Below are 58,968 nucleotides of genomic sequence, written 5' to 3' on the forward strand. Positions count from 1 at the left end.
AGGTTGTAGGCACTCCTCAGGTCCATCTTGGTAAAGTACCGGGCTGCTCGATGGCACCAGAGGTAGGGGGTACCGGTACTTGGTGGTGACTGCGTTCAGCCCCCTGTAGTCAATGCATGGTCTCAGTCCTCCGTCTTTTTTGGCCACGAAGAAGAAGCTGGCGAAGGCAGGAGAGGTAGAGTGTCTGATGAACCTGTTTCAGGGTCTCCGCCACATACTTCTCCATGGCCTCAGTCTCCGCCATGGAAAGGGGGTAAATGCGACTCTTCGGGGGGTGTTGTCCCTCCAGCAGGTCAATGGCGCAGTCCCAGGGCCTGTGAGGAGGGAGACACGTAGCCTTTAATGAAGAGAAGACATAGGAGAGATCTGCGTACTCACGTGGAATGTTGGGCTGGAGGGCGGACACCAGACTCTCCACTGACGTGGAACAACAAACCACCGGCAGGCAGGTCTTCCGGCATGAGGTGGACCAGGCTGTGATCCTCTTGGTGCTCCAATTGATGGTGGGGTTGTGTAGTCTGAGCCAGGGCAATCCCAAGACGATCCGGTGAAGGGGTGACATGACGATGTGGAATGACAGCTCCTCGTGGTGCTCCGGTAGTGTGGGAATGGTGATGTTGATGGGGAGAGTGACGTGCGTAATGGTGCCTGATCCAAGGGGTTTATTGTCCAGTGAGGTGACGTGTAGCGGAGATGGCAGTGGCACGGTGGGCAACCCCCATTCAGAGACCAGCTCCCTATCTATAAGGTTCCCCACTGATCCAGAATCTATCATTGCGGTAGAAATGGAAGAGAAGGAATAACCAGTCATCGTTATGGAAACTAAAAACAATGGTTTTGTGATAGGAGCTGACGTAACACTCACGGAGCGGCGACGGGAGTCATACCGCCTAGATAGGGAGCCACCAGGAGATATGTGGTCCGTGGTGGTGTAGGGGGTGCTGCCCACCTCCATGGGTGAGGACTCGGAAGCAGGGCGGCTTCCATAGCTCAGATGGGGTGAACGTCGAGGCTCTGGGAGGTGTTGGTGAACGCCGTCTCTCTCTCAACATGTCGTCAAGACGGATGGACGTGGTGATGAGGGTATCAAGGTCCATCTCGTCATCCCGACATGCAAGTTCCGTCTTGATGTCCTCCCGTAAGCCTCTCCTGTAGGCCGTGCGCAGAGCACGCTCATTCCAGCCAGAAGATGCCGCCATCGTGCGAAAGCTCAGAGCATACTCGGACGCGGGCCCCTCTCTCTGTTGTAGATGGAGGAGACGCTCACCCCTATCCTTTCCCTCCGTGGGATGATCAAACGTCGCCCTGAACCTAACGAGGAAGGTGGGGTAGGGAAGCGCCACTGCCTCCTCTCCTTCCCAGACTGCCGTGGCCCAATCCAGTGCCTTTCATTTAAGAAGCGAAATCACCAGCGCTATCCTGGCTTGGTCAGATGGATATGCCCCAGGCTGACGTGCCAGATAAAGGGAAACCTGTAGCAGGAAGCCGCTACATTTAGTAGTTTTACCATCATAGCGCTCCGGTAGGGCGAGGGTTCCCGCAGGAGTGGGTGATAGCACGGAAACAGGTGGATTGGGGGCACTCGCCGCTCCCTGAGGTGGAACTGGAGCGCTGGGCAAATTATGCAGAGTTTGGAGCACTTCCTGCATGGCGGCGTTCAACTGGGCAAGCTGCTGCTGGTGCTGGTCGAGGCATTGGGAAACTCCTGTTGCATCCATTTTTGTTTGGTGTGTGATTCTGTGACGCGTACTGAGTATACGAAGAGGCAGGACGCAGACACAGGAATTAACAAGGTCAAGGTTTACTTAACAATGAGCAAGAGAAATAACAAAGATAGAGTAAACGACACAAAGCTTAACAATCACACACAACATCATACAGAACAGTCCAGGGCTAAATAGGGGTGGTGATGAGATGATGAGGTGCAGGTGTGCTGGAGGTGATTAGGGTGCATTGGGTTTCCATTCCGGTGTTGCCGAGGTGGTGCGCTCAGACCGGTGGCTCAGTAGACCGGCGAATCAGAGCACCGGAGGGGAGCAACGGGAGGAGATGTGACACAGTGACACACAATCTATATTTAATCAATTTTAAATTCAGGCTGTAACACAACAAAATGTGGAAAAAGTCAAGGGGTGTGAATACTTTCTAAAGGCGCTGTAACTTCTGGAATGGGGTCAGGTCTATGTACAGGTGTAGTGTCATTTTGTTTATTTTACGGTCATGAGTCATGACTCATGATACATGTAAGGAGTTATTACCGGTAACAAGGCTCATCCTCGACCAGTGGCTAAATAGTCTACAGACGAACAATAAATGCAACCCACACTGGGGGAAAAGCTTGAAGTATCACTGCTGCTCTGTTGCAACTTGGAGAAAATGTTAAATACTGTGTGAGAAATAAATTATAATTATATGGAAAATATTACACTGAGTGTACAGAACATTAGGAACACCTGCTCTTTCCATGACATAGACTGACCAGGTGAAAGCTATGATCCCTTATTGATGTCACCACCACTTCAACCAGTGTAGATGAAGGGGGGATGACCGGTTAAAGAAGGATTTTTAAGCCTTGAGACAATTAAGACATGGATTGTGTATGTCATTCAGAGGGTGAATGGGCAAAACAAAATATTTAAGTGCCTTTGAATGGGGTATGGTAGTAGGTGCCAGGCGCACCGGTTTGAGTGTGTCAAGAATTGCAACGCTGCTGGGTTTTTCACGCTCAACAGTTTCCCGTGTGTATCAAGAATGGTCCACCACCCAAAGGACATACAGCCAACAGCAGGCCAGTGGTTGAAAACAGGTAATTGATGAAAAAGGACAAAGAAGGCTGACACGAATTGTGCAGAGCAACAGATGGGCTACAGTTAGTAAACTGACAGTCCAGTACACCATCGTGCCCAAAGACTCATAAAATAATCAACAACTTGTCGTACCTTGACACGAATCGGGAATGGCAGCCAACGACCTTAGTGTTCCACTTCTTTCAGCAAAAAACAAAAAACTGTGGTTGCAGTGGGCTAAGGAACGAAAACACTGGACACTGGAGAATTGGAAAAACATTGCCTGATGAATCCCAGTTCCTGCTGTTTCACACTGATGGGAGGATTAGGGCATGGAGAAAACCACAAGTACATGCATCCATCATTCCGCATGTCAACATTGCAGGCTGGTGGTGGTGTGGGGTGTTTTCATGGCACACATTGGGCCCCTTGATAAAAGTGGAGCAATGTTTGAATGCCACAGGATATCTGAACATCATTGCCAATCATGGCAGCAGTGTATCCATCTGCAAATTAATTTTTTCAGCAGGATATTGCCCCATGCCACAGGGCTAGGAATGTCCAGGAATGGTTCCACGAACATTACAGTGAATTCAGCTTACTGCAGTAGCCTGCCCAGTCACCAGATCTCAATCCACTTGAACATCTGTGGGATGAGATGGAGCGAGCTATTCGGAGTAGAGATCCACTACCAGCCAACTTGACACAACTGTGGGAAGCATTGGGCCAGCATCCCTGTGTAATGCTTTCGTAGCTCAACTGGTAGAGCACGGCGCTTGTAACGCCAAGGTAGTGGGTTCGATCCCCGGGACCACCCATACACAAAAATGTATGCACGCATGACTGTAAGTCGCTTTGGATAAAAGCGTCTGCTAAATGGCATATTATTATATTATTATTATTATTATTATTATTATTATATTAGAGTCCATGCCCCGACAAATTGAGGCTGTTCTGAGGGCAAAAGCGGGTGCAACTCAATATAAAGGAAGGTGTGCCTAATGTTTTGTACACTCAGTGTACTGTGTGTGTCTTCATATAAATCTGATTCTTTCCAACATCAACTCAATAAAGACAGCAAAGTAATATCAACAGTGTATTCACATTTAGGACATTCCCACAAGTATTGGTTTCTGAAAACGAGAGCAATACAAGAATACAATGAGAGGATTCCACGAATGGGACAAAATAACCATTACATTTTCCTTTGTGAAACTAGTATGATTCTAACTTCAGTATCGGGAATAGGGAGCTGTTACAATTGCAATGCGTATACAAGCAAATGGGTGATGGTATCCATTCAAAGAGCATTAATCACTGCACAGCATTTATCACAGTATTCCTTGTCACATTAAGCTTTCTTTGGGAGTATATGTACTGCTGTCTATATGATGACTATACATTAACCTTGATTAACCCAGAACTAAAGTCCTGCATAATTGGTCAGATGCTCGATTAAGTTCTGGCTCCATACATGTTAAGAGAAAATATAGAACGAGGACCAGAACCGGAACGATGTGCTCCACCCTCTCTCTTTGCAAGTTACGGGCAAGTCTATGGGCCAAATGTCCCCTCCCTGTCACGAACAGAAGAGGACCCAAGAGCGCAAGTTCAAATTCAGAGTTCTTTATTCAAGGTTACAGGCGGGAAGAGGAGTCCCAGGGGTGTCAGGGGTCTTTCAGGGTCCTCCTGTGGGTACCTGTGCTCCGGGGGTCACCAAATGTCCGGGGGTGTCCAGTCCAAGTGCTTAGTGTGTGTGTTCCCCAGTGATGGAGCGGCGTATCGGGCTGAGGGTGGTGAAACGTCTGGGCACGCTCATCTGGTGGTCGGAGACCTGGGGGGAACACACACACAACAGCAATATGAATGGCAGGCAGAAGTACAGATCAGGGCTGGGCAAATATCGTGGTGAGAGACAGAAGGCAGAAACGAGTTACCGGAGGGGCTGAAGATCGGAGAGTAGTCGAGGTCCAGAAGGCAGGTTGGGATAGACGGGGCAGTAGAACAAGGAGGCAGTCAAGAAAGGATCGGTATCACAAACAGGAGTCAGAGCGCAGACAGGCAGGTTACTGGTCCGGGTTTGAAGACGATCTGACAGGGCTTGGCTGAAAACCAGGGCTTGATATACTGGGAGAGGTAGTGGGGAAATGCAGTTCAGCTGGCAGAGTAATTAGAACAGAGTGAGGCAAGGTGAGGATGGTGAGTGGGAAATGCAGTGCAGCTGGCCAGGTAACAAGAGCAGAGCAGGGCAGGTGGAGCTAGTTAGGCTGAGTAGAGAGAGGGAGGTGAGCAGAGTGGAAGATAATTGAATGCAATTAATGTTGCTACCAGGGAGAGAGAGTGCTCATGACAGGACCCCCCTCCAAGGGACGGCCCCAGAAGTCCCAAGAACAACATCATGCCGGGAGGGTGGAGGGGAGCAGGCGGCGGGTCAGAACTCCTCCGAGCGGTCCGAGTGAATCTCCTCATCCTCAGAAGGAGCTGGAGGGTCACGGTCGGGAGACAGGACAGGCACTGAGACAGGAGCAGGGCGGGCCGGACGGCTAGGAACCCCTCTTGGACGGCCCCTACGGATTGCAGGCTGATCAGGATGTAGTCGGTGGAAGTCAGTGATAAGGGTCCGGTCCACTATCCTCCTGGCCGGGATCCAGGTCCTCTCCTCTGGACCATATCCCTCCCAATCAACGAGGTACTGGAGACCCCTACCCCTTCGCCTAGAGCGGAGCAGCCGCCGGACGGTGAAGACAGGACCGCCATCTACGAGGCGCGGAGGAGGTGGCGCCGGAGCTGCAGGGACCAGGGGACTTTCATGGACCGGCTTGACCTTGGAGACGTGGAAGGTGGGGGTGGACCCGCATGGAAGCGGGCAACTGAAGTCGGACCGCCGTTGGACTGATGACTTTCTGCACAGGAAAAGGACCAATGAAGCGAGGGGCCAGCTTTCGTGATACAACCCGCAGCGGCAGATCCCGGGCAGACAGCCAGACCTTCTGACCAACCCGGTAAGTAGGTGCTGGGGTCCTCCGTCGGTTGGCACCGACGGCGTAGCTGGTTCCAGACTTCAGGAGCACAGTGCGAGCCTGGGCCCAAGTGCGGCGGCAGCGGCGGGCATACGCAAGAGCAGACGGACAGGTGGCATCCGCCTCCTGGCTGGCAAACAGTGGAGGTTGATACCCGTAGACACACTGAAAGGGGGAGAGCCCGGTGGAGGAACTGGTGAGTGAATTATGGGCATATTCCACCCAGAGCAGGTGTTGAGCCCAGGCCCGGGGATTTTGGGAAGCCACACACCTCAGTGCCTTCTCCAGCTCCTGGTTCATGCGTTCAGTCTGGCCGTTTGACTGCGGGTGGAATCCAGACGATAGGCTGGCGGTGGCCCCAAGGAGATGACAAAACTCCTTCCAAAAGGTTGCTGAGAATTGCGGGCCCCGGTCTGACACTATATCCTGGGGTAGGCCATGGATACGAAACACATGTTCCAGGACCACCTGGGAGGTCTCTTTAGCAGAGGGTAGTTTGGGAAGGGGCACGAAGTGGGTCATCTTACTAAAGCGGTCAACAATGGTAAGGATGACTGTGTGTCCGTCAGAGGGCGGAAGGCCCGTAACAAAGTCCAGTGAAACGTGGGACCAGGGCCTCTTGGGTATGAGTAGGGGTTGCAGCAACCCAGCAGGAGGCTGGTTGGGAGTCTTGTTTCGGTTACAAGTGGGACAAGCTCGGATGAATTCTCGGACATCCCGTCTCATCCCCCGCCACCAGAACCGCTGGCGGACCAGATGAAGGGTGCGAGTGATGCCGGGATGACAGGCCAGACGGGATTCGTGCCCCCACTGAATCACAGGTGACCTGAGATTTGCTGGAACAAACAGACGGTTGGGGGCGCTGGTGCTTGGACCTGGCTGGTCCCGAAGAGCCTCCATGACCTGCTTCTCGATCTCCCAGGTGAGGGCCGCTACGACCAAGTGGCTGGGAAGAATGGGAGCTGTCATGGCGGTGGTCTCGTCCTTCTGAAACATCCGGGAAAGAGCATCAGGTTTGATGTTGCGAGATCCCGGGCGGTAGGAGAGCGTGAAATTGAAGCGCGTAAAGAACAGAGACCACCGCTGTTGACGGGAGTTCAGCCTCCTGGCTGTTTGGATATACTCCAGGTTCTTGTGGTCTGTCCACACTACGAATGGTTCCTTTGACCCCTCTAACCAGTGCCGCCATTCTTCAAGGGGCGAGCTTGACAGCCAACAGCTCGCGGTTCCCAATGTCGTAGTTGCATTCGGCAGGGGTTAGCCGACGGGAGTAGAAGGCACAGGGGTGCATCTTGCCATCCTCAGCTGCTCTTTGAGAAAGCACTGCACCCACTCCCACGTCCGAAGCATCTACCTCCACCACAAACTGCCTTGCTGCATCTGGCATCTGGAGGATGGGAGCAGAAGTGAAACATGTCTTGAGGATATTGAAGGCCTTATCAGCAGCTGATGTCCATTGGTACGGTTGTTTAGTGCTGGTTAGCGCCGTGAGGGGTGCAGCCACTGTGCTATAGTTTCTGATGAATCTCCTATAAAAGTTGGCAAAGCCCAGGAACTGTTGCAACTTCTTCCGAGACTCAGGAACTGGCCAGGAAGTGACAGCCGACACCTTCGTGAGATCCATCTGAATGCTGCCCTCGGTCACCACATACCCCAGGAATGAAACGGTCTTGGCATGGAACTCGCACCTCTCTGCCTTCACGAAAAGAGAGTTCTCCAGCAGGCGGCGCAGGACCAACCGGACGTGGTGCGTGTGTTCTGACAGAGTCTTTGAGAATATTAAAATATCGTCAAGGTACACAAATACGAACGTATTTAGCATGTCCCTGAGGATATCATTCACTAGGGCTTGAAAAACTGCTGGGGCATTGGTGAGGCCGAAGGGCATGACGAGATATTCATAGTGGCCGGTTGGTGTGTTGAACGCTGTCTTCCATTCGTCTCCCTCCCTCATCCGCACCAGATGGTAGGCATTGCGAAGGTCCAGCTTAGTGAATACAGTGGCTCCCTGCAGCAGTTCGAAGGCAGACGAAAGTAAGGGCAGTGGGTAGCGATTCTTAACCGTGATGTCGTTCAGACCCCGGTAATCTATGCATGGACGAAGAGAACCGTCCTTCTTGCCGACAAAGAAGAATCCCGCTCCTGCGGGGAAGACGACGGTCTAATTATCCCCGGAGGCAAGAGAGTCATTAATGTAGTCCTCCATGGCCTTTCTTTCCGGGGCTGACAGTGAATACAGACGACCCTTGGGAGGTGCTGTGCCAGGCAGGAGATCAATCGCGCAGTCATAGGGTCTGTGTGGGGGGTAGAGATGTCGCCTTGGATTTGTTGAACACCTCTTTCAGGCTGTGGTAACAGGCCGGAACATTGGATATGTCGGAGGTAGCGCTAGATCCTTCCCGGTGAACGGGCAGGGTGGCCCCCCCTTAAACAGGTCTGGTGACAACTCCTTCCCCACTCACGGACTGTTCCTGTCTCCCAGTCGATGTGGGGGGTTGTGCTGACGGAGCCACGGGTATCCAAGAATGAGTGGTTGGCCAGGTGAGTGTAGGAGGTGAAACTGGATGGACTCCTGGTGGTTTCCTGACAGCAGGATTGTCACAGGGGCGGAGATATGAGTGACAGTGCCAAGATGATGCCCATCCAGGGCTCGTGCAGGAATGGGTTGTGTCAGTTGATGATGGTTCACGCCCAGTTGCTGTGCAAGCTCAGGGTCCATGATGTTTGCTTCGGCTCCGGAATCCACAAGGGCGGCCAATGTATGAGTCTTGTCAGAAAGCTGAAGGCGGAGATGAAGCAGGGTCTTTCGGATGGAGGGAGACTGAAGGCTTGTTGAGCTCACCCGGATCTCCCCTACACCTGGTGAGCTGCGGCTTTTGCCGGACAAGTAGCGACACGGTGATTCTCGCCACCACAGTAGAGGCAAAGGTTGGAGCTTAGACGGCGCCGACGCTCCTCGGGAGTCAGAGAGGCACGGCCAATCTCCATGGGCTCAGGCTGATTGAGTTGGCTATGGGACTTGACAGGCAGGGGCTGGACAGAAGCGGTATCGACCCGAGTACGGATGGCAGGTTGACTGAGACGGCCCTTCTCCCTCCTCCGGGTCTGTATACGGCGGTCAATGCGAACGGCAAGGTCAATGGCGGCATCAAGCGTTGAGGGCGGGTCATGGGAAACAAGCTCGTCCTTGATATAGTCCGCCAGGCTATGGAGGAAGGCTTGCACCAGTGCCTCTGGGTTAAACGAGCTTTGACTGGCCAGGGTACGAAAGTCAATGGAGAAGTCTGCCACTGTCCGATTGCCCTGACGGATGGTGAGCAGAGCTTGTGACGCTTCGGCTGTTGGCGAGCCTAGGTCAAAGACCTTTAACATCTCCTCCTCAAAGGCACTGAAGGAGGCACAGGCTGGGGTTTGCCGGTCGAATTCGCCGTTCCCCACAACCGAGCTCGACCGGTGAGATGTGTGATGACATACCCCACCTTGGCTCCCTCTGTTGAGAAAGTCCTGGGCTGTAGTGCAAACTGGATTCGGCAGCTGCTCAAGAATGGTCTTACTTGCTTCTGGTTGCCATCAAAACGTTCCGGGTTCCCAATCCTTGGTTCAGGAGCGTGGGGATCTGGTGGCAGCACTGCCGGGCCTGCAGCATTGGGACCTCCAGCGGAGGGATGAAGGAGTATCGGTGGTACAGGAACAAAAGGACCAGGGGGGTGCAGGTGGAGTAGCCGGGCTTGAGAGTAGTTGCAGGGCTTGGGCTAGCTGTTGTTGCTGCAGTTGGAACTGTTGTTGCTGCTGGTTGAATAGCTGGAGAAGGGAAGCGATGTCGCCAGCCATCCGATTTATGTCTCCCTCAGAGCGTTCCAGTCGCTGTAGGGCAGTCCTCTCTGGCTCTTCCTCCATCGTGGTCAGGGGAGTGCGCTGGGTCCATGATGGTCAGATCGTTCTGTCACGAACAGAAGAGGACCCAAGAGCGCAAGTTCAAATTCAGAGTTCTTTATTCAAGGTTACAGGCGGGAAGAGGAGTCCCAGGGGTGTCAGGGGTCTTTCAGGGTCCTCCTGTGGGTACCTGTGCTCGGGGGTCACCAAATGTCCGGGGGTGTCCAGTCCAAGTGCTTAGTGTGTGTGTTCCCCAGTGATGGAGCGGCGTATCGGGCTGAGGGTGGTGAAACGTCTGGGCACGCTCATCTGGTGGTCGGAGACCTGGGGGAACACACACACACAACAGCAATATGAATGGCAGGCAGAAGTACAGATCAGGGCTGGGCAAATATCGTGGTGAGAGACAGAAGGCAGAAACGAGTTACCGGAGGGGCTGAAGATCGGAGAGTAGTCGAGGTCCAGAAGGCAGGTTGGGATAGACGGGGCAGTAGAACAAGGAGGCAGTCAAGAAAGGATCGGTATCACAAACAGGAGTCAGAGCGCAGACAGGCAGGTTACTGGTCCGGGTTTGAAGACGATCTGACAGGGCTTGGCTGAAAACCAGGGCTTGATATACTGGGAGAGGTAGTGGGGAAATGCAGTTCAGCTGGCAGAGTAATTAGAACAGAGTGAGGCAAGGTGAGGATGGTGAGTGGGAAATGCAGTGCAGCTGGCCAGGTAACAAGAGCAGAGCAGGGCAGGTGGAGCTAGTTAGGCTGAGTAGAGAGAGGGAGGTGAGCAGAGTGGAAGATAATTGAATGCAATTAATGTTGCTACCAGGGAGAGAGAGTGCTCATGACACTCCCCTTCCAAAATTTGAACGATGCTAACACCTGCAAAATCGGGATTTGTCTAAATAACCAGTGATGAAAAACCTGAGCACCGTAACTAATGCTGCTCGTTATCCCATTGTATCATGACAGAGCTACGGTACCATTTGTTTACGTAGTCTGTCCACGAGAGATTAAATATAAATGTGCCCATGCCAAAAATGTGATTACTGTGTGTAGATTTCTAAACAATGTATTCACAAAGAAACAAATACAGCAAAATAATTTAGTAGTTGTAATTGGGTAATATCTTGTAATCATACATTTTCATATAAACAATTGGTCATGCTTGGCCTAGGGATAGATATAAACCATATCCCTTAAAACTCAAACCATCACAGAAGGTCCTTTTCATCAGAAAATACTATTTTCAAAAACATGTAAAGTAAATCACTGTAAATCAACCTGCAGAGAAATATCAAAACTATAACAACATGAAAGCCATCTTCAGAGTTTTCAGCCTTTCCAATGGAAGTGACAGACAGTATCCACTACCGGTCAAAAGTTTTACATTGTAATATACACTACCGGTCAAAAGTTTAAGAACACCTACTCATTCAAGGGTTTTTACTATTTTCTACATTGTAGAATAATAGTGAAGACATCAAAACTATGAAATAACACATATGGAATCATGTAGTAACCAAAAAAGTGTTAAACAAATTAAAATATATTTTATATTTGAGATTCTTCAAATAGCCACTTTGCCTTGATGACAGCTTTGCAAACTCTTGGCATTCTCTCAACCAGCTTCATGAGGTAGTCACCTGGAATGCATTTCAATTAACAGGTTTTCCTTCTTAAAAGTTAATTTGTGGAATTACAAATTTGACATTTTTGGTTCAAACCGCAGTGTCTTTGTGAGACGCGGTGTGGGTGAACGGATGATCTCCGCATGTGTATTTCCCACCATAAAGCATGGAGTAGGAGGTGTTATTGTGTGGGGGTGTTTGCTGGTGACACTCTCTGTGATTTATTTAGAATTTAAGGCACACTTAACCAGCATGGCTACCACAGCATTCTGCAGCGATACCCCATCCCATCTGGTTTGGGCTTAATGGGACTATTATTTGTTTTTCAACAGGACAATGACCCAACACACCTCCAGGCTGTGTAAGGGCTATTTTACCAAGAAGGAGCGTGATGGAGTGCTGCATCAGATGACCTGGCATCCACAATCCCCCGACCTCAACCAAATTGAGATGGTTTGGGATGAGTCGGACCGCAGAGTGAAGGAAAAGCAGCCAACAAGTGCTCAGCATATGTGGGAACTCCTTCAAGACTGTTGGAAAAGCATTCCAGGTTAAGCTGGTTGAGAGAATGCCAAGAGTGTGCAAAGCTGTCATCAAGGCAAAGGGTGGCTATTTGAAAAATCTCAAATCTCAAATATATTTTGATTTGTTTAACACTTTTTTGGTTACTACATGATTCCATATGTGTTATTTCATTGTTTTGATGTCATCACTATTATTCTACAATGTAGAAAATAGTAAAAATAAAAATAAAAACCCTTGAATGAGTAGGTGTTCTAAAACTTTTGACCGGTAGTGTAAGCGCCAGTATGTGGTCTTGCTTCATTGTAACAGGTGCATATACAGTATTTGAGTAAATGAAAGACAACAGCGACAGTAGTTTTATATGTCTCCTAACTTGCGTTCCAACTCTGTGAAAACGTTTGCGTTGACATGATCCACTTCATCTTCCACCTACAGAAACAAAACAAAAAGAACAGCTATAACTGTCACGAGAATTTCTATCTCAAATGTTCTAACTGAACTTTTCAATATCTCTGTCTGAGTCCTGAAGGTTGTAAAGCTCCAGTTCAATGAATCAGACAGTCTCAGTATACAATTATCAGGTTTATTCAGAGAGCTCTCCCGCTAAAAAGAACAGTATTTTTATATGCGTACACAAAAAGGACCTTGCTCCGCCCACCTTTAGGCGGCCTGTTTAACAGTTTCTAGGCCCCCTTCCCTGTTAGTGGTTTTATTGTCTTATAACTCTAACACAGTTTACACAGTTATACAGTATCGGGGTGGAATATTTTAGTCATTACATTAAACATACAAATCCATCTATCAATAACTGACAGACATAACTAAGCTTAATGCTGTTCCCCTCTTCCCCGTCTGTCCCTCCCTCCTCACGTTCTCCATTTATCCTCATTCTGCCTCTCTATGGGTTTCTCCCTCCTCCTTCTCACTCTCTTCTTCCCCTCCTCCCTGTCCCTCCCTCCCTCCTTCTCGCTCTCTCTCCATTCTCCCTCTCCTTTCTGCCTCTCACCTGTTCCACGTCATCCACCTCCGGGATGTAGAACTGCAGCATGTTCTGGATGCCATTCTTCAGGGTGTCAGTGGAGCTGGGGCAGCCGGTGCACGAGCCAACCAGCTTCAGCTTTACCGTGCCGTTCTCAAAGCCCTTAAATATTATATCACCGCCATCCTCCATCACTGTGGGCCTGTGGGAGATGGGAGGGTTTATTAGGTTAGTGTATTTGTCATTGAACAACATAACAGGTATTATTACAATTGTTATTAAAAACTAGGAGGGAGAGAAGAATGGAGGGGAGGAAGGAGGAAGAAGAGGAGAGGTTTAAGAGGGGGAAGGGGATGGGAGAATTTGTACTGAGCTGTCCTTGAAGATAATATTACTATAGTCTTTATTTCATATCAACATCACTTCTATAATTTGTTTGTGGAACAACTTCAGTGCCCAAACAATCTGCCTGAGGGTGGTCTACGGAGATAGGTGGAATGGGCTGAGAGTAGCTAGGGGTGGGATTAAAATCTCATGATCTTTTATGATTATGACCGAAAACACTATATACATTCAGGTCCGAAATTATTGGCACCCTTGATATGGGTTCGCTTCACACTGTTCACAGCATGACCCACTATGCTGTTTACGTTCTGCATCTATGTTATAATCGCTGAATCTACCTTTAACAAGGGCCCCAGGACCAGTGGAAGCAAAATAACCCTGTAACATCAAAGATCCACCACCATATGCATCTTTCTTTTAACGCAAAACCCACCACTGGTGTGCATGGCCAAATAGCTCTATTTTCGTGTAATCTGACCATAGCACCGGTTCCAATCCAAGTGCCAATGTTGTTTAGCAAACTCCAGGCATTTACTTTGGTTGGATGACATGAAAATAGAGCTCTTTGGCTACGTACACAAGTTGTGGGTATTGCGTCGAAAGAAAGATGCATATGGTGGTGGATATTTGATGTTATGGGGTTATTTTGCTTCCACTGGTCCTGGGGCCTTTATTTTTCTCCCCAATTTTGTGATTACGTTCTTGTCTCATCGCTGCAACTCCCCAACAGGCTCGGAAGAGGTGAAGGTCGAGTCATGCGTCCTCCGACAAACCGAGCTTCTTAACACCCGCTTGCTTAACCCAGAAGCCTGCTGCACCAATGTGTCAGAGGAAACACCGTTCAACTGACGACCGAAGTCAGCCTGCAGGCACCCGGCCCGCCAAAAGGAGTCACTAGAGCGCGATGAGCCAAGTAAAGCCCTTATGGCCAAACCCTCTCCTAACCCGGACGACGCTGGGCCAATTGTGCGCCGCCCTATGGGACTCCCGGTCACGGCCGGTAATGACACAGCCTGGGATCGAACCCCAGGCTGTAGTGACGCTGCAACACTGCGATGCAGACCCCACTCGGGAGGCCCATGGGGCCCTTGTTAAGGTCAACGGCATCATGAACTTTACCCAGTACCAGGACATTTTAGCCAAAAACCTGGTTGCCTCTGCCAGGAGGCTGCAACTTGGGCACAAGTGGATCTTCCAGCAAGATAATAACCCAGAGCACATCGAAATCCACTAAAATGTTTAATTGACCACAATATCAACATTTTGCAATGGCCATCCTAGTGAAAACCTGTGGTTTGAATTGAAGAGAGCAGTCCATAAGCGCAGATGAAGGATATCAAGGATCTGGAAAGATTCTGTATGGAGGAATGGTCCAAGATCCCTCCCAATGGGTTCTCAAATCTCATAAAACATTTTAGAAAAACGCTCAATGCCATTATCCTTGAAAGGTATTGAAAACAAGGGTGTCAATAAATTTGGCCCCTGTTTTTTTGAGAAAAACAATGATTACTTTTTAAACAAAATCTCTTTCTCTGAGCAGTTGTATTAGTACAAAATAATATAAGTTCCCTTTTGTTTTTGCATACATGGCTCAATATTATAATTATTTATTTTGTACAGTCATTTTTGCTTATCTTTATCAACAGTGTCAATAATTTCAGACCCCACTGAAACTTTACCTGATCCGTGTATCTAGAAGCTCCTTAATCATTGAAACAATTTCATCATCATCTTCAGAGTGACCTAAGACAGGAACAGCATGGTGAAGTCTTAAATTCATAATACAAAAAAAAACATTTTCATTATATGTATGCGATTTATCAAGATGACAGTACAGTACAGATTATTTTTATTTTTTATTTTTTTATTTTAGTCATTTAGCAGACGCTCTTATCCAGAGCGACTTACAGTTAGTGAATACATATTTTTTTATACTGGCCCCCCGTGGGAAGATTGACCCTCAACACCCATATGAAGAAGAGTGTTGTTCCTGTCATACTCACTGCTCTCATGGTGGGTCACCCCCGTGGTTATGGGGTCTCCACTGTCAAAGAACTTAGTGATGGCATCCATGACATGGTGCTTGATGTCTGTCCACTCCACATCGTCATCTGCCTGGCAAGGGCAAGACAAAACATGCAAAGGCCTGTTAGTAAATCAACATGGCTTTGTCCCGATTCCCCACCCTTCTCCCGAAGTGTGCACTTGCACACTTTCTTGCATGGATTTAGCAATGGTGAAAACTCACTCTTGCCAATGCTTATACCAATCCTATGTTTTTAAATCAATGACAAGGATTGTGCAAGTGCACAATTTGGGAGAATGTCGAAAATTGGAACATAGCCCATGAATTGAATCAGAAAATGTTAAATTGTATTTGTGACATGATCCATTCAGTCATCATGGTCTAAATGCACACCATATCCCAGAGTAAATGGATAGGGTTGGTAAATGAAGGTTTAAACTTTACTTATTGGGTACCTTGGTCACTGTGATGAAGTCAGGGCCATAGAACACACTTTTCACTCCTTCGATTTCAAACAGGTTCCTATGGAAACCAAAGGGGGTCAACAAACAGTGGAGAAGCACATTGCACTTTGCTATTTATTTTTACTTGAGGCATGCACAAAACTGTAACTTACGCTAGTCAGTACAGTAAACCTCTAAGAAATACGTTCCTAGAGCACAAATTATTATCTTCGGTTCAAGTTCTCCTACAGCAGTTCATGTACAAATGTCACTGGTTCTCACACACTCTGAAAATCAAACAAGCTGATGTTTTGAGAACAATTTGTGATTCACGTTGGAAAACCTGAGTTTATTCATACTGTCTGGTTTTGTCATGGTTACTGCTCATTGTTCATATTTCCAATTGCTCCTAAAAAGGCAAATGTTGCAACACAATTTGCCCTGTTAACCAACAACAGTACTAACCTGGCTAAGGAGGAGCACTCTGCAGAGCTTGGAGAGGGGAAGTCCAGGGTCCCCGCCCCCAACACAGGCTTACCAGGGAGGAACTTCAAGCTCCGGGGGTTTGGAGTGTCCTGTGTCTGAATTGACAAGTGTCGCACTGAAACACAATGGAATGATTGATTGATTGATTGATTGATTGGGGAAAAGATGCACTGAGTACAACCCAGGGAATAACACATTAAAGCGATTCCACTTGTTTCCAACGTGGTCCCCGATGGAATAGACACAATATAGACAAAACACAAGAAAACAACAGTAATCCCTACAGTAAAAAAAATACTTACAAAATAAAAAGAGTCAACCTATCCTATTCCCATAATTTGTCCTCCTGGACACTCAATACATTATACATCAATAAATCTATATTGTTATCAATACAACTGTAACCGCAATCATTAGAGCATATAGCTACAGGTAACTGCCAAAATAAAGGAAACACCAACAAAGTGTCTTAATAGAGCGTTGGGCCACCACGGGCCTTGGCATAGATTCTACAAGTGTCTGGAACTCTATTGGAGGGATGCGACACCATTCTTCCATGAGAAATTCATTTGGTGTTTTGTTGATGGTGGTGGTAGAGAACGCTTTCTCAGGCGCTGCTCCAGAATCTCCCATAACTGTTCAATTGGGTTGAGATCTGGTGACTGAGACACACACACCCCGTTAATCCCCCTATGCTCCATTGAGACCCCTCTTTCAAAGGCACCGAGATCTCTTCTTCTAGCCATGGTAGCCAAAATGATGGGCAACTGGGCATTTTTATACATGACCCTAAGCATGATGGGATGTTAATTGCTTAATTAACTCGGGAACCAGGATGTGATGACACGAACGCGTAAAAATGACACTAAGTACAGACCTACGTCTCCTGATTACAAACCTTTGTTCAATCCTTTGTCTCCTGAGTTCCCACCTTCTTCTCCTGAATACAAACCAAGTACAATTACCTATAAATCTACTTGCGCTCTTGAGAACATCAGTCGGCAGTAGTGAGTGCTCTGAAGTTGAGCCAGACCAGGATGAAGTACCTGCGGCTACAGGTGTGGTAGATACTTTCAGTGTTTGCCATGGGAGTCCTATCAGAGATGATTTTGGACCGGTAGGAGTGAGATTTTTTGGAAAAGGTGGATTCCTGCTTTTTGCCCAAACCGTACATTGTTTCATGCTCGATAAAGGACAAACTGGGAGCGGTTACATCTTTGAAAGTTTTGAAAAGTGGAATTGTTTAGATTTTTTCTGCATCCTCTGCCCAGAGGCAGCAGGCACTGTGCATCACGTGTCTCGGGGCTCAACCTGTATCATGCTCAAAGGGATGACCGGGGGATAGCGTTGAGCAATGAAACTGAGAATGCCCTGTCTGTCTCGTTGAGCTTTGACAGAGAGTTTCTACCTGATAAGGTCAGGTTAGGTTATATTTGCTATTCTGTGAGGGCCTATGTTCCGAACCCGCTACGGTGCTTTAGGTACCAAGGATTCAGACATGTTGCAGCAGTGTGTAGAAAGGAGATCCCACAATGTGAGAAATGTGCAGGAGGGCATAGTCAGTGGTAGTATAAAGTTGGGATAAAGAAAGCACTGTGTCAACTGTGGGGGCGCCCTTGCAGCTGGGGAGCCGAAGTGAGACCAGTTGAGTTTGAGTGAGGCAGTGAAGAGACTAGAGCAGGGGTGTCAAACGTCCGGCCCGCGGACGTTTTTCAATAAAATAAACTGCTGTTCCAATTGCGTCCACTGGATGGCGCAATAGCAATTGTGTTAAGCAAGCAAACTGTTTATAATAATAAATAATAATAATATGCCATTTAGCAGACGCTTTTATCCAAAGCGACTTACAGTCATGCGTGCATACATTTTTGTGTATGGGTGGTCCCGGGGATCGAACCCACTACCTTGGGGTTACAAGCGCCGTGCTCTACCAGCTGTTTATACCGGGGCAGAGCAAGTAGGTCAAGCACGTGCAGCCAATGAGCTACTTTGTTTTGCCCGCGATATTTATTACGGCTTCTACTTTTAACATGATGTGCTTTGGCACCCTCATTGCCCCAATATGTCTCTGTCAAAAAAGAGAAAAGTGGACGCAGAGTGCAGAGTGTTCCAAGAAAAATGGTCATCCTATTTCTTCACGGAATTGAATGGGAAAGCTGTATGTTTGGTGTGTTCAGAGCATGTTGCAGTGCTGAAAGAATATAACCTTCGTCGCCACTATGTGAGTCTTCATGCCGACAAATATGACAACTTTCAAGGACAGCGGAGATGAGAGAAGGTGAATGAACTGTTGGCGGGTCTGAAGAAACAGCAGTCTGTGTTTACTCACAGCCGAGACATCAGTGACGCTGCAGTGAAAGCTAGCTACCTCATTGCTAATGAAATCGCAGTGGCTTCAAAACCATTTAGTGAGGGTGAATTTGTAAAAACATGCATGAAGAAGGCAGCGGAGATTGTATGCCCTGAAAAGCGGCAGGCTTTTGCAAATATCAGCCTGACAAGAAACACAGTTGCAGACAGGATTTCCGATCTTTCAGTGGATTTGGACAGCCAGTTGAAGCAAAAAGTAAAGTCATTTATTGCGTTTTCGGTTGCAATTGATGAAAGCACGGACATTACAGATGTTGCACAATTGGCCATTTTCATCCGCGGAGTTGATGACACATTGACCGTCACCGAGGAGTTCGTGGAGTTGGTGCCGATGACAGATACAACAACAGCAGCTGATATTTTTACCGCACTCGTCGGCGCGCTGGACAGGGTCGGAGTGGACTGGTCCCGCGCTGTCAGCCTGGCTACAGATGGTGCGCCCTCAATGATCGGGAAAAAAGCAGGCGTTGTGACAAAGTTCAGAGAGAAAGTGCAATCTGCAAATGGAGGACGTGATTTTTTGACTTTTCACTGTATTTTGCACCAGGAGGCTTTGTGTTGCAAGTCATTAAAGATGGATAACGTCATGAAGGTGGTCATCCAAACTGTTAATTTCATCCGATCCAGAAGCCTGAATCACCAAAAGTTTGACAGCCTTCTCAGAGAGAAAGACCACATCTATGGCCTGCCATACCACACTGAGGTAAGATGGTTAAGCCGAGGTGCTGTGCTGAGGCGTTTCTTTGATTTACGAGAAGAAATTGAACAGTTCATGGAAGAAAAGGGCAAACCAGTGTTAGAATTTCATTCCGCAGAATGGATGCAGGACCTTGCATTTATGGTGGATGTTACAGAGCACCTGAATAACTTGAACAAACAGCTGCAAGGGCGCAACAAAGTTGTCACGCAGTATTATGACAGCATACGTTCTTTCAAGTTGAAGCTGTCATTGTGGGAGACGCAACTTGCCGGTGGTGATGCAGCTCACTTCCCCTGTCTGAAAAATTTGTGCGCGACCCAACATGTGGCAGACATGAAGCAGTTCAAAGATAAAATAACGGGACTGTTACGGGAGTTTGAGCAACGCTTTCAGATTTATGTTTATATGTTTTTATGTTGATGTGCTATTGTTTTTAATTTATTTTATTTGTATATTTAACCTATTCTTGACTCTGTGGTTCTTGCACTTGTTTGGGGAACAGGATTTCATTATTTTTATCTACATTTCTGCCTGAGAAATGACACCCTGATATAGTTCTGTGATCTGTGAAACAGTTCTGTTAATCACTGAGGCATTGTGTGTTTGTGTGTTATTTTTCTTTAGAATTTTCAAATAAACTTGACGTGTTTTATGATTAATAGTGATGTTGTGCTTGTACTATTTTGGACACACTGTCCTCAGGCTCCAGCTTTATGTTGTATGTTGATCGTATTAAAACAAAGAAAACAATCTGAAGTTGTTGTTTTTAAGTTATATATACCATGATTTTTCCGGTCCGGCCCACTTGGGAATAGATTTTCCTCCATGTGGCCCCTGAGCTAAAATGAGTTTGACACCCCTGGACTAGAGGACAGTCCAAAGGTGAGTAGGCCTGAAGGGAGAGCCAGAGAGGATGTTTTTTTTAGTAAGGTTGGATTTCTTGCGTTTATAGCCATGGTGATCAACTGCACTGCACTGATGGAGTGGAAATCACAGAACATAGATGTGGTAGTTGCAGCCACAGAAAAATATTTGGGTGAGAGAGATTTTAGTGCAGAAGATCTACAGGGAGTTTTGAGAAAAGGGGTTCCATCCTCCCAGGCCGGATATTAGGGCCAAAGTAGTGGGATGGGATAGGGTGATCTCCCGAGTGGCGCAGTGGTCTAAGGCCACTAGAGATCCTGGTTCGAATCCAGGCTCTGTCATAGCCGGCCGCGACCGGGAGACCCATGGGGCGGCGCACAATTGGCCCAGCGTCGTCCGGGGTAGGGGAGGGAATGGCCGGCAGGGATGTAGCTCAGTTGGTAGAGCATGGCGTTTGCAACGCCACGGTTGTGGGTTCGTTTCCCACGGGGGGCCAGTATGAAAAATAAATAATGTATGCACTCACTAACTGTAAGTCGCTCTGGATAAGAGCGTCTGCTAAATGACTAAAATGTAATGTAAAAATGTGATGGGTTTTTGGGTATAGTGTATAGGTGCAGGGTTAGAGAGTGCAATTTAAGAGTTTCCACTTCCCATTTTTTGGGGGGGACCAAAATGTGCAATCTGGCCTCCGACCTGCGAAGGGCAGCAATACGCAACACAGCGTCTAGTCTGCCAGAAATTCACACAAAGAGAATAACTCCTGCACCACACTTGTGTGGATGCACCTGCTTTCAATATACTTTGCATCCCACATTTAAGCAAGTGTTTCCTTTATTTTGGCAGTTACCTGTAGTTCCACTAGCTAGTAGGCCTACTCTGTATATACTACAGAAAACATGACAACTGTACCCTTTGAATGTGGTTCTTCTAGTTAGTAAATGTGAATGAGATCAAAAAGGACGGTTTCTCACCTGCAGACTGTGTGGATCCAGTCAGAGGCAGAATTTGAACTTTTCTGAAGTTATGGCCAATACATTGTGTGTGGAACTGGTTTCTCATCTTAATTGGAAACCTATAACAGACAGTACATGTCATGTATTTAGATGGTCGGACATTCGTTAAACAGAGTGGGTTTATCCTTCCAAACCTGTTACTTCGGTTGGCCTTGCAAAATCTAACTTGAGACTGTCAAAAAGCAAAGAAACGATAAATCAGCTAGATACCTATGGTTGTGCGGTGACACTGACTAGTCGATGCCTCAATGACCAGACTGCAAAACAAAACTGGGAATAGTTTTAGATAGATACATTAGCTAGCTAACGTCGTTCGCTAGGTACTCAAAAAGTTAGCTATTCACTCAATCAAGATGCTGATGGGTTTAGCTAGCTAACTACAGAAGACCCAGGTAAACAGAGTTCTTGTTATACTTCATGGCCCACCGTGATTGCAGACTGAACTTTATGATTTATAAAATGTGGGACATTTCAGCTGCGCAACATGATGATGGGATTAGGCTGGGACTAGGTTTGACATCGACGATGTTGCAGTTAGCATTTAGCTACTGTAACGTCGTTAGCTAGTATGGTCAACCTTAGCTTATTTCCTAACGACATTGGCAGCCAATCGTGCTGAAATCACAGCAAGGCGTTCATTAAGTTGGTATACCTAAGCAGAACTGTTAATTTAATAGAAAATGTTGAAACTCAAACCTAAAATGAGATGTATTTCGTGACCGAATCAACTGTAGAAAACTCCATCTAACGCGGGCCGCCATGATTTGATTTGTTTTGAAAATGAGGACTCCAGAGAGCTGGCTTCACATACCCTGTTTAAAATAGATTCCAATTGCTCCACTGCTTATTAATCGTTCATTTGATAAGTAAATATTCTAAGTCATTACAATAAACAAACATAAATTCAACCTATATAGCTAGCTAGATACATTTCTAGAAAGTACGAATATTGGCATCTAAACAGCCAGCCACTATTGAGATGAATTAACTGTTGGTTCTGCAGGCTATGCAATGATAAACATAAATCAGAATTATTGCATGGAATGTATTGGGATTTTGTTGTTGCTACTAAAGCAAAACAAATGTCTTTAAAAAAAAGTATTTAATGTAAATGATCACTGAAGTGGGCCTATGTGTGATAGGTTACATAAATTAAAATCTCAAAATTTGGTATGTATTTGGGGCTGTATTTTGACAAATTTGCCACTAGTTTCCGGAATTTGCAACAAGATGTTAAACACAGGGATGACAAGACATGCATTCAAAGCAGGACTTTCACACCCATGAACTACAAAGCTGCAGTCCCCTCCATCCCTCCCTCTTCCTCTACTCCACTTCCAAGAGTTGTGTTGGTCAATTCTTTCAAATCAATCTCATTATTTACTACAGTATAAAGTTGAATAACACTTTAATAACACATTTTTAAGTTAATCTGAAAGTTCAAGTTCAAGTTTTAGTTTCCAGTTCAGTAAAGGAGTCGAAGAAACGTATAGTAGGCTAGAGCGCCACACTGCTCAGGGGAACTAGAGTTATGCAGTCTACAGTGTGTGCTATGTAATTTAAAACAAACAGTGAGATAGTGTCGAGAGGGCCCACCCCATGTTTCCTCACGTCTGTCCTCTGACAGGACAAGGTGGTACTCCCTTCCAAAAGGAGTGGCAGTAGAGTGGGTAGAACTTTAGTCTCCTCTGCTGCTCTCAAAAGACAGGAATGTTGCCTGGGTGGTGGAATATATACAGACAAACCGGTGCTATGTCGGTCTGCTGGATAAACTTGAATGATCTAGTTTGGTGACAGGACATACTTATTGGGATTCCACAGTGACGATGAAGCTGATTCTGCTGTGGAGGAATCTAGAGGCAGAGATCTTCAGAGTGCCAGAAAGACAGTGTCTGGACCCGGATCATCACGGCTGTACTTCTGCTGTTGCTCTCTAGCTCACTAAACTACCAAGACATGTTCCTCTGGAGTCTACTCCCCGTCTCCCTCTCCTTGGTGTCTCTCATTGGAACCTGGGTGACGTAAGTTCTATTTATATTTTCTTCTAAACTTTTATAAGATAATAATAACATGTTCTTGAGCTTCTTGACTTAGACTTCTGTCCAGCCTGGTCTCATAGACTAGATGTAATTTAGTAAACATAAATCCGAGACATTCAGATTAGTATGATATGTTACATTGAGTGTACAAAACATTAGGAACTCTTTCCAAGACATAGACTGACCAGGTGAATCCAGGAGAAAGCTATGATCCTTTATTGATGTAACTTGTTAAATCCACTTCAATCAGTGTAGATGAAGGGTAGGAAACAGGTTAAAGAATGATGTTTAAGCCTTGAGACATGGATTGTATATGTGTGCCATTCAGAGGGTGAATGGGCAAGACAAAATATTCAAGTGCCTTTGAACGGGGTATGGTAGTAGGTGCCGGGCACACCGGTATGAGTGTGTCAAGAACTGCAACGCTGCTGGGTTTTTCACGCTGTACAGTTTCCCGTGTATATCAAGAATGGTCCATACCAGGCGGTGATGCAACCGGGCGGGATGCTCTCGATGGTGCAGCTGTATACATTTTTGAGGATCTGAGGACCCATGCCAAATCTTTTCAGTCTCCTGAGGGGGAAAAGGTGTTGTTGTGCCCTCTTCACGACTGTCTTGGTGTGTTTGGACAATGATACTTTGTTAGTGATGTGGACACCAAGGAACTTGAAACTCTCGACCCGCTCAACTACAGCCCTGTCGATGTTAATGGGGGCCTGTTCGGCCCTCCTTTTCCTGTAGTCCACGATCATCTCCTTTGTCTTGCTCACATTGAGGGAGAGGTTATTGTCCTGGCACCACACTGCCAGGTCTCTGACCTCCTCCCTATATGCTGTCTCATCGTTGTCTGTGATCAGGCCTACCACTGTTGTGTCGTCAGCAAACTTAATGATGGTTTTGGAGTCGTACTTGGCCACGCAGTCGTGGGTGAACAGGGAGTACATGAGGGGACTAAGCATGCATCCCTTAGGGGCCCTGGTGTTGAGGATCAGCGTGGCAGATGTGTTGTTGCCTACCCTTACCACCTGAGAGCGGCCCATCAGGAAGTCCAGGATCCAGTTGCAGAGGGAGGTGTTCAGTCCCAGGGTCCTGAGCTTTGGGATGAGCTTGGAGGGGACTATGGTGTTGAATGTTGAGCTGTAGTCAATGAACAGCATTCTTACATAGGTATTCCTTTTGTCCAAGTGGGTGAGGGCAGTGTGGAGTGCAATAAAGATTGCGTCATCTGTGGATCTGTTGGGGCGGTATGCAAATTGGAGTGGGTCCAGGGGGTCTGGGATGATGGTGTTGATGTGAACCATGACCAGCCTTTCAAAGCATTTCATGGCTATAGATGTGATAGTCATTTAGGCAGGTTACCTTGGCATTCTTGGGCATGGGGACTATGGGGGTCTGCTTGAAACGAGTTGGTATTACAAGTCAGGGATAGGTTGAAAATGTCAGTGAAGACATTGCCAGCTGGTCAGCGCATGCTCCGAGTACGTGTCCTGGTATTTCGTTGGCCCCGAGGCCTTGCGAATGTTAATCTGTTTTTAGGTCTTATTCATCCGGAACAGCTGGTGCTCTCATGCATGGATCAGTGTTGCTTGCCTCGAAGCGAGCATAGAAAGCATTTAGCTCGTCTGGTAGGCTCGCATCGCTGGGCAGCTCCTGGCTGGGTTTCCCTTTCTAATTCGTGAGAGTTTGCAAGCCCTGCCACATCTGTTGAGCATCAGAGCCGAATTAGTGTCCTGCTCCTTGAAAGCAGCAGCTCTAGCCTTTAGCTCAGTACGGATGTTGATAGTAATCCATGGCTTCAAGTTGGGGTATGTACATATTGTCACTGTGGGGACGTCATTGTCGATGCACTTATTAATGAAGCCGGTGATTAATGTGGTAAACTATTCAATGTTCCGGAACATATTCTAGTATGTGCTAGAAAAACAGTCCTGTAGCTTAGCATCACTGGTACTTCCTGTTTGAGTTTTTGCTTGTAAGCAGGGAGCAGGAGGATAGAGTTATGGTCTGATTTGCCAAAGGGAGGGTGAGGGAGGGCCTTGTATGCGTTTCTGTGTGTGGAGTCCCCTCTAGTTGCACAGGTGACCTGCTGGTTAAAATGAGGTCAAACTGATTTCCGTTTCCCATTAAAATCACTGGCCATGAAAAAACGCTGCCTCTGAATGTGCATTTTTTTTGTTTGCTTATGGCCCTATACAGCTCGTTGAGTGCGGTCTTAGTGCCAGCAATCAGTTTGTGGTGGTAAATGGACAGCTACGAAAAATATAGATTAAAAACTCTCTTGGTAAATAATATGGTCTGCAGCTTATCATGAGGTGTTCTAACATTAGTGGTCCTCTGTAGCTCAGCTGGTAGAGCACGGCGCTTGTAACGCCAAGGTAGTGGGTTCGATCCCCGGGACCACCCATACACAAAAATGTATGCACGCATGACTGTAAGTCGCTTTGGATAAAAGCGTCTGCTAAATGGCATATTATTATTATTATTATTATTATTATAGAGATCGCACCAGCTGTTGTTTACAAAGAGACACGCCCCTCCTCCCTTCATCTTAACCGAGTCTACGGTCCGGTCTTGACGATGCATAGAAATACCAGCGAGATGTATATCCATGTCCTCGTTCAGCCACAACTCTGAGAAACATAGGTTATTACAGTTTTTCAGGTCCCGTTGATAGGATAGTCTCGAACAGAGCTCATCCAGTTTGTTCTTCAGTGACTGCAAGTTCGCCAATAGAACAGAGGGCAATGGCGGTCTATTTGCTCTCCGACATAGTCTCGTCATAATGCCATTTCGCCGCCGCTTCCTCTTTTGACTCCCGGGGATTAGGGCCTCGTTCGGAGTAAGCAGAACCTCCAGAGTTGCGGAGTCGTTGAAGTAGAAATGTTCATCCAAATCGAGGTTAGTTATCGCTGTTCTGATGTCCAGAAGTTGTTTTTGGTCATAGGAAATTATGGCGGGGACATGATGTACATAAAAAGCTACCATCACATAATATAGCAGAATTGGTCAGGATCCCGTAAGACGGCTGCTATCCACTGCAGCGCCATCTTCATTGTAACATATCATACGTATTGCAAATTCATAACATATTGTACAAATTGCAATTCGTAACATATCATACGAATTGTCATTCATAACATATCATATGAGATGAATAATGGACATCCACAAATTAATACATACCATACGAAACATATAGAGCGAAAATGTATATTACAAACCATATGAAATGTATAGGGCAAAAACGTATATTACAAAACGTAATAGTGCGGCAAGTAGCCTAGCGGTTAAGGCCAGTAACCGAAAGGTTGCTTGTTCGAATCCCAGAGCCGACTAAGTAAAACAACTGTTGATGTACCATTGAGCAAGGGACTTGACCCTAATTGCTCCTGTAAGTCACTCTGGATAAGAATGTCTGCTAAATGTAAAATAAAAACTAAAAACAATCATACTAAATGGAGGGAGACAGATTTCATTAACTATGTTATGTCTACCCCTGAGCCAGGATTCAGTGTCACATGTAAATACTATCAAATATACAGTGAGGAAAAAAAGTATTTGATCCCCTGCTGATTTTGTACGTTTGCCCACTGACAAAGACATGATCAGTCTATCATTTTAATGTTAGGTTTATTTGAACAGTGAGAGACAGAATAACAACAAAATAATCCAGAAAAACGCATGTCAAACATGTTATAAATTGATTTGCATTTTAATGAGGGAAATAAGTATTTGACCCCTCTGCAAAACATGACTTAGTACTTGGTGGCAAAACCCTTGTTGGCAATCACAGAGGTAAGACGTTTCTTGTAGTTGGCCACCATGTTTGCACACATCTCAGGAGGGATTTTGTCCCACTCCTCTTTGCAGATCTTCTCCAAGTCATTAAGTTTTCGAGGCTGATGTTTGGCAACTCGAACCTTCAGCTCCCTCCACAGATTTTCTATGGGATTAAGGTCTGGAGACTGGCTAGGCCACTCCAGGACCTTAATGTGCTTCTTCTTGAGCCACTCCTTTGTTGCCTTGGCCGTGTGTTTTGGGTCATTGTCATGCTGGAATACCCATCCACGACCCATTTTCAATGCCCTGGCTGAGGGAAGGAGGTTCTCACCCAAGATTTGACGGTACATGGCCCCGTCCATTGTCCCTTTGATGCGGTGAAGTTGTCCTGTCCCCTTAGCAGAAAAACATTCCCAAAGCATAATGTTTCCACCTCCATGTTTGACGGTGGGGATGGTGTTCTTGGGGACATAGGCAGCATTCCTCCTCCTCCAAACACGGCGAGTTGAGTTGATGCCAAAGAGCTCGATTTTGGTCTCATCTGACCACAACACTTTCACCCACTTCTCCTCTGAATCATTCAGATGTTCATTGGCAAACTTCAGACGGGCCTGTATATGTGCTTTCTTGAGCAGGGGGACCTTGCGGGCGCTGCAGGATTTCAGTCCTTCACGGCGTAGTGTGTTACCAATTATTTTCGTGGTGACTATGGTCCCAGCTGCTTTGAGATCATTGACAAGATCCTCCCGTGTAGTTCTGGGCTGATTCCTCACCGTTCTCATGATCATTGCAACTATACGAGGTGAGATCTTGCATGGAGCCCCAGGCAGAGGGAGATTGACAGTTCTTTTGTGTTTCTTCTATTTGCGAATAATCGCACCAACTGTTGTCACCTTCTCACCAAGCTGCTTGGCGATGGTCTTGTAGCCCATTCCAGCCTTGTCTAGGTCTACAATCTTGTCCCTGACATCCTTGGAGAGCTCTTTGGTCTTGGCCATGGTGGAGAGTTTGGAATCTGATTGATTGATTGCTTCTGTGGACAGGTGTCTTTTATACAGGTAACGAGCTGAGAATAGGAGCACTCCCTTTAAGAGTGTGCTCCTAATCTCAGCTCGTTACCTGTATAAAAGACACCTGGGAGCCAGAAATCTTTCTGATTGAGAGGGGGTCAAATACTTATTTCCCTCATTAAAATGCAAATCAATTTATAACATTTTTTACATGCGTTTTTCTGGAATTTTGTTGTTGTTATTCTGTCTCTCACTGTTCAAATAAACCTACCATAAAAATTATAGACTGATCATTTCTTTGTCAGTGGGCAAACATACAAAATCAGCAGGGGATCAAATACTTTTTTCCCTCACTGTATATATTTTGGATATGCCATTATACTGTATGTTTTTCCATTCATCTCATCATTCATATGGTCTCATGATGGCTATGTGAATGTTTATACCCAGAAAAGATTATTGAAGTTAACCATGGTATAGTTCATGTTCAAAATGTGGACTGTTTGCTCAGGAATGACCGGTATAACCAGGTGTGTGTGAGAGTGTGATTTGAAGGAGTCAGGCGCAGGAGGGTAAATCACAGAATACAGAGTTTATTCCGTAGTACACAGTTACGCTGGAAAGCGTCAACAGTCCAGTGTGCAAAACAGCCGCACTGGAACAAATACAGACACACAGGGAAAATATACCCTGGCATTACAAAGTACAGGTAGTCTCACATGAAACAATCACCCACAAGGACAAGGGGGCAGAGGGAACACTTATACATGTACTAATGAGGGGAATATTAACTAGGTGTGTGTAATTGACAAGACAAGACAAATGGAATGATGAGATATGGAGCGGCAATGGCTAGAAGGCCGGTGACGACGAACGCCGAAGTCTGCCCGAACAAGGAGGGGAGGCAGCTTCGGAAGAAGTCGTGACAGTACCCCCCCTTTGACGCTCAGCTCCAGCAGCGCGCCGACCCCGGCCTCGGGAACGGCCAGGAGTATGCGGAGCAGGGCGAGCCAGATGGCGACGGTGGAAATCCCGCAACAGGGAGGGATTGAGGATATCCCTCACCGGGACCCAGCACTGTTCCTCCGGACCGTACCCCTCCCACTTCACGAGGTACTGAAGGCCCCCCACCACTGGCCTGAGGAGAGACACATGAAACGAGGGGTTAATACGGTAATCAGGGGGGAGTAATAACCTATAGGTAACCTTGTTGATTCTCCTCAGGACTTTGAACGGCCCCACAAACCGCGGGCTCAGCTTCCGGCAGGGCAGTCGGAAACCAGTCATCCACCGAAGGCGCCTCGGTCTGGCTCTGGTGCCACGGTGCCAGGTTGGTAACCTAAAACACATTGGAATGGTGTTAGGTTAGTGGAGGAGTGACGGAGAGAGTTCTGGGCATATTCGGCCCATGGCAAGAACACCGACCACTCCCCAGGCCAGTCCTGGCAGTAGGACCGCAGGAACCTACCCACATCCTGATTCACCCGTTCCACCTGCCCATTAGACTCGGGGTGAAAACCAGAGGTCAGGCTGATCGAGACCCCCAGACATTCCATGAACGCCTTCCAGACACCAGACGTAAACTGGGGACTCTGGTCAGACACTATGTCCTCTGGCACCCCGTAGTGCCGGAAGACGTGAGTAAACAGGGCTTCCGCAGTTTGCAGGGCCATGGGGAGACCGGGCAGAGGAAGGAGGCGGCAGGCTTTAGAAAAGCGGTCCACAATGACCAGGATGGTGGTGTTACCCTGAGAGAGGGGAAGATCAGTTAGGAAGTCAATTGATAAGTGGGACCATGGCCATTGTGGAACTGGTAAAGGTTGTAACTTACCTGCTGGAAGGTGCTAGGTGCCTTACTCTGGGCGCACACCGAGCAGGAGGAGACATACACCCTCACGTCCTTAGCCAAGGTAGGCCACCAGTACTTCCCGGTCATGCAGCGCACTGTACGGCTGATGCCTGGGTGACCAGAGGAGGGGGACGTATGTGCCCAATAGATAAGACAATCACGGACAATAGACGGCACGTACTGCAGCCCAGCTGGGCACTGAGGTGGAGATAGCTTTGTGCATAACGCCCGCTCTATGTCTGCGTCCACCGCCCACACTACCGGCGCCACAATGCAGGAGGCCGGGAGTATGGTGGTGTTGTCTATGGACCTCTCCTCTGTGTCGTACAGCCGTGACAGTGCGTCTGCCTTCACGTTCTTTGTGCCTGGTATGTAGGACAACGTGAAATCAAACCGGGTGAAGAACAAGGCCCACCTGGCCTGGCGAGGGTTCAGACTACAGCGCCTACCTCGGACGCATCCACCTCCACTACGAACGGCAATGATGGATCGGGATGGGCCAGTACCGGGGCTGAGGTGAACAAAGCCCTCAGGTTACTGAAAGCCCTGTCAGCCTCAGCAGACCAGCGGAGCCGGTACGGCCCACCCTTCAACAGAGAGGTGATGGGAGCTGCGACCTTGCCAAAGCCCCGGATAAACCTCCGATAGTAATCGGCAAAGCCAATAAAGCGCTGCACCTCCTTTACCGTGGTTGGAGTCGGCCAATTATGCATGGCTGAAATGCGGTCTCCCTCCATCTCCACACCTGAGGTGGTGATGTGGTTTCCGAGGAAGGAGACGGACTGTTGGAAGAACAGACACTTTTCTGCCTTGGCATATAGGTCATGCTCCAACAGTCGGCCCAGCACTCTGCGAACCAGTGACACAGGCTCGGCGCGCGTAGCGGAATACACCAGAATGTCATCGATGTAGACCACCACACCGCGACCAAGTATGTCCCGAAACACCTCGTTCACAAAGGACTGGAAGACTGATGGAGCATTAGGCAACCCGTACGGCATCACCAGGTATTCATAATGCACCGTGGTTGTGCTAAATGCTGTCTTCCGCTCGTCCCCTTCCCAGACACGCACCAGGTTGTATGCACTCCTGAGATCTAATTTCGTGAAGAAGCGCGCCCCATGCATTGATTCGATAACAGAGGAGATGAGGGGTAGAGGGGAACTATAGCGAATGGTAGTTTGATTAAGTGCACGGAAATCAATGCAAGGGCGCAGACCTCCGTCTTTCTTCTTCACGAAAAAGAAACTTGAGGAGGCGGGCCAAGTGGAGGGACGTATGAACTCCTGGTGCAGGGACTCGGAAACGTATGTCTCCATAGCCTCCGTTTCAGCCTGCAACAGGGGATATACATGACTCCTGGGAGGTACAGCGTCTAACCGGAGGTTTATCGCGCGATCCCCCGCCTGATGGGGTGGTAATTTGGTCGTCTGCGTTTTGGAAAACTGTCACGAGAATTTCTATCTCAATGTTTCAAACTGAACTCTTATATTACTCAATCTGAATCCCAGAGGTTGTAAATCTCTAATAAACAGAGTCTCCCAGCTTACAATTATCAGATCTTTATTCAGAGAGCGCTCTGCCCCAAAAATGGGTGCACAGTCTTTTTATACTCACACACACACACACACACACACACAAGTTCTTATCATAGCCTACTCCTTGCTCAGGCAGGCTGCATTTCTTCACTATTCCCATACATAGTTATCGCGTTCTCACAATATTCTGCAAGCCTCTCACTCCCCCTCCCTGTGTGGGGACATCTGTTTTTGAAACCGGTCTCCTGTTATTGGTTTCAACGTTTGCACTTCTGCTTGCCTAATTACAAGACACAAATACTCTGTTGCTGGGCAAATATACATCTTATATAAGCACATATGATTAACACTAAGCTCTAGTCTACTAATAGTCATACATTATTAGTTTAACTGAGGGTGTGACATTTTAGTCATATCATAATCACACATTTCTTTATCAAAAACACGTGCGCCAAGTCGAGGTATTCGGGGGGAATGCGCATGGTGGAGGTAGTGTCTGGACTTTCCACAGTGGCAGCACCAACGGAAACAGCTAGACACCTACCCTGACAGTCTCACGACCACCCCGTGAGAACCCTCTGCGGCCATGACAAGGTGGGGACGTGTAGTGTGAGCCAGGGAAGATCCAACCCAACAGGGAAATCAGGGGACTCAATAATATAAAAAGTGATTCGCTCCCTATGGGTCTCTTGCGTACTCATCATGACTGGTGCTGTAACCTCCCTAACAAAACCTGACCCTAATGGTCGACTGTCAAGTGCTTTGATGGGCAATGGAATGGATAGGGGAACCAATGTAATACATAGACTATTAGCTAAAGACCTGTCCATAAACTTCCCAGCTGCGCCTGAATCGACCTGCACCTTACACTGGGGAACTACCGTGTAATCAGGGAAGTTGACGTGTATGGTGAAGTACGCAGCAGAGGTGTGACACTCTGGCTCCATGGACTTTATTATTGAGCCAGGGTTGTTCATTTTCCTTGTTTGGGTGTATTTCTATGTTGGGTATTCTGGTTGTTTCATTTCTATGTGTGGTGATTGTTCGTGATTATTCAGGTGACTCCCAATCGGAGGTAACGAGTGACAGCTGTCGGCTCGTTATCTCTGATTGGGAGCCATATTTATACTGTGTGTTTTCTCGTGGGTATTGTGGGTTTTTGTTCCATGTTTCTGTCAGTGTTACAGAGGACTTCACTATCGTCATTTGTTGTTTTTCGTGGTTGCTTTAATAAATAAAGTCATCATGTTCACTCCACGCGCTGCGTATTGGTCCGCTTCTTCAGACGATCGTGACAGAAAAACCCACCATAGAAGGACCAAGCAGCGTGTCCAGGAGCAAGACAGCTGGACATGGGAGGAAGCGCCTGGTAAGGAGCTCGAGAGGCTGGCGATGGCCCAGGTGGGCAAATCGTGGTCCTGGGAGGACATGCTCGGGGGCAAGGGACCTTGGGGGAAGATCAAGGCCCTGGCGAGAGAGGAGCAACGGCGTCAGCAGGGCCATCATCGTTGGAAGGACGAGAGGCAACCCCAAAAAGTTTTTTGGGGGGGGCACATGGCTTGGACGACGGGGCTAACGGAGGCAGAGAAGGGGCGAATTCAAGAGGTAACCAGGTTACGGGGGTCACTGGCCAAAGTAGGGAAAGGAGATGTAGAGGCACGGCGTGAGAGACTGAGGTGTGTATCCAGTCCGGTCCGGCCCGTTCCAGTTCCCGGGGTAGAGCCAGTGGTGTGTGCCTCCAGTACGGTCCGGCCTGTTACGACCCCTCGCACCAAGGATACGGTGCGCTTCGCCAGCCCGGCCCGGCCTGTTCCGGCCACTCGCACCAGGGATACGGTGCGCTTCGCCAGCCCAGCCCGGCCTGTTCCGGCCACTCGCACCAGGGATACGGTGCGCGTCGCCAGCCCTTTCCCACCAGTGCCTACACCACGCCCCAAGCCTCCTGTGTGTCTCCCGAGTCCTGTGCGTCCTGTTGCTGCTCTCCGCACTAGGCTTAATGTGAGTCCCCAGGGTCCAGCATGCCCTGTTCCGGCTCTCCGCACTAGCCCTTATGTGCGTCCCCAGGGCCAAGCATGCCCTGTTGCTGCTTCCCGCACTAGCCCTGAGATGCGTGTCCTCAGCCCGGTACCTCCAGTTCCGGCACCACGCATCAGGCCTACGGTGCGTCCCCAGGGCCAAGCATGCCCTGTTGCTGCTTCCCGCACTAGCCCTGAGATGCGTGTCCTCAGCCCGGTACCTCCAGTTCCGGCACCACGCATCAGGCCTACGGTGCGTCCCCAGGGCCAAGCATGCCCTGTTGCTTCTCCCCGCACTAGCCCTGAGATGCGTGTCCTCAGCCCGGTAACTCCAGTTCCGGCACCACGCACCAGGCCTACGGTGCGCCTCAGACGGCCAGAGTCTGCCGTCTGCCCAACGGGGCCTGAACTGTCCGTCTGCCCAACGCCTTCTGAACTGCCCGTCTGCCCAACGGCGCCTGAACTGCCCGTCTGCCCAACGGCGCCTGAACTGTCCGTCTGCCCAACGCCGTCTGAACTGCCCGTCTGCCCAACGCCGTCTGAACTGTCCGCCTGCCCAACGCCGTCTGAACTGCCCGTCTGTACTGAGCCTGCGAAGCCGCCCGTCTGCCATGAGCCTTCAGAGCCGTCCGCCAGACCGGAGCCGCTAGAGCTCTCCGCCAGACAGGATCAGCCAGAGCCTTCCGCCAGACAGGATCAGCCAGAGCCTTCCGCCAGACAGGATCAGCCAGAGCCTTCCGCCAGACAGGATCAGCCAGAGCCTTCCGCCAGACAGGATCAGCCAGAGCCTTCCGCCAGACAGGATCAGCCAGAGCCTTCCGCCAGACAGGATCAGCCAGAGCCTTCCGCCAGACAGGATCAGCCAGAGCCTTCTGCCAGACAGGATCAGCCAGAGCCTTCTGCCAGACAGGATCAGCCAGAGCCTTCTGCCAGACAGGATCAGCCAGAGCCTTCCGCCAGCCAGGATCCGCCAGAGCCGTCCAGCCAGGATCCGCCTGAGCCAGCCAGCCAGGATCCGCCAGCTAGTCAGGTACTGTCCCTTAGCCCGGTGCTGCCCCTTAGTCCGGTGCTGCCCCTTAGTCCGGTGCTGCCCCTTAGCCCGGTGCTGCCCCTTAGCCCGGTGCTGCCCCTTAGCCCGGTGCTGCCCCTTAGTCCGGTGCTGCCCCTTAGTCCGGTGCTGCCCCTTAGTCCGGTGCTGCCCCTTAGTCCGGTGCCGCCCCTTAATCCAGGTGGGTTTAGTTGGGGGGTGGTCATGTGGAGGGGGCTACGGAAGCGGATAGTGACTAAGGTGGGGTGGGGACCACGACCTGGACCAGAACCGCCACCATGGACAGACGCCCACCCAGACCCTCCCCTAGACTGTATGCTGGTGCGCCCGGAGTGCGCACCTTTAGGGGGGGGTACTGTGACACTCTGGCTCCATGGACTTTATTATTGAGCCAGGGTTGTTCATTTTCCTTGTTTGGGTGTATTTCTATGTTGGGTATTCTGGTTGTTTCATTTCTATGTGTGGTGATTGTTCGTGATTATTCAGGTGACTCCCAATCGGAGGTAACGAGTGACAGCTGTCGGCTCGTTATCTCTGATTGGGAGCCATATTTATACTGTGTGTTTTCTCGTGGGTATTGTGGGTTTTTGTTCCATGTTTCTGTCAGTGTTACAGAGGACTTCACTATCGTCATTTGTTGTTTTTCGTGGTTGCTTTAATAAATAAAGTCATCATGTTCACTCCACGCGCTGCGTATTGGTCCGCTTCTTCAGACGATCGTGACAAGAGGGCTCTGAATGAGTGTGGGTTTGCAGTACTTGGGGTGTTACGAGAGTGCCCTGCCTGCCGCCTCCAGACCCAGAAGAACTCTGATGACAGCGTGCAGCAGAATGTCCTCTCTTGCCACAAGAGTGTGTCACGAACCGGCTCAAGTTCGTAACAAAAGGGAGACACGTGGAGACAAGGAGTACTCAAAGTATATATTTATTAATTAAAGTAAACTAAATCAAATAACAATGGTGTGTGTAATCAGTAATCAGTAGTGTACGTGAGTGTTTGCATGCATAAATGTAATATGGAAAAGTGTTGAAAAGTGCCAAAGCAAACAACCCAAAAAAGCCTCAAAAATATCACAACCAAGATCAAAGTATCTGCCTGGAGAGAGTCTCTCCAATGAATGTGGAAGAGGTCCATTTATCCTGGGACACACCCGGCCCAGGTGTTTCCCATGTAGCTGACGACCCCCCCAACTCCGCCCACCGGCATCCTAATAAGGAAACAAGAGCAAAGAGAGAATACGGCAGACAGAGTGGGAGGGTCGTCACACCCCCCCCCCATAAGACCGGGGACCAACAAGGACCCCGGCCCAACGTACCAGCCCCTGCGTCCCAAACCGACAAGTTGTACATGTTCACCCCTCCATTTGCCCCACCCATCATCCTCCTCTCCAGACCTCAGCAACCTTTACCCAGGAAGCAACCTTTAAGAGGAAAGAAAAACACAAGACTAGGAGGGGACAAACAGGAAAGATAGAACATGACAAAATCAAACACTGGTCGGTCACATCAATATTCATGAACAGGGCGCACCTCACCCTGCCCAACCACCTTTCCAAGGTATGTCACAGTCGCCTGAGCAAACTCACATTTAGCCAAATTTATCGTGAGACGACCCGCAGCCAGACGTTCGAACAAGGCTTAAATACGGGACAGATGTTCCTCCCAAGTATCTGCATATATCACTACATCGTCCAGATAAACAGCGCATCCGGCCAGACCAGAGACAACCCTGTTCATAAGTCGCTGAAAAGTTGCAGGCGCATTACGCAGCCCGAAACTCATAACCGAATACGAGTACAGACCAAAAGGTGTAATAAAGGCAGAGATTTCACGTGCCCTACTCGTCAGTGGCACCTGCCAATAGCCCTTTAACAGGTCAAATTTGCTCACAAACTTAGCTGCGCCCGACTTGATCAACGCAGTCCTCCATCCGAGGAAGAGGAAATGAATCCGGCTTAGTGACATCGTTTACCTTACGGTAGTCCGTACAAAATCTGTTTGTTCCATCCGATTTACTGACCAAGATACAGGGAGAAGCCCAACTGGAGAAAGAAGGCTCTGCTATTTTACTCTCCAGCATGTACCTGACCTCAGCATCCAGACAACGCAGTTTCTCTGAAGAAACTCTATAGAACCGTTGACGAATGGGGTCAGCATCTCCAATGTCAATATCATGTTCTATTAAGTTTGTACGTGTTGGTGTATCAGAAAACAACCCTGGAAATCTCCGAATCAGACCCACCATCTCTTTCCGCCCATCAACAGGTAGATGAGTAAGAAGACTATCTAAAATCTCCAGTGTCTCTGAATTCTTCAATCTACCCTGCAGTATGCAATCGTCGGGACCAGAAACATCTTCCTGCTCCTGCACAGACCTAGCATGACCAGAATCCAGGGAATAAACAGTATCAGCCAAAAGAACAGCCTTACCGTCCTCTGTAGACTCCCCCTGTTCAGTCTCAGAGGAACGTGCATAATAGGGTTTTAACAAATTTATATGGCACAGTTGATGTGCTTTCCTCCGTTCTGGAGTGGCAACTAGATAATTTTGCTCAGTGTCCTGGCGCACCACTGTATATGGACCTTGAAACTTGGCTTGAAAAGGAGAACCAACAATTGGCAGCAGAGCCAGAACCTGATCACCTGGACTAAAGTGACGAGGCTCAGCTCGCCGATCATATATGCTCTTCATCCTGTCCTGTGAAGATGATAGCTTCTCTTTAGCCATTTCACCAGCGGCATACAAGCGTCGCCGAAAATCACACACATATGATAACAGGGACTGAGGAGGCTCGGGGAGACTTCCAGTCATCCTGGAGAACAGATAAAAGCCCACGCACCTTATGTCCAAACACTAGGTCATTTGGGCTAAAACCTGTGCTCTCCTGTGAAACCTCCCTAGCAGCTAACAGTAACCAAGGCAACCCCTCCTCCCAATCCTTATCCATCTCAGTACAATAAGATCTCAACAAAGACTTAAGCGTTTGATGGAAACGTTCCAGTGCTCCTTGACTTTGGGCATGATAAGCGCTAGCCAAGTTGTGTTTAATATGGAGTTGTTGGAGAACCTGTCCAAAGAGATTAGAGGTGAAATTAGATCCTTGATCACTTTGAATGACCTTAGGGATTCCAAACAGTGAGAAAAACTGAGTCAAAGCTTTTAACACAGACTTAGTCGTGATAGACCTGAGAGGATAGGCAGCAGGAAACCTAGTGGTCTGACACATCACAGTCAACAAATAATTACTACCCTTTCTGGAACGAGGCAGAGGACCAACACAGTCAATAATCAGATACTCAAAAGGGTTACTGAGTACAGGAATAGGGAACAGTGGTACCGGCTTAATAGCTTGATTAGGTTTACCAGTTAATTGACAGGTGTGACAAGTTTTGATGAAATCAGAAACATCCCTCTTTAATCTTGGCCAAAAAAAATTTCGTAATATGCGATTGTAGGTTTTTCTCACACCCATATGCCCAGCAACGTCGTTGTGAGAAGTTGTCAGCACCAACTCACGAAGCTTAACTGGTACCACAACCTGACTAATCGCCTCCCCAGAAAACAACTACCATGAGACATCCACTTTCTCATCAGGACCTCCTCTTGGAGAAAATAGCCCTGTGCGACATCTCCCAACTGTTCCACAGACACAATTTGGTCCCGCAACTCTTCTAATGTAGGGTCAGTCCGTTGCGCCTCGATTAAATCGGAGCGGGATACAGATAACGGGATAACAGGGAAAACAGTAACAGACTTCTTTATGGTATTCTCGTTAGCCAGCTCCGTGACCAGGTCGTCATGGATCATAGAACGCGTCACTGCACACGCAGAAAACACCTCTGGGAAATCCTGCGCACTCTCATCAGGAATCCCTACAATTGACGGCTTAGTGGAAACCACTAAAGATGGAGACACGATAGGCCACACACGCTCCCCAGCCAAGTTATTTCCAAGGATCACGTCAATACCCTCAATAGGCAATGAAGGACGCACCCCCACAACAACCTCACCTTTCACCAGTCCACAATCCAACATCAGTTTATGCAATGGAACTGACAGAGTGTTCAAACCTATTCCCCTGATTAGAACACTATTCCCCGAATCAGTCTCCGCAGAGAAGGGTAACACAGACTCCAACACAAATGATTCAGAGGCACCTGTGTCTCTTAGGATCTTTACTGGCACTAGGTTCTTACTTCCTACTATAGACACAAAACCCTCCGTAACGAAAGGTAAATAGTCGGGATCAATATAACCCTTCACCTGGCTCCGGGCAGGAGACAATGCGTCATGAGTGAACTGATGTGGAACAGGCACGGCTAACGCTGCAGGCCTCGATTTACCATAAGCACCTGTACTGAATTTACCCCTAGATCTAAGAATCGGACATTCATTTTTCCAATGACCTAATTCTTGACAGTAGTGACACTCTTGACCAACGTCAGTTTTACCACGGGTATCAGGCTCAACCCTATTTGAATGAAACTCTGCCCGGGAACCGAAGTATCTCGGCGAGCCGAGGCCCAAATCTCTGCGAACGCCCCCACTCACTCCGAATACGGGGTTCTGCAAAAACATTTTTGTGAGTCAACACATATTCATCTGCCAAAACCGCAGCTTCAGCAACAGTCTTTATTTTTCGTTCGTTAATGTACGTCAGCTATACGATCAGGGATTGTGTCCTTAAATTGTTCTAACATAATCAGATCACACAGCCCTTGGAAAGTCATAACTGCAGAGGCAGAACACCAGCGATTGAACTGTGAAGATAATATTCGCGCAAACTCAACATGAGTCTGCTGATCATCCCTTTTTAAAGTTCTAAATCGTTGGCGGTAAGCTTCAGGGACCAATTCGTAACTCTGTAACACAGCCGTTTTAACCTTCTCATAACTAACACTGTCTGCTACGCTAAGAGCTGAATATGCTTCTTGCGCTTTACCAGTCAGCACACACTGCAACATCAAAGTGCGATCAGAATCAGGCCAACTCCTAGCGTCAGCAACACGCTCAAACAACGAAAAGAATGTCTCCGGGTCCTTTTCATTAAACTGGGGCAACAACCGTAAATTCCCTACAACATCAAATGTCTCTGGATTACGACCAAAAGAGGAACGACCCCTAGGTAACTCTGGGTCACCTTCCCAGAGCAAACTCTCCCCCTGAGAGCTTTCCTTCCCCTAACCAACTCTAGTCGCTCTTGTTGCAGCTTGATTTTAGCACGCTCCATATCCTGTTTAAATTCCAATTCCCTTTCATATTTTACACGATCATGCCCTAGCTGTAACAGAAGCAGTTCTTTCTGCTGTTCAAAAAGAAGACTACTATGACTAACCGATGGAACGGTCATTGTAACATATCGGGGAGACAACGTGTCCTCAGCAGAGGCTGCCCCAGTGGTAACATCCAGAATACCACTCTCCATCAAATTGGCCTTCAATATTAACCTAATAGAATTTTTTAGACGTTTATCACTAATTTCAACCTTGTAGTGTTCAGCAACCTTCAACAGCTGTTCTTTAGTACATAATTCTAACAGTTCTTCTGATGGAAAGCGAATGAACTCGTCTACATTAGACGCCATAATCAGGGAAAAATTTTTTAAATATATATAGATCATAATAATCTTGCTCAACCCCCCTCTGCTGAGCACACCAGACACAAGAGAAATACAATCACACCGAGCACCACAGAAAAGAGCTGGGATATGGAGCTTCCCCAAAACCTACAATAACTCAACCCTAGTCTTCGTGCAGATTTGCGGTGGGTAATTACGCACTGTAGCCCGCTGGCAAGGAATTAAACCCCCAGCACGCTGGTAGATTTCCCCAAGCCACGGATGTGCCCCCGAGACAACTGCTCAGTCCACTGACACCACACAAAAAATAACAAACATTTAACCATGCCCAACGTATCCCAAAACAAAACACGTCACTAAGCCTATCAGGGGAAAAAGCTATAGCTCCGGGTAGCAAATGTCACTACCCTACCCAATCTCCCACTGAGGTACACAGCCGATTGTACTCACCTCAGACCGATGTCCCAACAGCGAGTAGAGCAAGAGTTTCCAGGCTGGGCAGGGACTGGAAACTAACCAATGTACTCTCTCCAACGCAGTACAAAACCCAAAGGCAACCAATACTGGCCTATCAAACTCAAACAAACTAACAAAATTTACAAAGAAAAACCCTACAGAATTGGACATTAACTCCACGTTCTCCCAAACACAACCAGTTCAAAATCCCAGACGAGCCCCCACTTGTCACGAACCGGCTCAAGTTCAGTAACAAAAGGGAGACACGTGGAGACAAGGAGTACTCAAAGTATATATTTATTAATTAAAGTAAACTAAATCAAATAACAATGGTGTGTGTAATCAGTAATCAGTAGTGTACGTGAGTGTTTGCATGCATAAATGTAATATGGAAAAGTGTTGAAAAGTGCCAAAGCAAACAACCCAAAAAAGCCTCAAAAATATCACAACCAAGATCAAAGTATCTGCCTGGAGAGAGTCTCTCCAATGAATGTGGAAGAGGTCCATTTATCCTGGGACACACCCGGCCCAGGTGTTTCCCATGTAGCTGACGACCCCCCCAACTCCGCCCACCGGCATCCTAATAAGGAAACAAGAGCAAAGAGAGAATACGGCAGACAGAGTGGGAGGGTCGTCACAAGTGACACTGGATCTATCGTCCTCCGCTCCACGACTCCAGGCAGATTCCCCGCTCCTGCTGACTCCATGCTGTTGGGTGTGTGATTCTGTAGCAGGTGATTTGGACGGAGTCAGGCGTAGGAGGGTAAATCACAGAATAAATGGTTTATTCGGCAAATACAGCGGTATGCAGCAATGCGTAAAACACCACAATGCGGTACAACGGCACACTGGAGAAAACAAAGCACACGGGTGAATATCCCGGCGATACAAATATATAAAGTTCCACCGAGCTATCGTCACCTTCACAATAAACAATCACACACAAAGACATGGGGGGCAGAGGGAATATTTATACAGGTACTGATGAGGGGATATGAACCAGGTGTGTGTAAAAAAAAAAACAAGACAAAACAAATGGAATGATGAGATGAGGGACGCCGGTGACGACAAACGCCGAAGCCTGCCCGAACAAGGAGAGGAAAAAGCTGTGGTATATCAGACCATATACCACGGGTATGACAAAACATTACTTTTTACTGTTGTAATTACATTGGTAACCAGTTTATAATAGTAATAAGGCACCCCTGGGGTTTGTGGTATATGTCCAATATACCATGGCTAACGGCTGTGTCCAGGCACTCCGTGTTGCGTCATGCTTAAGAACAGCCCTTAGCCGTGGTATATTGATCATATACTATACCCCTTGTGCAAATGATCTGGCGAGTTTAATAAGGGTGAATTATCTTTTCTCTTGCCACATATTCAAATTCCTTTATTACATCATGTCATAGCTTGCAATAATTATTATTTTGAGGAATCCTAAATTTTGCTTCTGACGTCGTTACAAGTTACTATGATATTCCTTCTTAATTGGCTTGACAATGTTATGGGAAAAAGTATTATTGTATAAATATGGCAACTCCTCTCTTGCTGTGAATTTTTTGGGGGGGCTAGTTTCCAGGCCTTTTGGGCTAATTTTGAGTGGTCATTGGTCTAGAAATTTTAGCTTGACCTGGCAACCCTGATTGTACTGTAGTCTATCAACTCCAACAATGAGGAAACTGTAGATAGCATCTTTTTCAGTGGAGGATCCTCAGAGGAGGAAGGGGAGGACCATCCTCCTCAAGTGAATTTCATAACAATTAAAATAGTAAAACATTAAAAAAGTTATTATTTTTAGATAAAACTATACTAAATGTAATCACATCACCAAATAACTGATTAAAACACACTATTTTGCAAAGAAGGTCTACAGTAGCCTCAACAGCATTCTGTAGGGTAGCACCATGGTGTAGCCGGAGGACAGCTAGCTTCCGTCCTCCTCTGGGTACATTGACTTCAATACAAAACCTAGGAGGCTCATGGTTCTCACCCCCTTCCATAGACTTACACAGTAATTATGACAACTTCCGGAGGACATCTTCCAGCCTAACAGAGCTCTTGCAGCATGAACTGACATGTTGTCCACCCAATCAAAGGATCAGAGACTTAATCTAGTACTGAAATCATAAGCTACAGCTAGCTAGCACTGCAGTGTATAAAATGTGGTGAGTAGTTGACTCAAAGAGCGAGAAAGACAATAGTTGAACAGTTTTGAACAAATTAATTTATTCCAAAATGAAGGAGAAGCAAGAGAGAAATAGAGAGATTGTCATTTTTTAAAACTTTCAGTTTCACTTACTTAGCTAGCAAATGCAGCTATCTAGTTTAGCCTACTGAAACACCCTGCTCAAACAGAGGGATGCTATGTTAGTTAGTTGACTATGACTTTCCAAAACAACACCGGAACTCTTCCAAGACAAGGTAAAGTTTTGGTATTACTAATTTATTGCCACCGGGGTCACCGGTGTAACTGCTTACTGACTGTACACTAACGTTACTGCATGACTGTAGCGGGTTTACTAACACGTTAGTTCTATTAGCTATGCTGACTATGACTTTACTTTAGCTAATATGGTTACAACAATGTAGGCTGTGTGTAGCGGTTTGGCTTGGAAAGTTTTTTTTCGCCTGGTAACATACAGCTGATGTGTTGTGTATTGAAGTCCACAAGTGAAGGGAAGAGAAGGAATACAACGTGGCTGTTATGAGAGTGAACTCTGTTTACACGTGTTCAGGGATGTATTCATTCAGCCTATTCTGTTGAAAAACTTTTCTTAAACGGAAGCAAACGGAACAAAACGGGGATAAACTTACCTGAATTTGTCCAATAGAAACTCTCGCTTGCAACTGTTGGACTAATGATTACACCCTATATCAGCTAGATGCAGGCAAGAGTGTATTGAATGTCACTGTCTGTCACCTCAAATTTGTCTCTCGACCTGTGTTGTAAACTTTAATTCATAGGCTAGGTTGTAGAAACCTCATGATGGGTATAGGGAAAATGTGAGTATCATGTAGTAGCCTAAACGTATTGCTGTTACATTGAACTGGGTGAATGGAATATGATTGAGAGTCATCCAATATGCTGTAATAGAAATAAGGCCATGCTCATGGGAAAAACAATCGTCCTCCCTCATCTTAAACGGCACTGACCGCCACTGATCTCTATTGACAATAATGTTTAGTTATGAGTAGGCTAATATTAGAGTATGGATAAAGAAGCTGTGTGTGAAGGTACTAGACCTATTGACTTACGATACAACTTGACAACATCCCTGACTGAGCGTCCACATGTACAAACATGGATTTGACCTTCACTGTCTGGAGGAGGATGTGCTCTTCATGACCCGTTGAGTGTTTCTTCCTGTACTTTCAACCAAAATATAAACCAAGGAACAGACAAGCATCAATGGAAATACATCAAGGAATATTAAAGTATTTAGCATTTGATTCATGCGCAGTGGTCTAAGGCACTGCATTACAGTGCTAGCTGTGCCACTAGAGATCCTGGTTCGAATCCAGGCTCTGTCGTAGCCGGCCGCGACCGGGAGACCCATGGGGTGGCGCACAATTGGCCCAGCGTCGTCCAGGGTAGGGGAGGGAATAGCCTGCAAGGATGTAGCTCAGTTGGTAGAGCATGGCGTTTGCAACGCCAGGGTTGTGGGTTCGATTCCCACGGGGGCCAGTATGAAAAAATGAAAAAATAAAAGAATGTATGCACTCACTAACTGTAAGTCGCTCTGGATAAGAGCTTCTGCTAAATGACTAAAATGTAAAAAATGTATTAATGACAGTAGTAGTTGAAACTGCACTTCATTTCTTTCATATCTGAGTCAAAAGTAAAAAATAAGTTATGCAGTTCAATGTGTTCAGGTAAGGCAGTTCAGTGTTTCGTAAAACGGTAGAGCAGGCATGATGGAGCAATCTGTCAACACATTTCACAGAACTCTAGAGTCATTTACTTACCTTAAATAACCACGTTTCCATCCACAATTTTTATGTGATGAAAGTCATACAGGAATGAGGAAATGTTGGTACAATTTCATAAGTGCTGACAGATCATTTGCTCGTTCGACATGGTGGGATCTTTTTCGGTCGGTAAAATTAATTATGCAAGAAATGAGGTGGAAACGCCTTTATGTGGAAATATTGATATAATAACCATCGAAGTAAACTTGGAATCATGCGATGATATGGTGTGTGCTCCTCCCAATAAAACTCAGGAAACCATGCAGTTTATTATGCTACAGATTAAATAAATTATGATAAACTTCACAGGGTGGTGAAAGTGCACAGTGATGAGCTTGATGCTCCTTTCCAATAAATATTGAGGGTCTTATTCTAGTGACATGATGATCGATGCTTGACTGCCATTTGACAAATAAAAATATCCACAATAATCTCATCATGTAGACTAGTCTACCTGCACTGTATCTGCCAGCTGTTGGCTAGAGCGAACGTGCCAAGACCATGTAGGCACATTTGCTATTTAACGCAACAGTTTTTGTGACAAAACTATCCGTAGAGTTGAAAATGCGATGGGAACACATTGAACTTTAGATTCTTATTCGGTACTTGAAAATGTAAGCAAAAAAGTTCATTTTGTTTGCACTATGTCAGTTTGGTGGAAACACAAACATATTTTCTTTATGCGGATTTGATAATATTTGCATGAAAAACTGTCGCTAATTGGATGGAAACCTAGCTATTGAATAACTCACTTTTATTGCAAGCAATAATAACATTGATGAAATAATACAGTATGATCAGATTTTCATGTGAATATTATCAAATCCGCATAAAGAACGTGATTACCACACAACTTGTCATTAAGTGACTCCAAGTTTACTTCCATATGATGGTTATTATATCAATATTTGTGCATAAAAGCGTTTACATCGCATTATTAATTTTACCGACACAAAAAGATCCCACCTTAAAAACAATATGCACATTTTCCCACCAGAGATGTGTTTCCATCAAATGTACTTGTTGCGGATAAAAGGCTCATGGTGCACATAAATATATATTTTGCAGTTAAATGTCCATGTACCAAATCAAAAATACAAGTTACAGTGGGGAAAAAAAGTATTTAGTCAGCCACCAATTGTGCAAGTTCTCCCACTTAAAAAGATGAGAGAGGCCTGTCATTTTCATCATAGGTACACGTCAACTATGACAGACAAATTGAGAAGAAAAAAATCCAGAAAATCACATTGTAGGATTTTTTATGAATTTATTTGCAAATTATGGTGGAAAATAAGTATTTGGTCACCTACAAACAAGCAAGATTTCTGGCTCTCACAGACCTGTAACTTCTTCTTTAAGAGGCTCCTCTGTCCTCCACTTGTTACCTGTATTAATGGCACCTGTTTGAACTTGTTATCAGTATAAAAGACACCTGTCCACAACCTCAAACAGTCACACTCCAAACTCCACTATGGCCAAGACCAAAGAGCTGTCAAAGGACACCAGAAACAAAATTGTAGACCTGCACCAGGCTGGGAAGACTGAATCTGCAATAGGTAAGCAGCTTGGTTTGAAGAAATCAACTGTGGGAGCAATTATTAGGAAATGGAAGACATACAAGACCACTGATAATCTCCCTCGATCTGGGGCTCCACGCAAGATCTCACCCCGTGGGGTCAAAATGATCACAAGAACGGTGAGCAAAAATCCCAGAACCACACGGGGGGACCTAGTGAATGACCTGCAGAGAGCTGGGACCAAAGTAACAAAGCCTACCATCAGTAACACACTACGCCGCCAGGGACTCAAATCCTGCAGTGCCAGACTTAAGCCAGTACATGTCCAGGCCCGTCTGAAGTTTGCTAGAGTGCATTTGGATGATCCAGAAGAGGATTGGGAGAATGTCATATGGTCAGATGAAACCAAAATATAACTTTTTGGTAAAAACTCAACTCGTCGTGTTTGGAGGACAAAGAATGCTGAGTTGCATCCAAAGAACACCATAACTACTGTGAAGCATGGGGGTGGAAACATCATGCTTTGGGGCAGTTTTTCTGCAAAGGGACCAGGACGACTGATCCGTGTAAAGGAAAGAATGAATGGGGCCATGTATCGTGAGATTTTGAGTGAAAACCTCCTTCCATCAGCAAGGGCATTGAAGATGAAACGTGGCTGGGTCTTTCAGCATGACAATGATCCCAAACACACCGCCCGGGCAACGAAGGAGTGGCTTCGTAAGAAGCATTTCAAGGTCCTGGAGTGGCCTAGCCAGTCTCCAGATCTCAACCCCATAGAAAATCTTTGGAGGGGAGTTGAAAGTCTGTGTTGCCCAGCGACAGCCCCAAAACATCACTGCTCTAGAGGAGATCTGCATGGAGGAATGGGCCAAAATACCAGCAACAGTGTGTGAAAACCTTGTGAAGTCTTACAGAAAACGTTTGACCTGTGTCATTGCCAACAAAGGGTATATAACAAAGTATTGAGAAACTTTTATTATTGACCAAATACTTATTTTCCACCATAATTTGCAAATAAATTCATTAAAAATCCTACAATGTGATTTTCTGGAATGTTTTTCCTCATTTTGTCTGTCATAGTTGACGTGTACCTATGATGAAAATTACAGGCCTCTCTCATCTTTTTAAGTGGGAGAACTTGCACAATTGGTGGCTGACTAAATACTTTTTTCCCCCACTGTAGATGTGTTTCCATCACTTTTTCAATTCTACCAATGGTTTTGTCACAAAAACTGTATAGTAAATGTGCCCTATCTGGTTTTGGCGCCTGCTCTCTAGAGCAGGGTTTCCCAAACTCGGTCCTGGGGCTCTCCCTGGGTGCACGTTTTGGTTTTTGCCCTAGCACTACACAGCTGATTCAAATAATCAAAGCTTGATGATGAGTTGGTTATTTGAATCAGCTGTGTAGTGCTAGGGCATAAACCAAAACGTGTACCCATGGGGGTCCCAGGACCGAGTTTGGTAAACCCTGCTCTAGACAACAGTTTTCTGACATAGTGGATAGGGTAGGTTATGGATAAGAGGAATATCATTTGTCTTTTTTATAGCCTAATTGACAGTCAAGCGTCGATCATCATGTCACCAAGATTCAAATAAAACCCTAGATATTTATTGGAAATTTGCATCAAGCTCATCACCGTCCATCACTTACCACCATTAAGTTCATAACTTATATTTGCCTATAAACTCTTAATGCTTTTCTACGTCGTAGTGGTAGTACAACGGAGCATATCATCGCGTGACTCCAAGTTTCCTTCTATATGATGGTTTATTATATCAGTATTTGCACATTAAGGAATTTCCACTGCAATTGTCGCATAATTTATTTTACCAACACAAAAAAATTCCCACCATGTCGACATTTCTGAAATTGTACCCACTTTGTGTTTTCATCACCTGTCATGATTTATTTTCATACGGTATGACTTTACTAGCATGAAAACTGTGGATGGAAACATGCTTAAAGTGGGAAAAATTTATCTAATCACATTCACTGGGATGCTGCCACCTTCTAAGCACACAGATACGTGATGATCAAAACCAGAAAGTTACTGTTACTCTAGTGATTACAATATAAATATAATAATCTTGACTCTTTAAGATTTTGTGTTGTGAAATATCCTTACTTACAACATCTTACAACCAAGTCCATAGCCAGGGTCTGAGTTTTAGTGAGGTCCAGGGGGAGATTTCAAATTTTAAGAAAGTTTAAGCTCATTTACTGTATTTCTATACAATTTAAAAACTCTAAATGGTATTTGTAGAACAGCAAAAACTAACCCAGCCATTATCACATTAGTTGCGGTAGCTTCATTCACCTCAGTCGATCTACAAACAAATAGCCTATTAGCTATACAATTAGCCGCCACACATTAATTCACGTTAATTCAGCACTGGGATTAAAAACTGTAATTTAATACGCATCTGTTAGCAGAAAAAGTTTTTTATGAACAAAAGGTAAACAATTACGTTTGCAGTACATAACTTCTTTTGTGTTGTACTTTTACAGCTAAAAGACAAAAACATTAGATGCACAACAACATTTCGAAATTGTACCTTGTGTATTCTACAATTCTAACTCCTGAAAACTCAACTTTACTTTTTTTGTTGTCGTTGTTGGTCAGGTACCCCCTAGCAGCCGCGGGGCCTTAAGAGGTCGCTTATGTCGCTTAGTGGCTAGGGCCGACCCTGAACAAAACTTTCCAGAAAGAAATAATAATATAATAATATGCCATTTAGCAGACGCTTTTATCCAAAGCGACTTACAGTCATGCGTGCATACATTTTTTTTTTTTGTGTATGGGTGGTCCCGGGGATCGAACCCACTACCTTGTAGTTACAAGCGCCGTGCTCTACCAGCTGAGCTACAGAGGACCAGAAAGTCCCCTACTGATACCAAAGATTTTTATTCGGTTTAGTAATCTTTTAAGATACCTGTAGAACCAATTGTTTCACTTATTCATACATTGTGAGACATTTTATTTAACCTTCATGCTAATAATATTCTAACGACATCCATCTGTGTACTCTTGCTTAGTCACCCTCATCAGTTCCTGGTTACCCATTGAACCTCTCAAGCTTATCAGTGTTTTTTAATGCGAGCGTACTGTATATCATATTGTAAGTTGAGGGTCCGAGTACAGATGGATGGATTACTTTTCTGTAGGAGCAAAGCCTGGATGGAGACGGATAACTATTTAGCAGCTTTAAAGGTCAAACCACATTGAACACCATCAGCAACCACACTAGAACTGACTGTCACTTCCTGTTTCAATAAAGCTTATCCAACACAATTAATGCATTGGCCAATAAGAAAGCAGGTAATTAGTTACTAGGTAAACAATGAGGTAAACACAGTTATTTCCTAAATGACAGATTCACCACATATACTGTAAGCAATGTGGATAAAGGCCATAGGGAAGAGGTTATTTAAGTTTAACAAGATATAAACGCTCATAAAATAATCGTACAATATTATAAATTGAAAAAACATACATCTTAACATAGATAATTAGGCACTTCAATCATATCAAATGGGTGTGTTTGTTTTGTTGTTTCAGGTATGGCCTGGCGTACAGCTATGACCATGTGTGTTCCCTCAACAACTGGTACGTTGTGTTCTGTCTGTGAGAATTCCTACAGACCACTGTGATTGGTTATCTTAGCCAATTCTATGTTAATGAAATACATTGCTTTAATGTAACACAAGCATATTTATAAAGCAAAGTTGTTCAACACTAGTCGTGGAGATTGACAGGGTGTACAGTCTCTTCATTTTAGCCCAGCAACAACACACCTAATTAAATTAATCCACTAATCATCAACTTGATTAGTTGAATCAGGAGTGTTCCTGCTATTGGGTTGGAACAAAAGCCTGCACACCCTGTAGCCCTCCAAGACCAGGGATGAAGACCACCGTATAGTGTATACACACTATACATAAAAGGAAGGTCTGTAACCATGATTAGCTCCCCTCCTCTGTCTTCAGGGCCCCCGGGAACCTCTGCGGAAACAATACAACTATGGCATGTTGTGAAGTTCCCACCATAAGGTAACCATAGACCACTATACCAAGGCTGGGGTCAACTAACAGTATTTCATCTGTTCAGAAAGGGAAGAAGATAATTGAAATCCTACTAAGAAAACAAAACAAATATCCTGAAAATACATTTTTTTAATCAGACTTTCTTTTTTAAGTTTGTTAATTGAAATGGAATTTAACATTTAATTAGAATTTGAACTTTAACTCTGTTCCATTCACATCAGAACACTTAGTCAGCTTTTTAACAGACATTCCTAGAATGTTCTCTGTCACTGGGGAATTCAAGTATTATTTTAAATAATAGGTTTCTTACACATGCTTTGGCCTTGTTTGTTGCAGCTCGAGTGGAACACACTTACCAGAAAACTCTTTGTTCACAGCCACCATCAATGCTGGTTCATTTCTGTGTAAGTTTATTTCCGTGACTGTACAGATTACACACCCCATACACAGGTCCAACTGGATCTCTATGCATTATGCAGATGTCTATACTGGCACAAAGATGAGAGTATGTGCGATTATGTGCTAATAATATAATATTGTAATGTGCATAGATGTTATTTTATCTCAAGGTCACCCTTAAAAACGGTTTGGTATGTCATATTTAGGGCCCTGTTTTTTGGATAATCATGTCACATGACCTGGATTTTAACCTTTATTTAAAGCTTTTTAATCAAACTGTCCCCTTTTCGCCCTCCCGAGTGGCGCAGCTGTCTAAGGCACTGCATCGCAGTGCTTGAGGCGTCACAACCGGCTGTGACCGGGAGTCCCATAGGGCGGCACACAATTGGCCCAGCGTCGTCCGGGTTAGGGGAGGGTTTTGCTGGGGGGGCTTTACTTGGCTCATTGCACTCTAGCGACTCCTTGTGGCGAGCCGGGCACCTGCAGGCTGACTTCGGTCGTCAGTTGAACGGTGTTCCTCCGACACATTGGTGCAGCTGGCTTCCGGGTTAAGGGGGCGGGTGTTAAGGTGTGCGGTTTGGCGGGTCATGTTTTGGAGGACGCATGACTCGACCTTCGCCTCTCCAGGGCCCGTTGGGGAGTTGCAGCGATGAGACAAGATCGTAATTGGATCGCGATTAGATGTTGGGGAGAAAAGGGGGGTAAAATACAACAACAACAAAAAATAATAATGTGTCCCCATCAATTGCTTACATTTTTGGTTGAATTTTCATTTCGGGAAAAGGCAAAAAATGAAGGTTAAAATCCTAGTCATATGACCTGATTAACCAAAGCACAGGGCCCTAGTCATATTTCATATCGAACATGTTGTTTGTCCTGTTCAGAAAACATCTACCAAAATAAAAGTTATTACGAGTTGATTGTTATTGTTGTCTAATTGAATAATAATCATATAATCACATTGTTTTAGATCAGACGTGATGTTGCTCCTATTGTATAAACATCTTATGCATTATAATAACCATTTTTATTCTCCTCCTTAGTTATGGTGTTCTGTATCTTCCACCATGCTCACATCTTGGAGAGGAACAGTGTCCACTCCATGCTCAGTAGATTCACCCTGGTGTTTGGTGGAGTGGCGGCCGTCGGGGCCTTTGTGGCTGGGAACTGCAATGTTAGTACTCCATGTATTACATACAGTAAATATTATATAATATATGCCATTTAGCAGACCCTTTTATCCAAAGTGACTTACAAGCGACTTAGGCCTGCGCGGCTGGCTACACTGTACACAACAATGCAGAGTTAAAAAAGAATAATAAAAAGACAAAGAGTAACACAAGAAGAATAAAATACACAAGAATGGAGCAATATACAGGGAGTACCAATACCAGATCAATGTGCAGAGGTACGAGGTATTTGAAGTAGATATGTACATGAAGGCAGGGTGAAGTGACTAGGCATATCAGGATAGATAATAATAAGAGTAAAATAAAGAAGCAGCAGCAAATTATGAGTGTAAAAGTGTGTGTGTGTTTGTGTTGTCAGTATGCGTGTGTGTGTGTCATTGGAGGCTGGTGGGAGGAGCTATAGGAGGAAGGCTCAATGTAATGGTTGGAATGGAATTAATTGAACGGAATCAAGCATGTGGTTTCCATATGTTTGATGTGTTTGATACCTTTCCATTCATTCCATTCCAGCCATTACAATGAGCCCGTCCTCCTATAGCTCCTTCCACCAGACTCCACTGGTGTGTGTATGTGTGTTTGTGTTGTGTGCATATGCATATGTAGTGTATGTGAATATGTGTGGGTTTTATCTGTGAGTGTGTATGTACACCACCCCGTTCACGAAAATGGTTCACTCCTACAGACAGTGAGTCACGTGGCCGTGGCTTGCTCTATAGAGCAGGCAGACAGGCATTGAGGCATTGTTACAGTTCGATTGAACGTTGGAATGGGCAAAACAAGTGACCTAAGCGACTTTGAGCGTGGGATGATCGTCATTGCCAGGCTCGCCGGTTCCAGTATCTCAGAAACGGCCGGCCTTCTGGGCTTTTCACGCACGACAGTGTCTAACGCTTCGAACACACCGACTGCGTAATTGCGTTTTGGTACACCAGAAGTACATTCATTTCCAATGGAACGCTGCATTTGCCTTGCAGCATTGCGTTGCAGTGCGTTCTGTGTGGTGCATACGTTGGATTTATCGAACGTATGCGTCAAACTGTATGCATAGACGGCTTGACAGAAATGGTAGCAGAAGGTGAATGTTGAACTTTTGTTACACACATATCTAGATGATGCTGCATACTATTTTGCGCAATGACGCAGTCGGTGTGTTCAAAGCGTAAGATTTACAAAGAATGGTGCGACAAACAAAAAAAATCCAGTCAGCGGCAGTCCTGTGGGCGAAAACAGCTCATTGATGAGAGTTCGAAGGAGAATGGCAAGAATCGCGCAAGCTAACAGGCGGGCCATAAACAGGCAAATAACGGCGCAGTACAACAGTGGTGTGCAGAACGGCATCTCGGAACACACAACTCGTCAGTCCTTGTCACAGATGGGCTATTGCAGCAGACGACCACACCATATTCTACTCCTATTAGCTAAAATCAAGAAGAAGTGGCTCCAGTGGGTACACCGACACTGGACAATTGAGGAGTGGAAAAACATTGCCTGGTCCGACGAATCCCAGTTCCTGATGCGTCATGCTGATGGCAGAGTCAGGATTTGGCTTAAGCAGCATGAGTCCATGGCCCCATCCTGCCTGGTGTCAACGGTACAGGCTGGTGGCGGTGGTGTAAGGGTGTGGGGAATGTTTTCCTGGCAACCGTTAGGTCCCTTGATAACAATTGAGTAACTTTTCCATGCCCGAAGAATTCAGGCTGTTCTGGAGGCACATTTTATGAACTATTTAGCAGTCTTATGGCTTGGGGGTAGAAGCTGTCTCGGAGCCTGTTGTTCCGAGAGCCAATGCTCCGGTACCGTTTGCCGGACGGTAGCAGAGTGAACAGTCTATGGCTTGGGTGGCTGGAGTCTTTAGCAATTTATCGGTCCATCCTCTGACACCGCCTGATACAGTATAGAGGTCCTGGATGGCAGGGAGCTCGGCCCCAGTGATGTACTAGGCTGTCCGCACCACCATACCAAGCGGTGATGCAGCCAGTCAATCGACCCTTTGGTCGCGTTCCCCTGCTCAGACGTTGCATGCATCAACCAATGGTTGTGTGCCATGTCATCGACTGGCAGATGAAGGGGATTCGATTAATCTGGCTTGGGCACCCGGGTAGGCATGTTTTGCACTGGGTGAAAGTTGATTGCATTCATTTTGGAACCAGGTGTAATGTCTTTGATCTCATGAGCTGCATGGGATTGGGAGGATGAGGACATGCCATGTAATTATTTCTGTCACTGGTGGGTGACAGAAGGTCTGCGTGCCAAGATAGCTTGGGGGCCACTTGTGTTAATCTTAGAATGAGTACGTGATGGAATATCCTTATTAGGGTGCGAGCTGACTGGGTTGCAAGATGATACTATTGTTGTTGGGAGTGACACTCAATAATGGTTGGCAACTGTTGGATGGAGTTACCTTGCAAAACCGTATATAAACTGAGAGATTTTGTATGCCTATAATTCGGATGACAATAGGCTACGCCCGTACCGCTTGTCATGCGAATCCGGTACTGTAATATTAAATAACTCTGAACCAACTCTCCATCTAAGTGTTTAACTATTCTGTTACATCCTGAAGTACTCGATACCAGAGAAACTCGTCATAACAATTACAGACAGAAATATACCTCAGCACCCCCTCAGATGATCCCGCAGGTGAAGAAGCCGGATGTGGAGGTCCTGGGCTGGCATGGTTACATGTGATCTGCGGTTGTGAGGCCGGTTGGACGTACTGCCAAATTCTTTAAAACGACGTTGAAGGCGGCTTAAGGTAGAGAAATCAACATTCAATTATCTGGCAACAGCTCTGGTGGACATTCCTGCAGTCAGCATGCTAATCATACGCTCCCTCATAACTTGAGACATCTGTGGTATTGTGTTGTGTGACAAAACTGCACATTGTCCCCAGCACAAGGTGCACCTGTGTAATGATAATGCTGTTTAATCAGCTTCTTGATATGCCACACCTGTCAGTTGCTATTTTGATACGTGAGGCTTATTTGATCTAATAGAAGTTTAATAATGCTTAGGTTGTTATGAGTGTACTGATATAAGTGTGATACAGGTGACATCCCAGCAACTTTGAGAAAAAACACTTATCGGAGTTTTCCCTGTTGAAATTCGAGACGTCTATGCATATTCATGAGGCTAGCATACCTCATGAATATTGAATACAGGCGGTTGACGTCAACACCCCTCATCGAATATTCCAAAAAGTATTAAAATAACGAGATGTATCCATCAATCCAAAGAGAGGAATAGGCAGGAGCTTGACAGCCCACCCATTGTTAGGGCGGAGACACAAGCATCTCGTCATTATATCCAGTATCTCTGTTCAGAACCGGTCCAATTCCCACATAACTCCCCAAATTTGGTTGAAAATATCTCTTGAGTTTCGGTTAATGAAATCTTGAATTATAAACAAAGAGAGGACTGGCAACAAAGCAAACAAACTATCAATGACAGGATTGGTAGGTCTGTTACTGTGTGCAGACATACTTACAAATGGCAGAACATCAGTGGAAAAGAACAATGGGAAAATAGACATGTCAATGTGTACCATTTTGACGTTATTTCATAGATGTAGACAGATAATTAACCTAAAAGTTTGTCAGATGTTTTCTTCAGAAGAAGATCATGCAGTCTCTTGTCTTTTGTCAGCTAAAGAAGAGACCCTCTTCTTTAGCCGAGGTACCTGGTAACAGGTATTTTCTCTGGCTCAGACTGTACTCTTTTCCTCTAACAGAAGTTCCCAGAATGTTCGCTGTCATTCAAACATGTCCAACTCAGGCACATAATTCCAGTGATCTCTACTCTCCTCCTTTAACAGAGGTTCCTAGAATGTTCTCTGTCACCCAAACATATCCATCATTGAGGAAATAGAGTATTGTGTGACATAAGGTCTCTTACAAGTGCTTTGGCTTTGTCGTTTGCAGCCAGAATATCTAAATGGAACCTTGTCTTAAGCCTCTCCTCTAGCTAAGGTACCTGATACTAACTGTAACCTGTCCTCTCTCCTCCAGCCCGCATACCTGATGCTGGCCCATTACCTGGGGGCTGCGGTGAGCTTCCTGTGTATCTGTTTCTACAGCCTGCTCCTCACGGTGCTCACAGGGAAGTGTGTACTGACCCGGATGGAGTGGTTCCTCTACCCAGCACGAGTCATGTCTACTGTGGTCCAGATCATCGTCACCATTGGCTGTATCCTTTCACCTGCACTGATGAACACTATAAGCCTAACCCCTGAACCCTGATCTTATAACCCCTGAACCTGTTAAACTCTGCTGGGTGTGCATACACAATGCAAGAAAGAATATACAAGAATAGGAGTGTCCTCTTCCATACGTCTTCAACTTTGCAAACACTCACAGGTCCTGAAAGGCACAGTATGTTCTAGGTAGTAGTGGTATTTGATAACAACTAGATACCGTCCAGAACATTGACAGTGAGGTTGCCTCTCTGTGTGTTTTGTCTGTTTACTGATGATTATGTTCAAACTTCTTCGACGTCCGTGTTCCTTTGAACATATGTGTAGGGTTACTATAAACATAAACTCAATAAGGTTATGCCATAACCTGTCACCCAACAACTACTGTTCTCTCTCCTTGATCTCTGACCCCGCCAGACGCCATCTTGTTTGTACAGGAGGAATACAAGTACAAGCACCTAGCGGCCGTGTTTGAGTGGATACTGAGCGCCAACTTGGAGCTGTTTGAGCTCAGCTTTGCTGTGGAGTTCTGTTTCTTCTCCTCCTCCATGTTGTCCACGTTGCTGGGGAAGAAAGATGAGGAGAAGCCTATCCTTCTGGCCTGAGAAGATGCTGCTGGGCTGGGCTGGGGGGAGACCTACTGTAAGAGACACTTGGGTCGTGTTCATTAGGCATGAAATGGAAGAAAACGGTCAGAAACGGAGAGAGACCAGCAGCATCTTCTCTTCTCAGGCCAGAAGGATAGGCTTCTCCTCATCTTTCTTCCCCAGCAGCATCGACAAAAAATTGTCACGTTGTGCCCTAATGAAACAACCCAGTAGTTCTGACCGATCTAAAGCTTGTGGAATTGGACCAACCAAGTAAAGGGAACAATTGTTTGTAACCAGGACCGGTTCTGGCTGCGACCAAAAACGACTCAGCTTAATCGTCCACGACCCACCGTTTGGGAAACACTGACCTAGTGGCATCAAAGATGGGGATGATATATACAGTTGAAGTCAGAAGTTTACATACACTTAGGTTGGAGTCATTTCAACCACTCCACAAATGTCTTGTTAACAAACTATAGTTTTGGTAAGTCGGTTAGGACATCTACTTTGTGCATGACACAAGTAATTTTTCCAACAATTGTTTACAGACAGATTATTTCACTTATAATTCACTGTATCACAATTCCAGTGGGTCAGAAGTTTACATACACTAAATTCACTGTGCCTTTAAACAGCTTGGAAAATTCCAGAAAATGATGTCACGGCTTTAGAAGCTTCTGATATGCTAATCATTTGAGTCAATTGGAGGTGTACATGTGGATGTATTTCAAGGCCTACCTTCAAACTCAGTGCCTCTTTGCTTGACGTCATTGAAAAATCAAAAGAAATCAGCCAAGACCTCAGAAAAAAATTTGTAGACCTCCACAAGTATGTTTAATCCTTGGGAGCAATTTCCAAACGCCTGAAGGTACCACGTTCATCTGTACAAACAATAATACGCAAGTATAAACACCATGGGACCACGCAGCCATCATACCGCTCAGGAAGGAGACGCGTTCTGTCTCCTAGAGATGAACGTACTTTGGTGCAAAAAGTGCAAATCAATCCCAGAACAACAGCAAAGGACTTTGTGAAGATGCTGGAGGAAACAGGTACAAAAGTATCTATATCCACAGTAAAATGAGTCCTATATCGACATAACCTGACAGGCCACTCAGCAAGGAAGAAGCCACTGCTCCAAAACCGCCATAAAAAAGCCCAACTACGGTTTGCAACTGCACATGAGGACAAAGATCGTACTTTTTGGAGAAATGTGCTCTGGTCTGATGAAACAAAAATAGAACTGTTTGGCCATAATGACCATCGTTATGTTTGGAGGAAAAAGGGGGTGGCTTGCAAGCCGATGAACACCATCCCAACCGTGAAGCACGGGGGTGGCAGCATCATGCTGTGGGGGTGCTTTGCTGCAGGAGGGACTGGTGCACTTCACAAAATAGATGGCATCATGAGGAAGGAAAATTATGTGGATATATTGAGGCAACATCACAAGACATCAGTCAGGAAGTTAAAGCTTGGTCGCAAATGGGTCTTCCAAATGGACAATGACCCCAAGCATACTTCCAAAGTTGTGGCAAAATGGCTTAAGGACAACAAAGTCAAGGTATTGGAGTGGCCATCACAAAGCACTGACCTCAAGCCTATAGAAAATGTGTGGGCAGAACTGAAAAAACGTGTGCGAGCAATGAGGCCTACAAACCTGACTCAGTTACACCAGCTCTGTCAAGAGGAATGGGCCAAAATTCACCCAACTTAATGCGGGAAGCTTGTGGAAGGCTACCCGAAACGTTTGACCCAAGTTAAACAATTTAAAAGCAATGCTACCAAATACTAATTGAGTGTATGTAAACTTCTGACTCACTGGGAATGTGATGAAATAAATAAAAGCTGAAAAGAATCACTCTCTCTCCTATTATTCTGACATTTCACATTCTTAAAATAAAGTGGTGATCCTAACTGACCTAAGACAGGGGATTTTTACTAGGATTAAATGTCAGGAATTGTGAAAAACTGAGTTTAAATGTATTTGGCTAAGGTGTATGTAAACTTCCGACTTCAACTGTAACCTTTGATCTCGCTCTCGGACTAAATCTTATTATTGAGGATGATTTTTAATTTTTTTAAATCAGGGCTGAAATCATTGTTCTTATGCAGCCCCTAAAGACAAACAGAAAGATGAGTTATTCGGGTCACAACAAATCGATGCACTTCGTGTTGAAGTATTTTTGAAAACGTTGGAAAAGGAAAACTGTCGATCCTACAACTTTCATAGCCACTGATGGACCAATACCAGGACACCTTAGCATTTGAGTAGTAGTCACTGTAAGCACTAAAGTCACTATTTCTAATCCCATGTTCTGAATTGATCAAGGTGACATTTCCTATTTGATAGGCCATGGAGAATTGTGAATGATGTTGTTAGTTATTTTTTCAACATGTTGTCTATATGTCTAAAACGTGAAGTCTTGGGGGCATTACTCTGCCATTTAAGTATACCAGGCAACAACAACAGAAAAAAGTTTTAATATACATTGTTGTATAAAAATGTAATTGTCTGCAGAGTAAAGTAGTGAGGTGTAAGGCCAGTAATCTCTCGACCGCTTTAACATTAAAATTATGATCAAGTAGCTGATTTGGTTCTGGGTGTGGAGATTAGAAGCCAGTGATGATTCTAAACCTTTGTGATAAAACAGGTAATGTAATGTGAAGGAGGCAGGCAATTCAGGCAGGTGTGG

At 46.0% G+C, this 58,968-nt stretch overlaps 2 protein-coding genes across 3 annotated transcripts; one reads left to right on the forward strand and one right to left on the reverse strand.

Moving 5' to 3' along the window:
• Positions 1–12,029: 12,029 nt before the first annotated feature.
• On the reverse strand, positions 12,030–21,946 carry LOC121583990 (NFU1 iron-sulfur cluster scaffold homolog, mitochondrial-like). 2 transcript variants are annotated; one of them, XM_041899836.1, is made up of 8 exons: positions 21,869–21,946; positions 21,016–21,116; positions 16,087–16,222; positions 15,634–15,700; positions 15,156–15,267; positions 14,832–14,895; positions 12,835–13,009; positions 12,030–12,257 (listed from the first exon to the last, which is right to left on the reverse strand). In XM_041899836.1, exons 2-8 carry the CDS (start codon positions 21,101–21,103, stop codon positions 12,186–12,188), a joined length of 714 nt encoding a protein of 237 aa, XP_041755770.1. In that variant the 5' UTR covers positions 21,104–21,116; positions 21,869–21,946; the 3' UTR covers positions 12,030–12,185. The 2 variants fall into 2 exon arrangements, with proteins under 2 accessions (XP_041755770.1, XP_041755766.1); XM_041899832.1 differs by lacking the exon at positions 21,869–21,946 and adding an exon at positions 21,754–21,832.
• A 935-nt stretch (positions 21,947–22,881) lies between these two features.
• Positions 22,882–56,714, forward strand: si:dkey-228d14.5 (uncharacterized protein LOC796266 homolog). The gene is made up of 7 exons (XM_045213944.1): positions 22,882–23,078; positions 49,420–49,467; positions 49,848–49,910; positions 50,241–50,308; positions 51,347–51,477; positions 55,501–55,678; positions 56,103–56,714. Exons 1-7 carry the CDS (start codon positions 23,014–23,016, stop codon positions 56,288–56,290), a joined length of 741 nt encoding a protein of 246 aa, XP_045069879.1. The 5' UTR covers positions 22,882–23,013; the 3' UTR covers positions 56,291–56,714.
• Positions 56,715–58,968: the final 2,254 nt, after the last annotated feature.

The sequence above is a fragment of the Coregonus clupeaformis genome, unplaced genomic scaffold, assembly GCF_020615455.1.
Source record: "Coregonus clupeaformis isolate EN_2021a unplaced genomic scaffold, ASM2061545v1 scaf0176, whole genome shotgun sequence".
In the NCBI taxonomy this organism is placed as follows: Eukaryota; Metazoa; Chordata; class Actinopteri; order Salmoniformes; family Salmonidae; genus Coregonus; species Coregonus clupeaformis.

Excerpts from the sequence above, each read along its gene's own strand:
- si:dkey-228d14.5 (XM_045213944.1), top strand. The coding sequence starts at position 23,014 with ATGTTCCTCTGGAGTCTACTCCCCGTCTCCCTCTCCTTGGTGTCTCTC. Across the intron at positions 51,478-55,500 it reads TTGTGGCTGGGAACTGCAAT|CCCGCATACCTGATGCTGGC; the intron begins GTTAGTACTCCA and ends TCTCTCCTCCAG. Across the intron at positions 55,679-56,102 it reads GATCATCGTCACCATTGGCT|ACGCCATCTTGTTTGTACAG; the intron begins GTATCCTTTCAC and ends TGACCCCGCCAG.
- LOC121583990 (XM_041899832.1), bottom strand. The coding sequence starts at position 21,818 with ATGGCGGCCCGCGTTAGATGGAGTTTTCTACAGTTGATTCGGTCACGA. Across the intron at positions 14,896-15,155 it reads GGTGACCCACCATGAGAGCA|GTCACTCTGAAGATGATGAT; the intron begins GTGAGTATGACA and ends TTCCTGTCTTAG. Across the intron at positions 13,010-14,831 it reads CTTCTAGATACACGGATCAG|GCCCACAGTGATGGAGGATG; the intron begins GTAAAGTTTCAG and ends CATCTCCCACAG.